Source organism: Lathyrus oleraceus, chromosome 6 (assembly GCF_024323335.1).
Source record: "Lathyrus oleraceus cultivar Zhongwan6 chromosome 6, CAAS_Psat_ZW6_1.0, whole genome shotgun sequence".
Lineage (NCBI taxonomy): Eukaryota > Viridiplantae > Streptophyta > Magnoliopsida > Fabales > Fabaceae > Lathyrus > Lathyrus oleraceus.
The window spans coordinates 440,512,145-440,584,233 of NC_066584.1; the positions used below are offsets into that span (position 1 = coordinate 440,512,145).

Genomic DNA, 72,089 nt, shown 5'->3' on the forward strand with positions numbered 1-72,089 from the left:
GAAGCATGATGGCCATACTAGATCTATGGGTATCAGGGGTGATCGATAAAATAGCAAGTGTACTATTTGCACCAATGTAGTAATAAAAAGGGAGTTATCCCGAGTATCGATCTCGAGGACTGCGTAGTAAGTACCAATATTTATAATAATTCAATTGAACAAAATCTCATATGGGGGTTTTATGAGTGTTTTTGAAAATATTAGTAACGAGAAATAAAAATATAAAGCGTATAAAACTGTTTAACCGAGATGAGAAAGCATGCTAGGGACAGACGTATGAATTTCTTTGTAACAAACTTCTTCCATATTATATAACATCTATGTTGTAATAATTCAAAACCGTTTCTCAAGAGTTGTTTTCTCTAATTCCTTAGCCGAAAACCATTAACAGTCAATTTCAATCCTAATTCCTTAGTTATTCAAATTGTTGTTATGAAATATGTAATTGATCAAGAGTTAACGGTGACCACTATTTGATCCTCATTCCTAAGTGATTAAACACAGGTTTTATTATATAACAAGCGATAAGGCGGTTTGTCCAACCTAAACCTTAACCAGGGATCAGAATTTCATTTGTCCGATAAAATAAAGCATTACGAGCGTTGTATAATAACTTGAATTAATAAAACATCGATGATTATAAGAACATAGATAAAATATTCATACAGTAGCAATTCAGGGACACCCCCATAGCATTGGGGGGTTTAGCCTCTCATAATATTCAAAGACAATAAATTACAAATTAGAGACATTACAATTTGTTGTTGATAAAGGTTGATCTTCAATCTCTTCCGATCTTGAAGATCTCTTTTCCTCTAAACACTTTGCAAGGTCGCTTCTTCTTTCTGTCTCTTTTCTTCTCCGATCAAAAAGTCCCTTTCTCTATGCCAAAATTCATACTAAATAGCTTCCAAATAACTAAACGCATTGCGAAATGCTCAAACTACCCTCCAGATGTACAAAAGTGTTAAATCATAAAAAAACAACAAATGGGGCGAAATGGCCAACACGGGCCGTGTCAGGTGACACTGTTGCCCGTGTTGGCTCCTCTGTAAGTCCATCCTGCATCCCATGCAGACACGGGCACCCGTGTCATCCCCCTGTTTTCAGGGTTTCCACTGGTTGTTTCTGCACATGCTGACACGGGTCGTGTCAGCTGACACGGGCACCCGTGTCATCCCCCTGTTTTTGTCTATTTTTCGCTTTTCATTAAGTCTTTGACCTCCATTCTTCCGGTACGCAGCTTACGGACTTGTCATTTGACCTGGAAACCAAACAGTACTACACAGAAACGCATAAAATGCGACAAAAAGAGAAAAGCTACTAATGCAACATAAAACAAGCGGAAATTCATAAAATGCAATAAACTAAAAAAATCACTAAAATAATGAGCAAAATGTTACCGATTCTTGAAGATTCAATGCTGGATAGATGATGAAAACTAAGTGTAAATGGTGACCGATAAAGGGGTATGCCTGATTGGCTCTAGTGCAAGTGGGAGATTGTTGGTGTAAGCCCTAGAGGCCAATACTTTTGGTACTTGTATCAAATTATTTATTAATAAAAGGTTTTTTCTTTATTATGTTTGTTTAATAAAGTTCCTAGAATAGCTAGTCCGTTTAATGTTTCAAGTCTGACTTAATCATGAGATCACATTAAACATAAGGATACTATTCTTAAAGTATTCATAGTCGAGCTTCATTGTGAAGTAGGATAACATTAAAGTTAAGACTATTATGTATATAGACTGATGATCACATCTCATGGATCATGGATAAGGAGTTATCAAGTCTTAAACATAGGTATGAATATTATGAGTAATATTTATACTGGATTGATCCGCTATGAGAATACTACATAGAATGTTATGCAAAGTGTCATAAGTTATTCTCATGGTGATAGTGGTGTATACCACCCTTCGACCTGAAACCACTATGGACCCTAGATGTAGAGTCGAGTGTTTTATAGCTAATCAAAAATTGTCCGTAACTGGATGACCATAAAGACAGTTGATGGGTACTCCACAAAGCATGTTGAGGGACATGAGTGACCTAGATGGAATTTGCCCATCCTGCGTAACAGGATAAATGTCTAAGGGTCCAATATTGAACTGGAAAAGGATGACACGATGTATGCCTTCTGTTCAATATAGACATAAGGGCAAAAAGGATAATTATACACATAAGTATTATCACAAAAAGGGATTTGTCAGATCAAATTACATTTCCGTGTCTTGGGTAGCAGTGATATATTGTTAGATACTGTTCACTATTTATTATGTTAAATATGTGATTTAATGTAATTGCCAATGTCGCGAAAAACTACAAGGTCACACACAAAAGGGCGGATTGATGAGATATATAGTAAATAAGGAACACCGTAAGGTACGGTGCACTTAAGTGAATTGTAGAACATTGTAAGGTATGATGCACTTAAGTAGAATACAAAATATGGTAAAGTACCACGCCCTTAAGTGATTTTCGATATACCATAAGATATGGGACACATACACTTAAGTGGGCTTTTTAGCTTGCAGCCCACACAAGTGGTTCTATAAATAGAACCCTTGTGTAGAAGCATTTAACTTGATGAAATTCCGTTTCTCTCTCTCTCTCTCTCACACACACACACACACACTCAAAACCTTCATTTGTAGTAGTTAGCACTGAGACTGAACGAATTCGTTCGTGTGGACTGAGTAGAGGCATTGTCACCATTCAACGCTCGTGATCACTCCTTAGATCTGCATCAAAGGTTTCAATCGCCACAAGAGGTAACGGTTTCTATCACCGATTATGCTCATTCGTAAGGATCACTAAAGGAAAAATTTTAATTTCCGATGCATTTTGGATCGCAATTCTCCTTCACTATCTTAGAAGATAAGTCATATTTATATATTGATGCAGAGTACATGTGGGTGTTTAGTAACCTCGAGCATGTCGGTTGGGCATATGGGTGTGATGCACTAACTGTTCCATATTCTGCACTTGGAGAGGTGATTGTCTTTGAGACTAGGAAGGCAGCTTTCCGGTTATATGAGTCTATTTCAGATATAATTATACTTTTTCTTATTAATTTAGGTCTTATTTATGACATTTCTTAATATGCATATGTTCTTGTGCAATGTTGGATATATGAGGATTTCCCCTCCATTTATGAGAGGCGGGTTATTCCTACCACAACTGGCTCCACATGGGCCAAGAGATGGAAGGCCATGCATGCACACCTAGGCGGTCTTCTGGAGTACAAGAAGAGGATTGATGCGTTGACTATAGAGGATGTCATCTAGACACCCCACACAAACCATAGAGTGCATCGGGAGTTTGATGACACTTCTTTTTTTCTTCTAGTTATCTACTTTGAGAAACCTTAGTGGCTAGACACTTAGTTGAGAGGTGACTGAGCTAGCTTGGGTATGTCCAAGACATCACATGACCAGTCCCTACTATTCGATCTGAGGGCATTGATAGATGGTTTGTTGGTAACGTTATCAGCTTTGCATGTGCCACTAGAGATCATGTAGTGTAGATTCAGTTCCTTACGCAATGTGTGGATGGGTACTTGGAGCGGTACCTTGTTGTATCACACCCCCACATCATCCCACCTATTGAGCATGAAGATGATGTTAGACCTTATAATGTTTAGGGCCTTATGATGACGTGGCATCGCCTCCACCGCCTCCGCGTGGTGTGGATGATCCTATAGATGATAGTAGTCGTTATGGATAACCTCATAGGTTTGGTAAACCCTGATGGTGAGGTTTATGATTTGACATTGCAGGCAACACACATAGTCCGTGGGGGATCTATGTAAACATTATTGTTATATTTGTATTTGCAGATGATACCAGTCATTATGAATAATCTCATGGGTTTGGTAAACCCATATATGAGGTTTATAATTTGGCATCCCAGACAGCACACATAGCCCGTGGGGAACCTATATAGACATTATTATTATTTTTTGTATTATTTGTATATTATGTGTATTATTACTTAGACATTTGCATCGCACATTTGCATCAAAAAATTGTTGCATCAAACTCTATTGGTCTTTTTGTTAGCCTACTTCAATATGTTCTCCACATAACCTTCAAATCTTCATCACTCTTTAGCTTAATATGGTCGTATTTCACTCTTCTAAAACTCAATGTTACTCACCTTTTATGTTTTTGGTGTTGGACAACATATTATTCAATTTGAATCTCAGAAAAGCAAGACAAGTGATGTCCTTTAGGAGCTCAAAACCTACCGGATGTTTCTCTCGTTGAAGTACACACTTACCATAAAAGAATAGTGAGATATTTTAAGATATTCTTGTTAATAACACATGATCCATATTTATACATATGTTTGGATTTATTATGGACCACACACAACTTTCAGTGTAATCATAGCCATACAAAATTGTCAACAAAATCTCAACCGTTAAAATTACACAATCGGATTTTTTTTTTCAGTTCCTCAAAAAAATCTAATTTATGCAAGAGGTTTTAAACAATGGTGATTTTACGCTACTGAAATTTTCAAGGTTTTGAAAAAGAAAAAAAAGTTAGGTACAACATGATGTTAAGAATATTTTTGAAAATTTTCACGATGTGTGAATAACAAATGAAATATAATGAGTTTGACACTGCCATAATCATGTGCCATCAAAATTTTGAAAAGATTATACTTTTTGAAATTTCAACAAAATAGCAGTGACACTAAAAACTTATTTGATGCTTTAGTAATACACCCTCCCATCAAGAGAAAAAAAAATCATATCTCAATCACTGTTATAAACAAAATTTAATAACTTTTAACTTATTTAATATCAATATTCCTATTATATCATTTATATAATTTTAAATATAATCAATACAGATAGTTGAATGGACTCTTCTCTTAATATCAACAATATAGGTAGTTGATTAACAAGTTTATTGCCATCAATTTGTAATGAGAAAAACTTCAAACACAGCATATCAAGGTGTCCAATTCGCAACTCCAACCTTAAACTACATCATCTCATCATAAAACAAAGAATTTGAAAAGAAACTACAAAGCCAAATAATTAACTAATTAACCAACTTGGCCAAGGGTCTTCCACATCTCCTGTCTCAACTACTTCTACACATACAATACTTGACTACAAAGTTTCATGGCTACAAGTATAAAGAAATGTAAGGGACGAAGTACATTTTGACTTTTACTTATACTTAAGACCGGAGAGAATACTTAACTGCATATTTCATGGCTACATCTATAGGATATGTAAGGGATGAAAAGGACATAAACTTATAACCAAAAACTCAAAACAATTCCTAGAATAACTAACATTAGCAATTTCTGCGCAGTTACTTTGTATGAAGAAGCAGCATCGTTGCATGAATTAAACCCGTACCATGTATCTCTGGGAATGAAAGTATTGTAATAGAAAGTAACAGGACTGCCACTATTACCATTGATTTTCACAGTGTCGGGTTTCCAACCATCTGAGCCAGATCTATAGAGGTACACATAACATATCTGATACGCACATGGACCATTTATCTGAAACGTATCGGAAGAACAGCTCTCAAATGTACCAGAAGATGGATCATCTAGTCTTGGTGCATTTATCTGATAGTATGTGAAAGAGGAACAAATGAATTTCCAAAGATTTCAAAATAAAGCTCCCTTAGTTAGGCAAGATTAATAAACCAAATGAAGATTTTTTTGGGTCAGATTCTACTTTGAGTCTATTCGATGCAATTGACAAACAAACATTCAAAATGCATCAGCGAATTTTCCGTACTCTTCATTCAGAGCCTATACCTTTTATAGACTTATTTTCAGAGATTGAGTCAATAAAAACTTACCATATTGAGAGAAAATTAAATTCCACATAGAATAAAAATAGAGCATGAAATGAGTTTATAAAGAGTATTACCCCTCGTCTTACAACCTGATTTTGTAAAGAAGAGTCAGATTCAATATAAAAAAAAAAACTAATGAACCTACAAATCCATGGATATTTGAGAGTTTTAGGATACTATTTACATTAGGTCTATCTCATCCTTACAAAACGGACATACAAAGTGAATGGTGCCTTTTGTGTTCTATAAACCGACTTGGTTTCATTTCAATAACCTCCTCACATCCATTATTATTGAACTTAGCATGTGGATAATATAATATGGTAAACCACTCTCATTCCATATTAAATTTTGGTTTAACCAATCATTACAAGATTAACTTGTTACCCATACGTCATTTTCTATAAACTTTTTTTTTTGAAAATCTGGTTTCTGGCCTTGAGACAGACTAACAGACTAATCCAATGAGACCATTTAAGGAGAACAAACCCAACGTCCATTAGCAATGCCCATTTAAAGCCAGAACAAAGCTCGGTATGGACTGACCCAATACAAGGATTGTTAGCACCTAGCGGAATTTGAACCTAAAACATTAAGAGTAGCACACTCTCACGACCTAACCCTTCACCAATAGGCCAATCCTTGAGGTTTATAAACACTTTCTAATTTGAGATTTGAGGTTTTTCCATAACTTTACATACATAGTCTCAATTCTAATCCTCACCAAAATACTAACAAACTTACTACTTCAGTTGGTGTTATCTATCAAGTTTAACTAAGTATCTAATTTCAAAACAAATAAACAACTTTCAATCCTTAATTACAAACTCTTCCAACTGAAGAACAATAAAAAAAGAGAGAAAATCCAACCTGATTCCCATAAGCATCACCAAAAGAAATACTGATTTGATCCCTCGTATACCTAGGAGACGAACAGCTAGTAGATATAACCACCAAGTAAGAACAACTTGCCTCGTTCTTCATCTATTCAATAAACAAACAATCATAAAATCTTCCTCTAAATATTAGGCATAAAAGAGGAGAAAACGAAATAACAAATTAGGGTTTATATTTACCCGAATATAACTGAAATTGAAGGATTCATGAGCATGAGGCAATAGTGAAACAGATTGAGACTCTGACACTGAGACTGAGAGGGTCAATCGAAAGGCCAAAGAGACCACAACAAGAAGAAGAAACTCTTTCATCAAAAAGAGTGGAATTTGTGATGTGAGTTTGAATGGGCTTCGATGACTTCGCGTGATATAGAAGATGAAGAAGAAGAATCGACAACGAAGGAAGATGGCGAATTTGTCTTTATCGGGTATTGACAATTTTCTTATTTTAGTTTAATTTTGTAAGTGTGAATTTTTTATTCAAATAACCATGTTTTTTAAAATAAATAAAAAATCTCAATAATTAAGGGCCTGTTTGATTTAGTTCTTAAAAACTGTTTTTTAATTTTAAAAAATAAAAAAATAAAAAACCTGTTTGAAAAGCTTCTTTTTAAAAACAGTTTTATAAAATTATTTTCAATTTTTCAATTTTTAAAACTTAAAAACCAAAACAAGATAATGATGTTTTCTTTTTCAATTTTAAGTTTTACTTCTTAGAACAAATAAAAGAAACACGGAGAGTAATGGCACAACTGTAAATATAAGAAATTGATTATCTATTTTTACATTAGACTTGTGCATTGGATATCACTTTAAATTTTTTGCTTCCTGTTCTCATTTTATGTTATCCTCTATTTTATTTTGGTAATCAATATACATATACAATAATATAATATGATATATGATTTGAATATAAATAATATATATTATACATTAACTTGAATAGTAATTTATGCACGTGACATATTTTTATATTTATTATTATGTGACATATATTTTTATATTTATTATTTTTTTATAATACAAAGCATATTAAATTATTAAATCAAATTAAGTATTAAGTCAATTGATTATATAATATATTTAATTTACATTCAACATAAATATTTTTTTATGATGGTAATCAATCAAAACCATTAAATTATTAACGATTTTTCAATATATAAAAACACTTTTAATTAGACATAAATTTATATTTTATTGTACTTTGCAAAATTTTTTTTTTATTAATTTGTAACAATTGTATATCAAATTATAAGTATTTGAAAATTATATTATTAATTATAACAAAAGGGTATTATTTTTAATTGTTTAAAATGATAAATAAAAATTTTGACGGTAAAAAAGATTGTTTGATAATCAATTTGGTTTTATGCCTGAAAAGTCAATCATGAAAACGATCTATCTACTACGACGTATGATGGAGTAATACTGGATGGACTAACAAGACTTGCACTTAGTTTTTATTGATTGGAAAAACCGTGTGATGTAGTGTCTAGAGAGACTTTGTGAAAAATCCTAAAGAAAAAAGGGGCTAAGATTGCATATATTTCATTTGTTTATTTCTAAAATAGTTTTTTTTTTTATAAAAAGTAAAACTATCAACAAGACAAAGTCAAAGGGTACATCAACCACCTATTACACCCATTTCATCACCTTAAGGGTATTAACCTTTAATTCCATATTTTAATGTTATGAATCCTAACATATGTGTCTCTTTTACACAGAGTTGGAACGTTAAAGATGCATGTCATAAAGCCATGATTTCACTAAATGACTCTTTAAACATATTACAAATGTAGGTACAAGATTCAATCTCCCCATATCATAGAGTGCCTACTTAGGAAGAGTATTCATTGTCTTAACGACAAACCTTTTTATACAAAGGGAACAGGTCCTAGCGGGAGTGCACCAAGTGTGGTGGTTAATGTTTGCCCCGGCGGCGAGAACTGTGTACAGTGATGCTTTGTGATGGTTTAGAGGACCTAATCACGTGAGATGATAAACAAATAATGATTTAGAGGACCTACTCACGTGAGGTGATAACCTAAGATGATACATGATCGTCCCCCCCTCTTGAGACGTCCTATAATCATCGCCTTAGTCAGGTCATTCACAAATATATATATATATATATATATATATATATATATATATATATATATATATATATATATATATATATATATATATATATATATATATATATATATATATATATATATATATATATATATATGGAGAGAGAGAGATTGCACATAACTCTTATGAATTTGCATGAATATTACTATTAGTTGATATATATAGTGTCATGGATATCAAGGCACTGTTTTTATATTGAGTGAAAATCACTTGGTCAAATAAAATCTACCTAGTGAAGAAATTATCCTTTGATGAATCCCTTTGAGCCAAAAATGTAAAAAAAAATCTTATTAAAAAAAAATTATAACCCTTATACCTCGAGAAGAAAAAAATGTTCATACTTTGGTGAGAAAGAATTTGTTAAAGAAAAAAGTCAAGTATGTTAAAAATTGATGATTAAAAGAAAAGAAAAAGAATGACACTCTAAAAATAAAAACAAAAGAAAATAAAAACAAAGAAACAAAATGTTAATTATTCATCTTAATCAATCATAACGTTATATATGTTTTATTTATTTATTAATATTGATGATTATCTTTGTTTTTAACGCTTCTGATGAATTAACTAATTATAATTTGTTGTAATGGTTTTGAACTGCTGCTGTAAAGATTTTTATCTATTAGATGTTACATTTTTTACACAAATTTTAGATTTAACATTCACATATACTGTCGAAATCTAATATTATTGTATTGGTTAACGGGTTAAGAAATAGTATATTAAGCAATATGATTAAGTTCATGTTGTTGTTTAGACATAAACAACAGACACATTGTAATAAGTTATAACTAAATGATAACTACAAATATATATAATTTATCTTTGGGATACATGAGGATATAATGAAATCTAACTCAAATAATCTCAATTTCAACCGTTAAACTCTATTTTTATTCACCATCACTTTAACTTAGTTATCAAACAAACAAATTTTTCAAGTATTTTGGTTAAAATTATAGAAGTTATTGAACGACTTTTAAATATCGCATCAGCCCCATAAATATAGAAACAAATATTTATTTTTGTTACTACTTAACAATTATATATTTAATTACAAGAAATTCTATCTCAACTTTATCTAATATTAAAAGTATGCATTTGTATATTTAAATAAGTCATTAAAATTTTAATTATTAATTATAATAAAAGTTTTTTTCATTTTATATTATTTAATAAATAATTTTTAAAAATCCAATTATCAAATAGATTTTTCATTTTCCCATTTCTAAAACTATTTTTGAAATTAGTTTATCAAATGAATATTTTTATTTTCTCATTTCTAAAACAGTTTTAAAAATTATGTTACCAAACAAAATTTTTAATTATTCTCTTTTTAAAAATACTTTTCTAAAACAATTATGTAAAATATATTTTAAAAAGTAAAAAATAAAACTGATTCAAACGGGCCCTAAGTTTTTCCACAAACAATTTTTTTTCAACTTTTAATTAAATTGACGTATGTAATAAAAGATTAAGAGGTTTTAACAATTGAATTGACGTTTTCTATAAATTTAACTAGTCTAATTTGCATATGTATTTAAAAGTTGGAGCATATAAGTCAAAAGGTATCAAGATTCTCACATATATAATTAGTTCTATGATTTTAAAGGGATTCTGTAAATAAATCTATCAATTGATCATTAGAGTTGACAAAACTTGTGACGATGTCGCCTGATTCAATCTTTTCTCTGACAAAGTGTCAGTCTATCTCAGTATGTTTAATCCTCTCATGGAAGACTATACTTGAAACAATGTGCAATGCAACTTGATTATCATAAACAAGTGTCATTGGTCTTGCTTCTTCAATTTGAAGTTCCTTGAACAATTGTTTTAACTAAATGAGTTCACATGTTGTCATTACTATGGCATATACTCTGCCTCAACGCTTGACCTTTCAACTAAATTTTGTTTCTTACTTTTCCACGATATAAAGTTTTCTCCAACAAATACACAATACCCAGGGGTGGATCGTATATCAATAGGTGACCCTGCCCAATCAGCATCGAAGTATCCAACCATATGAGTATGTCATTTATCTTCATATACAAGGCCTTTTCCTATAGCACATTTGATGTATCTTAGAATTCTGACAACAACATCCATGTGTTCTTGCAAGGAGAGTTTAATAACTGACTTACCACACTAACCACAAAATAAATGTTTGGACGAGTGACTATGAGCTAATTCAATTTTCCAACCAATCTTTTATATTTTCCTAAGTCAGATAAAGGCTCCCCATGATCGGGTAGGCTCACCTAGACATACTCCAATCACACCAATCAGACTCCAGCTGACCATAAGTACTAAAGGAACACCAGTCAATAGCAGACATGCATTGCCAGAGCATACTACATCAACCAACCTATGAATCTTCATATTCTCACTCCTTGAAAGAACTGTCACTTCTGATCGTGGTGTTTGAATAACAAGATTCATGGTCCCAATCCTCTTAAATGAAATAGCAGTCAGGTTACCCCATTATTGACTTCTAACATCCAGGGGACTTGTCTTCCAACACAACATAGTACTTCAGGGAACAACTATCCAACCCTGATCAATCTACAGGGATAAGGCACACATCAGGGATTGCACAATGTCACATCTCAACCAGCTCCACTTCTAGAGATCAGACTTCTAAAAGTGACCTTTTTGAGCATACACACAGTTGACCCTACCCTTGTCAACTTAGCACTCACAGATGTCTCCTCTTCCAGGTCAGGAGTAGGTTCCAAACAAAAGTATCCCTTTGTTTGACACCTAAACATCTGCTCTTCAACCAGTAGCTGCATACTTGTTGAACATCATGTTCTAACATCTCATAGAACATTAGTTCCACCTCCTTGGTACGAACTCTCCTTGAAAGTCTTCAAGGACTTTATATGCACTACCCAAGGGAGTAAAAGGAATTAGTGATCAGGTGATCCTTACCATGATGAGTGGACTTGAGGAGACTCAAGTATCTTGGACATCTTCAGTAGATTATGATGACATCTTGAATCCAGCAGCCTTTCATCCACACGAGGGGAAACTACATCAGAGTTTGAGTTTTGACAGGTATTATGCAGCGGAAATCATAATACAACTCAACCTATGAACACACACTTCACCAGATCAGCCTCCAAGACCATACCAAGTTTGAGTATGATTCAATACTGGCACAGTTGTCCCACGCAAGAGCCAATTGCCAGCCTCCAGAGACAGGTTCACACATTTCCTGTCATGAATAGTCCATCCACCTACTTCAAGGGACCATTCAGGGACATCACAGAACCTTCCACAGGTTCCAACATCAGTACTAACACAACTTCTTGCAAGATACCAAAAAGTATCACCCATGGATCTCATCCAGAAACAGAATAGGATGCATGCTCTGATACCAATTGAAATTCTGGCGTAGTCAGAATTCAGATGTTCTACTCCAAGTCATGACATCTGATCCAACATTGTAACTAATACAGCAAGACAGTTATACAAATTAAAACCCTGTACTCAAGCACGCTTTCACAGTAGTCACGACATCTGCTACTGTATTACCTTAGAATGGAAGAACACCTAGTTCTGTCCTTCTTGTACAAAGACACAGCAGAGATCAAACACCATACTTACTTCTGTTGTGTTTGGACAGTTATCAGCATGATATATCAATATTGATTTGCACATCACCTGTTACTGTATTCCAATTTGCTGGCTTAGTACTCGTGTTTCCTAAACTAAAAGTCAAACAAGGTAACCTAATTTCCACACATTAGAGAGATGACAAATAGGCTATTTGTTAGGTTCATTAATTGTAGGTTAGTTGTTATTTTCCTGGATTTTAGCTCAGCTGTTGGATTCCTTAAATTAGCCTGCGAAAAATGCTGAAACAGAAAAACTAATTATCCTACAATTTAGCACCAACTGTCAGGTGTGAATGTCACAACATTTAGTTTGACATTCAGAACATATACCTCATGCTGATTCTGTTATGTTCCTGAAAACAGACTGTGCTAACTTTACTATACTGTGAAAGACTAATCAGTCTCTACTTCAATATCAGCCTACACGTACAACTGTCAAGACATCCAGTTTGACAGTTTCACTATGATCCTTTGGCCAGGTCTGTTATCCTCTTGAAGACCAGACTTAACTAAATACTGAACTGAGATCAACATGCCTATTATTCAGTATGTGTTGTTAATGATGAATGTCAAAACATTCTGATTGACATTCAAACAGAAGGCTATGTATCAGGTCTGTTATTAACTTGATAAGCAGACTGAATTACAACCTGAGTTATGGCAGATAGGATTATAACATGCAGAAGGAAAACAAACACAGAAAATTGTTTACCCAATTCGGTCCAACATGACCTACATCTGGGGGCTACCAAGCCAGGAAGAAGATCCACTATCAGCAGTATTAATTCAGAGTTAAACTCCCCCGTTTACAACTCTTCACTTAATCCCTACCCAATGCAATCTATACCTAGGAACTCCTAGATAGAAACCTCCAGTTTCCATTCCTATCACTACAAATACAATGTAATGTTACACAACTTGAACTTGCTTCACAGCTTCATTCAAGAACAAACAACTCTTACCTACAGGCTTTGAGTTACAAATACTCTCAGCTTTGAACACTAAGAAACACATGGTAACCTTCCCACAAGTTGGGAGGTTTACCTCACACACACCCTTAAATTTTCATTCTATGAGGCTTACAAAAACTAGGTTACAATATGCTATTTATAACCTAATCACCCAACTGGATTTGGGCCTTCAGAAATCGCAGCAAACTTCTTCTTTGCTGTTACAAATATAGCAGAAAATTTCTGCTACAAATAAGGTCTTCAATCCTAAAATCTCTCCATATATATCTCCATATTTGGAGCCTATATATATTCTGATTGAATCTTTAAGACCTCCACATGGGAGTTAGGATATTCACCAAATATCCTCACTAATCCCAGAATATATACTGAATTAATTAATTCAATTTTCTACACATGTACGATGTCACAGACATGATGTCGTGACATCGTACATGACATGTTGGTCCAAATGTTGAGCTTCTTCAACCCAACATATTAAAACAACAGAGATGATTACATTATTTGTTTTACAAAATTAATGCCAATCCTAAGGTATTAACAATCTCTCCCTTTGGCAAATTTTAGCTAAAACAAATAAACATTACACTGGACAATACATCCCAATATGGGTATGCTCTTCATCTCTGTCATTGTCTCCACCACCACTAACACCAAAGTTGGTGTACATGAGGAAGTAGAGGTACAAGAATCAGTTGCATCAGAACCCTTCCCTTCACCGGTAGAGCTTCCAGAAGAATATGTAATGCTGAGTACATAGATAATGTAACTCAGATCACAAGACACAATTGTCCTCTTAACTCAGATCACAAGACACAAGTGATATGCCCAGTTAGTGACTTCTGTGCCTGAAGCCAACTTCTGCTTGCTACCACATTTTACTTGCTTCTGGTACATTCTCATGACTATATTTCTCTCCCCCTTTTTAGCTAAACATTTGTAAAGGAACCCCTCACAAAACCAGATCCAGGCGATGTTTGCCCAAACCTTAACATACCCCATGATTTAGAGGGAATGGAGTGTTTCTCTTGTGAGAAGAAGAGGGCTATTACATCCTTTAAATAGTCCAGCCCGTGCTTAGGAATTAACGGTAGGAATAAATGCTTGGTCAAGATTCATTAATATTTGCTAAGAAACAGTCAGAGAATCACCAACAAAATCTCAGACTATCTTTGAATACCTTTTATAGCTCTTGACTGTTTCTTTTCCAAAACAGCAGTTCCAGTGCATGGAGACTATTCCCTATATGCAGTCAGTCACGTTGCACGTGATGTCTTAACATTCAACGTGGCTTTTGCCTGCATTCTTCAAGTATTCTTCCTCTCAACATTTCCTAAGACCACTTTCGTACCTCCAGTAGAAACTTGACATCTAGCACCACTAAAGCCAAAATCACAAACACCAGTAGATGGTTACTCCCCCTGTACCACACAACTGTAACAATCAGGCTTATTCTAATTTATCAAAATTAGACACACCATATCCATATTTCCTCATGACTTTACTTTAAGGTTCAGAAGGAAATAACAATATTATCCAAGGCAATGTCATGACATCCGGTCAGACATTCTTCTGCTCCCTCAGCCTTGACACACATCACATCAACCCAATAACTAACAAGGTGCCATACCTTGTCCTCTGAGTACACATCGACCACAAGCTTGATGATTACTTGCAGCACAAAGACAGAACTCCCCCTGTCATGAACAACCGAATCTCCTCTTGAACCTTGGAGATCACACATGAACATATCCAACACCCCAAAGTTGGACCTTCACATACTTCCTGATTCAAAGAGAACCCAGACCACTTGATGAATGGAAAACATAAGACACATCTTCATGTCTTCAAGAGCACACCCTCTGTTCAACCCTCTTGGCTGAACACATCCACACTCTGTGTCAATCTCTCTTCTAACCAGAACAAAAAACCACTTCACAAAATGTTCTAACATTAGTTAGGACATCCTCACAACATAACAAGGAACACTATCTGATAATCTTCAGATATCACTGAGTCACCAGCTTAATCCAAAAGAAACCAGACACAAATTGGGACATATACATTCTCATCCCATTACAAGAGATAATCTTCCATAGATAGCTTAGAACTCCTACCACAAGCTCCAAGAGATGAATAGAAAAACATCTCCTTTTGTCTTCAACTTACTACTTTTCTGCTCAAAAGTAATTTGTCTCAGACTTTCCTTAAGAATAATCAGCTGCCATATGTTGATTATCTTGATCCTTCGAACTCACTTCTGAGATAGACCAAATGCCACTGGTTGATTACCTCCTTCATGAATCCTCATATGAACAAGTCAAATGCCACCTTTTGACCTCTCCAAGTTTATCAGACTTCTCCCAAAGATATTCTGACCTTCCAAGTGAGACTTGAACTTCAAGCTACATGTTCAACAAAACTTAGATTCTCTAAGACATGAATATGTACCATCTTCTCCATCCAGTAACTCCAAAGAACTGCAATGAGAACGAACTTTTTGAAGTGCCCAAACTACAACTCTGTAGACCTTTCTATCTTAAGTTGATGTGCCACTTCACCAACTAAGATTCTGATGTTGAACCAAATGTCACAACATTGTGTTTTAACATTTAGCTGTTGAATTCAGCTCCTTCTTCTGCCACTTGAAAGAACTTCCTCCCTACACAGAACAAGAGTTCAATGCTCTCATAGACTTGATTGTGGAACCAAGTTTGAGTAAACAACCTCCACCCTGTAGGTTTGCAGTTAAGTCATCCAAGCTCACACCTTGATGAATCCCTGCTTCTTCTCCAAAGACATCAGACACTCTGATGCATGAGTCTTTAGAAGGACCAATTAGAGACTAACCCTTCAGCTATACCAAGGATTCCAATTCCTAAAGCAAGGCTGTTTCTATGATGTTAAGAATGTTGCCACTTATTCTTAACTCCACAGTGTGCATTAGTCAATGCACTTCATTACCTAGATCAGAAATAAACTGATCCAAGTAACCACCATCAAGACTATGATGTCCTCTTCTTCTTGTACACACCAAGGCTGAACATGTTTCTTGCCAGGAAACCTTTTCAGAGATCATACGCTTTTGCTACCACCAAAGAGATAGATCATAAACCAATGTACTATCCTTCCCGTGATTCTGCACAGGGTCTTGAAGAAGAGATGTTCCAACATCTTTAAGAGCATCAGTTATCTTGAGCTCCAAGGATAATCAATTAAATACTTGTACTTGGCACAAGTAGACATTGATCTTAAATCCTTTCCCAATTATCCTTTCAGATACTTCCACCATAAGAGTACTTTGAAAATACTCTTCTTGTGTCAACATCTTCTGCTTGCAAGCACCTCAACAGTCTTGAGAATCTTTCCAGACTAGATTCACCCTTAGGAATGAGAGAGATGAATCCTTCCTTGCAAATGTGTCACATAACACCCAGAACCCATGTGATACAGGTCAACAGCCAACCAGACCCTAGGCTGACCAAACATGAGGAGGTTAACCAAAACTCCCCCTCAAATTAACAATCATGGAAACTTCACACCAATATCCATGCATTGTACATACACCATCCCTACCTGTGGCACCTAACTCTAAGAGTTAAACCTAGACATACTCCAATCACACCAATCAGACTCCAGCTGACCATAAGTACTAAAGGAACACCAGTCAATAGCAGACATGCATTGCCAGAGCATACTACATTAACTAACCTATGAATCTTCATATTCTCACTCCTTGAAAGAACTGCCACTTCTGATCGTGGTGTTTGAATAACAAGATTCATGGTCCCAATCCTCTTAAATGAAATAGCAGTCAGGTTACCCCATTATTGACTTCTAACATCCAAGGGACTTGTCTTCCAACACAACATAGTACTTCAGCGAACAACTATCCAACCCTGATCAATCTACAAGGATAAGGCACACATCAGGGATTGCACAATGTCACATCTCAACCAGCTCCACTTTGTCGCATTACGCGAAAAACCGGCGGGAAAACAGGACAACAGAGCCGCCACCGTGCGTTATTTATCCCAAAAGAGGGAAAGGAAACGCTCAGAGTAAACCTGGAAAAGACATGGTCTCGCGACCAAAGAGAAAGGGTAAGGGAGTCGGTTACGCAAGGGGAAGGTATTAGCACCCCTCACGTCCGTCGTACTCGACGGGATCCATGCTCTAAGAAGGAAAAGGTTGCTAAAACAAACACCACACACACACACACTGGCTGAAAGAGACACAAGGAAACAGACAAGACTGACTCGGCAGGATACCGCATCCTGGGCCTACTTAGTCTATCAGGCATAGACATCAGAGTCGAAGTAGTTCGGACTGGGGAAACGACACATGCTCGCTAGGATGTCACATCCTATGCATACGTATCTCCTTTGGACGAAGGAGAATCAGAGCATTCGTAGCTCGGCTGACACGCACACAAACAAACACAGGCAAAGGCAAACGTGGAGCCCGAATGCCAATCACTGGACTTACATCAGCATCCAAACCAACACACGCACACTGGAACCCAGATGCCACTCGATGGACTTATACCGGCTTCCAAGCACACAACAAGAACAAACAGACAACAAATTGCTAAGGAGTCGGGAACTCGAGCCTAGCAATCGTCAAACAACACACACAAAAAGAAAAAAGGTGCCCGGAGAGACCTCGCACGGTCTCCTGCCTACATACCTCGTCTGGAACGAGGATCAGGGCAATGTAGTTCCCCTACAGAGGGGAGAAAGACTAGCCTAACCAGATAACAGAGGGAGACACAACTAGGGAGACTACGACTCGAGCCTAGATGTTATCATGCAAATCATCCCTAAGTTAAGGTTTCTAGCTAACTTGCACAGGAAGCAAGCCTATCCTAACCCTGACTTGCACAGGAAGCAAGCCAAACTAAACCTAACTTGCACAGGAAGCAAGCTAAACTAAACCTAACTTGCACAGGAAGCAAGTCAAACAAACACACAAGCACAAGTAGCACACACTATATGCAAACAATGGGCTCAATCAAGGTTAGGTTTTAGTCGAGGGGTCATATCAACCTCAACAAACAAACCACTGGAACTGGGTAATGTTAGCTCTTAACCTTGCCATTGAGGGGCTAAGGTGAAGCAGATGAAAGGTGAGTGAAGATAGGACTTCACAGCTCTTATCCCTGGCCTGGGAGAGCTTAAGACAAGAATGTGTGGGTTCAGAAAGTGGGAACCCTTCTACACATTTAAAACTGACTCAACTGTACAATTGTACAAGATCTTGGGTTTGTATCTGCAATGCATCAACACAGTGGTGTGAGCAAAACAGATGACACACAGAATAGCAGGGGATAGGTTGCATATCCCTTGGGTTCTGCCAATTGCCTCTTCACTTAGGAGGTCTTTGACTCTATACAAGGACAAATGTAAACAGTCACAAACATTGCCTCTTAAGGAGGACTTCAGACAGTTGCCTGGCCAAGTAACAGGCCAGGTCTTCCAGACTACATGAAGATTTAGAAGTATACCTCAATGCAAATTGCTTATACAAGCAAAGCAAAGCAAAAGTTCACAAGGAACTGAGCAACTAAAAGCACCTGAAATAGTCAAGCAGACATTAGTATACAACTTCAAAACAAAGCAAAGGAAACAGACATCAACAGTTAATCATAAGCAAGTGAATGTGCAAGGTACAAGGCTCAAGGCATGTGAGCCAAGCAACCTACAAAAAATAACATGTTAGTCATGATAAACAAGCAAGTTCAATCAAAAAAGAATTGGTCTCATTGGCCATTTGTTGGTCAACCTGAAAACATGAACTCAAATGTGAGTAACAGGACCACCAGGGCAAGCCTAGGGTCAAAATGGGATGAAAAGATCAAAACAGCAAAGGTCAAGTATCCAAAATCATGTTCAAACAATCAAGAAACAATACCAATTGGTTTCACATTCATATCAATCATCATCATCATTTCATGAACAAATTAGGTCAAGACATGGCATTTTAGAAGCTCATAGAAGTCAACAGCAAGACTTGAATCAAAAGCAATCTTAAACATTTCCAAAATCATCAAATAAATTATGATCAATCACAATCCACAGCATGGTAAGCATGTCAAATTTCATCTCATTTGGACAAGTAGAAGATAGTCAATGAAAATCAAAAAGGCAAGGCAATTTTGAACATGCTCAAAGAAGTCAACCAAACATGCATCAACTTGAAAAATTCATAAATCAGGGATGGCATATGATAAATGAATGGGACTAAAACCATAGAAACGTTTAAGATGTCTAGTAATCACATATCAAATTTCATGTCCATCTAATAAAGTATGAGCATTTCACAAAACAAATGGGCACAAGTGTCACACAAAGTCAACATATGATCAAACAGGGGACAAAAATCTCAATCAATTAGGAAATGCCACAAATAATTCCAAGAAAAATCCCATGTGAACTAGACATACAAGACCTCAATCATGCAAAAATTCAATCCATTTTGAGGTCAATAGGCATGGCTATGAAAATCAACAAGTTGCACATCAATGGTGTGACACAAATTGTCACACCTTACTTCAAAAAAATCACAACTCACAATCCAGATAAGATAAATTTACAAACTCTACATCAAAATAACCATGAATGTGTCTAGTTTGTGCGCAAAAAATTTCAGGGCCATTGGACAATGCATCATCATTTCACAATAGATTTGGCAAAGGGTACAAAAAATGGATACATGTCATAAACCCTAATACCATTTAAAATCTACTCATGCAAAAATTCAGGAAAAATCATGATAAAAAAGTAGAGATCAAGCAGAGCATGATGCAAAAAATCCCATGAAATTTGGATCACAAATGAATGAGTTATGATTTTTGCAAGATTGGCCATGTAAATGAAATAAATATTGAACAAATAAAATGAATTAATTAAAATAATTGGGACCGGTGGCATATTGGTAATTCTGGGGATCTTTTAATGAAACGGTGCGTACCGTTTAGATGCGTGGCAAGCAGTGATAGGACATGGGCAATGGAACAGTAATCTCCCATGCAACAACAAACAGAACCCGATGCAAATGAACATTTTCTGGGTTTCCTAGGGTTTACTACAGTACTTCACCATCTTCAACAAATTCGTGAAAAAATTTATGCCCAGAAATGGAAATTGAATGCATCATTCAAATCAGCAAACAACACACATTACAAATCCAACAACCAATTTCATGGAATCATGCTAATAAGAAAGATCAAAGCATAAACATACTTGAACATCAGATTTAAAATCAACATAACTTGCTAAATACTTAACCATTTTCAACAACTCAAAGCTCATAATGACCAGCAAGGTAAACTCTACATAAGGCATAGCATGGTTTGGAAAAACAAAGGAGTCGAAAAACTCACTTGATTTGAAGAAAAGAATGGAACAGTGATGATTTGGTTCCAAATGCTCAAAACAGTCGTTGCTTCAAGCTTCAAATGATGGATGATGAAGTTACTTTAGCTCAAGAAAGCATGAGATGGCTCAAACCAAAATCTGCCATTGATGTAGCTTCATGTAGCAGCAGCATGGTATGGCTTTACAGTCGAGATTCAGGGTTTGCAACAGCTTCAAAATGATGATGGATGATGAAGCAAACCAAGGCCAGCTCGAGTTCTCTTTGATTTTTCAGTAAAAGTTCAAAATGAGGAAGAATGAGAAATGAGAGAAAGAGTTTTTCTGCTTGTCAAAACGTGGCTGCTAGGGTTGCTTCTTGCAGAAAAAGAGCTTATATACTTCTGTTTATGATTGCTAAGTGGAATGCTAATCACCATTTTGTTTTTTTAATCAAAATTGCTAATTTGGACCATTTGGCTTAAAGGGATGGTGCATAAGCAAAGGCCACGAAATTGGGCTTGCAACAAGTCATAAACAATGTATCTGAGCATATTTGAATGGCAAAATTGGTTGGGAATGATTAATTTGAAACTTCACTTTTTCACCTCACTTAAAATTAATTAAAGTAGGTTCAAAAATGCCATTTTGATCCATGAGGTTTTGGTGCATGAGGGTTACATTTTTGGAAAGAGGAGGTCAAATGTGACTTGTTGGAAAAAACCCCACCAAATTTGGCCAAATGGTTTGAGAGATATGGCCTTTTGAAGTTCAAGAATTTTTGAGATTGAATTGATCATAACTTGCCAACCATACATGGGAATTGAGTGTTCTTGGACTTTTTGGAAATGGGAGAACAAGATCTTCAACTTTCATGTTGGGAAAAAATTCATTTGAAGCTTGTATCATGATGTAAGTTTGGGATCAAGAAGTTTCCATTTTTGGCAGTTAAAATTACAGGTCCAGTTTCTATTTTTGGAAATTTCTGATTTGGCTTCAAATTCTTCAATGATGATGTTTTCCATGATATATGAGGCCTATTTGGACATGAATAAGCTCTCTCAAACCAAATCCCATCATCAAAACCGTAAAATCAAGCACAGTTGACCAAGTTTGACTCTTTAGGGTTTCTGACTGACTGTGCATTGAATGATGACCTCTGAACATCCAAACCTTGATCAAAACACTTCAAATGGATCCCCAAGTCATGTGAACATGTTGGACCAACCCTAGGGCCTTGGCTCAATGAAAAACACACTTGCTTGCTTGACTGACTGACCTCCTGACCAGTTTGACCTAAATCTTCTGAATGACCTGCACTTGGGCAAAAGGGACAATGCAATGTTATGCAGTGGACCATGTTATGCTATGACCGAATATGAGAATGTATGTACAATGATAGGTGCAAATTTGAGGTGCTACAGCTGCCCCTATTCAATCAGCTGGGAACCCGAATGGATGAGAGCAACGGCTGTCAGACTTTCAGGGTACACAGGGATTGAATACCAAAGAACCGTAGAAATTTGCACTCTGCTGGGAAAATAATTAACAACGCCTGTCATAATCGGCAAAGGAACAGTCTTGAAACAAGAGTCCGTCTGGAACGGAAAAAGTCGGCCTGATCACCGAAATAGTAACGTCGACCTGGATACCAAAATAAATGGTAACGCAGGGATAACCATGGCCTGAACACCACACGTCCGCTGGGGATTATTATCTCTCCTTTTCATGCTTTTCTTGAACCCCGAGATTTTTCTTTTGCGCAAATGATCCCCGATCGCTGCAGTTGAACCCCAACATCCTGTTGTGCCAAAATAATGAACCCCATTCTCCAATTTGAACCCCAGTCGCCTGACGATAACTCGCGATCGCCATTGTGAACCCCATTCTCCAGAAAATGCCGCAACATCTCCCTTTCTCCATTTGAACCCCGCTCTCCAGAAAATGCCTCAACATTTCCCTTTCTCCATTTGAACCCCGCTCTCCAATTTCTCGTGATGATTCCGCTGGCAACGTCGGAAATAACACCAACACCACTCTGAGGGCGACATATCAGAGGGTATACCTTCACAAAAAGAAGGTAACATGTGCGTATCTTCCCCGGAAGACACCTATAACAACCTCCATTGGCCTCAGCCAAAGTCTAAGGTGACACATGAACAGAAGATAATCCTGAGGACCTCATCCCGGATATAATCTTCAACTCCAATCTCCATTTGAACCCCAGAAAATGCCGCAACATCTCCTTTTCTCCAGTTGAACCTCGATCTCCAAAAAATGCCTCAACATTTCCTTTTCTCCAGTTAAACCCCGTAATCGCGCTGATCGCGTAACGTCCTTTGATTCCATTTCCTTCTCCGCTTGACAGAAAAATTTCCTCCAATATCGCACTACTGGGGAACATTGCTGATCTGACGTCATGATGCTAGACTCCTTAGAGTAACATCTTCCAATCGCTGTCTCGCACGATAGAAAACTCCTCCAGTATCGCACTACTGAGGAACACCTCTGATTCAAAATCAAGATACTAAACTCCGCGGAGCAACACCTTCACTTATGATAAAACCACCTCTCAAACGGTAACCACGGCTTGAGCCTAGCTTATGCGTGCAATATGATGCATGATTGACTTTTCTGCGTAATGCTCCATAATTATGGAAATGCTACGCGATTTATTATGCAATATGCTATGCTTATTCTTCATGGTGAATGCATAAAAAATGTCCCCCTCAAGGGACTCTCCTGGGGAGTTCGAGACACTCTGCTGAGGAACTCGTCAATACTCCGATTCCACCCTACTGGGGAATGACGCTGCTGTTGGGAAAAGGTAACCCTTGCTGGGGAAAGCCTCCTTTGCACCCAATCCGCTTGGGGAATTGCTGAGGGATAGGAACCACCAACACTCAGTGGGGATACCTCGATCTTTGACTTGCGGGGGATATCAATCCCGACTCTGCTTGGAGAACCCTCACAGATACCTGATGACTTCACTGGGGAAATGCTCACAGATAGCTCTGCTGGGAAACAGCAACCTCCAGGCCTGGCAACTGGGGAAGCATCAATCTAAAACTTGCTGGGGATAACCATCCTGACCCTGCCAGGGGAAACGAATGCTACTCCGCTGGGGACAACCCATGCAATCCACAGGTAGAATCAACTCAGCTGGGGATGCAGATATCAGTCTGCTACGGAAACTCGTCCAATCCACTGGTAGGATGAGCACTGCTGGAGATATATTTCATTGCAACCCGCTCCACTCGGGGATAGCAACCTTCGGGCCCCCTGCTGAGGAAACATCGTTTTAAACCTGCCTGGGATAACCATCCTGACTCGACTAGGGGACCCACAGACCTTGGATCCGCTGGGGAGTTAGTTCTCACGACTCTGTTTGGAGACTATGCTGGGGAAATGAGAAAAGTTGGTACAGAACACCCGTCGACTTGTCGAACCATAGTATCCGCCTCCTAATCTCGTATCAGCTTTCCACTTTTGAGAATTCCCAGACTCGTCTGGACCTTTTCTGCTCCATCATCTTGTATTCCCAATCGCTCCGCACTCGACGAAGATCGAACTCCTGGGACTTATACAGAAATTTCAATTTTCCGACTTTGAAGAGTCTTCTTGATTAATTTCAAAGGCCCTCGGACGTCTTTCGCCGTCTCTTCACCGTTCCTCCAACTCGCCTGTCCCTGATTGGACTCTGCGGGGAATTTCCACAGACTTTCCAGTCTTCCGACTTTGAAGAGTCTTCTTGATTAATTTCAAAGGTCGTCGGACGTCTCGACGTCTCTTCGTCGCTTCTCTACCCATCATTCGTCCCTGATTGGACCCTGCGGGGAATTTCCACAGACTTTCCAATCTTCCGATTTTGAAGAGTCTTCTTGATTAAAATCAAGGATCGTCGTACGTCTCAACGTCTTCGTCATCCCTTCACATTCATTCGTCCCTGACCGGACTCCACGGGGATTTGTCTTGTCAAAAGCTTCCACATCACAACCTGCAAGTGAGCGAAAATATCTAACAGCACCTGCAAAAGGAGATCGTCAGATAAAACCGTGCCCCAGGCGTGTCAAGATTTCAACACTCGGGTCCCTCAACCTTCCGAATAAGATTTCAAGCTCTCAATCTTATAAACATGCATTGGAAGGGACCTGTATGTCTCAAAATGCAAGATTCTTTATCAAAAAAATAATTGGATGTTTTTGCAATCAAAGCGGTAATGAAAAACAAAAACAAAATTATTTGACTGAATATGCATTTTATTGATTGAAAAAAAGTGTGGCTCAAATGAGCAATACAAAGGAAGCAATTCCTGAAAAGAGGTAATTGCGCACAAAAGGAAAAATCTATCCTAATGGCAATGTGAAACCCGTGATCTCATCGAGTTCCAACTCAGTTACACCCCATATATCCTCAGACTCTCCATGCTTTCTGCCTTCTGAACAAGACGTTTCTGATTGATCCCCACCGGGTATTATCCATGATGCCTTAACCAAAACGCAAACGATCATGCTGGACGCAGTTGTTCGTTTCAATCCCTCTTTTGCCTGGACCGCCCTTTCGGGTTTTCAGTCCACCGGGATACCCTTTTTTGCCCAAGCCGCCTTTCCAGGTTTTCGACTTGCCGGGTGTACAATTTTTCATTTTATCCCTAATTTTTGCCCGAACCTTTCTTTCTGTTTTTGGTTCGCCGGGATGCCCATTTTTGCCTGAACTGTTTTATTCTTTTCGTCCAGCGGGTCTCTTTACACGAAGTATTTTTTAACTGCGTCCGCATTCACAGGGGATGGAAAATCCTCGCCATCCATGGTCGTTAGCAACAAGGCTCCGCCAGAGAAGACCTTCTTAACCACGAATGGACCTTCATAATTCGGTGTCCATTTGCCCCTTCGATCGTTTTGAGGAGGAAGGATCCTTTTCAGCACCATATCACCTACGTGATATACCCGAGGTCGCACCTTTTTGTCAAAAGCATGCTTCATCCTTTGCTGGTATAACTGCCCATGACAGATGGCCGCCAGCCTCTTTTCCTCAATTAGGCTCAACTCCTCGTATCGGGTTCTTACCCATTCAGCCTCTTGCAATTTCACATCCATCAGGACTCTCAAAGAGGGAATCTGAACCTCAATAGGAAATACAGCCTCCATCCCATACACCAATGAGAAAGGAGTTGCCCCAGTAGATGTACGCACCGACGTTCGATACCCGTGCAATGCAAACGGCAACATCTCATGCCAGTCTTTATAGGTTACCACCATTTTCTGCACAATCTTCTTGATATTCTTGTTGGCTGCCTCAACCGCCCCATTCATCTTCGGACGATAAGGAGAAGAATTATGATGCTCGATCTTGAATTCCCGGCACAGTTCTGCCATCATCTTATTGTTCAAATTAGAACCATTATCAGTAATGATTCTCTCGGGAACCCCATATCTGCAAATGATGTCTCTCTTGAGAAACCTGGCCACAACCTGCTTCGTCACGTTCGTATAAGAGGCTGCTTCAACCCACTTGGTGAAGTAATCAATAGCCACTAATATGAACCGATGCCCATTCGAAGCTGTAGGCTCAATCTTTCCGATCATATCAATGCCCCACATAGCAAACGGCCATGGAGACGACATTAAGCTCAAAGGATTTGAAGGCACGTGCACCTTATCAGCATAAATCTGGCATTTATGACACTTCCGCACGAAATTAAAACATTGGGCCTCCATTGTCATCCAATAATAACCTGCCCTCAGCAGCTTCTTCACCATAGCATTCCCACTAGCATGGGTACCGAACGATCCCTCGTGAACCTCTTTCATCAATTGGCCTGCTTCTCTATCATCAACACATCGGAGCAAGACCCAATCAAAATTCCTCTTATACAAAACCCCATCCTTATTCAGGTAGAACACCATGGCCAACCTCCGCAGAGTCTTTCGGTCCTTTTTAGATGCTCCCTCGGGATACTCTTGAGTCTCCAGATAGCGCTTGATATCGTAATACCACGGCTTCTCATCATCAGGCGCTGTATCAACAGCAAACACATAAGCTGGCATATCCAAACGTCCAACCTCAACACTGGGGAACTGATTCCACCACTGCACCTTAATCAAGGCGGCTAGAGTAGCCAAAGCATCTGCCAAAGGATTCTCCTCTCTAGGCACATGATGCATCTTCACCTTGGTGAAAAACGTCAACAATCTCCTCGTATAATCTCGGTACGGCACTAAATGAGATTGATGCGTATACCACTTCCCGTTAACCTGATTTATCACCAGAGCTGAATCTCCATATACGACAAGGTTCTTGATCCTCAAATCAATCGCCTCCTCAATTCCCAATATACAAGCTTCATATTCAGCCACGTTGTTGGTGCACTCAAATGTTAGCCGGGCAGCAAAAGGAATGTGGGATCCTTTCGGCGTAACCAAAACAACACCAACACCGCTTCCATTCACGTTAACGGCCCCATCAAACATCAAGATCCATTCGGATTCAGGGTCAGGCCCCTCCTCCGGGATTGGTTCCTCGCAATCTTTCGATTTGAGAAACATGATGTCCTCATCAGGGAATTCAAACTTCATCGGTTGATAATCATCAATGGGTTGCTGAGCGAGGTAATCAGACAATACACTCCCCTTGATAGCCTTCTGAGAGGTATACTGTATATCATATTCAGTCAAAATCATTTGCCATCTCGCAACCCGTCCGGTCAATGCTGGCTTTTCGAAAATGTACTTGATTGGATCCATCTTGGAAATCAATAAAGTGGTATGAACCAGCATGTACTGCCTTAGTCGGCGAGCAGCCCAGACCAAAGCACAGCAAGTTTTCTCGAGCAGTGAATATCTTGTTTCACAGTCGGTAAACTTTTTGCTAAGGTAGTATATGGCATGCTCTTTTCGACCAGACTCGTCATGCTGCCCCAATACACACCCCATAGGCCCCTCAAGGACCGTCAAGTACAAAATTAACGGTCTTCCCTCCACAGGAGGCATCAGAATCGGAGGCTCCTGCAAATATTCTTTTATTTTTTCAAATGCCGCTTGGCAATCATCATTCCACCTGACCGTTTGATCTTTTTTCAACAACTTGAATATCGGTTCGCACGTGGCTGTTAGATGAGATATGAACCGTGAAATGTAGTTCAATCTACCTAAGAAACCACGAACCTCCTTCTCCGTTCTCGGTTCAGGCATTTCTCTTATTGCTTTTACTTTTGCAGGATCAACCTCGATTCCTTTCTCACTTACAATAAACCCCAGCAATTTACCGGACCGCACTCCGAACGTGCACTTGTTCGGATTCAACCTCAGTCTAAACTGTCTCAGCCGGTCGAACAACTTGGCCAAATCGACCAAATGCCCCTCTTCTGTCTGGGACTTTGCTATCATGTCATCAACATAGCATTCGATTTCATGATGAATCATATCATGAAACAAAGTCACCATGGCCCTCTGATAAGTAGCACCGGCGTTCTTGAGACCGAATGGCATCACCTTATAACAGAAGGTACCCCACGGTGTGATGAACGTTGTTTTCTCCATATCATCTGGCGACATTTTAATTTGATTATAGCCAGAAAAGCCATCCATGAAGGAAAACACCGAGAATTGAGCTGTATTATCTACCAACACATCGATGTGAGGTAGCGGAAAATCATCTTTCGGACTAGCTCTGTTCAGATCTCGGTAGTCCACACACATTCTCACCTTCCCATCCTTCTTCGGAACTGGCACGATATTTGCAACCCACGGCGGATAATTAGTGACAGCAAGGAAACCAGCATCCCACTGCTTCTGCACTTCTTCTTTGATTTTCATTGCCATGTCAGGTCGAGTTCTGCGCAATTTCTGCTTCACTGGAGGACAATCTGCTCTCAACGGTAGCTTGTGCACAACAATATCGGTATCCAACCCTGGCATATCTTGATAAGACCAGGCAAAGATGTCGACATACTCTTTCAACAGTGCTACCATTCTGCTCTTGACACTTTCCTCCAAAGCAGCCCCGATTTTCACTTCTTTTTTGACCTCGTCGGTACCCAAGTTCACAACCTCAATCTGCTCTTCATGCGGCTGAATCACCTTCTCCTCTTGTTTCAACAACCTGGCTAATTCCCCTGGCAGTTCACAATCTTCTTCGCCTTCTTCTTCAGCATGATAGATTGGATTGTCGAAGTCATACGAGGGTGTAACAGGATTGTTATCAATGAGATCCGGAGAAGAATCACATCTGCATGAATGTTGATTCATGCATTGCTTTAGAACCAGTGTGTGACAAATTGAAAAAAAAGAAAAATGAAAACATTGCCATTTTTATTTTATTTTTATTTTTAAACTGCAAAAATAAATGAAAAACAGGGAACACCGCTTTTAATTGAAAAACATCCTTTAATTAATGATGCGAACTTGCAAATTTAAACATGAGGTGGCCCTTACAATGGACCATTACGTGTCGGGCAACACGTATGGCTTTCATGCACATAAAATCAAAACAAGAAAAATATTACTCTTTCAGCAGAGTGACCCGGATGATCTTTTCAGCCTTCCAGTTTTGGATTCCCATCCCTGGTGCGCACGGCTTTATCCATCGGTCAATGTCGCAGTCGCTATCAGCTTCCTCACTCATCATGCAGATGTGATCCGGATCCAGCATTCCGGCGCTTGTGAATGTTACTGACGTACGGCGTCCTCTGCCTTGTCCTGAGCCTCGGCCCGGCTGGTAACCCACTCCGAAGCGATCTTTCTTTGCGGAGATATCCATCATCCTGCCCCAACCAGGAGCCTCTCCACTCTTCACCACCTCAGCGGCCTGTTTGTACGAAGCAATGGACGGTTTCTCCTCCTCCTTGGCAAACAGAGCATTCTCCACCTTAACGGTTTCGAAAGCTTGACTTGGCGTCTCCCAGATTTCGCCATCCATCTCCACATATTTGAATGAGGACAGGTGGCTGACAAAGATATCCTCCTCTCCGCAGACAGTGACGACCTGTCCCTCCCAGATGTATTTCAACTTTTGGTGTAAAGTCGAGGTCACTGCGCCAGCAGCATGGATCCATGGTCGACCCAACAAGCAACTGTATGCCGGCTGAATATCCATGACATAGAAAGTCGACTTGAACACCTCTGGGCCTATCTTCACAGGAAGCTCAACCTCTCCAAACACGGCCCGCTTCGACCCATCGAATGCTCGCACTATTAAATCAGTCGGAGTCAGAATCAGCCCATCACAATTCAACTTTGCCAGAGCCTTCTTCGGCAACACATTCAAAGAGGAGCCGGTATCAACCAGCACATGCGAAAGCACATCTCCTTTACATTCCATCGCTATGTGTAATGCCCGATTGTGATTTCTCCCATCCACAGTCAAGTCCATGTCTGTAAAACCCAACCCATGGCTGGCATGCATGTTAGACACGACCGTCTCCAACTGGTTAATGGTAATCTCTTGAGGAACATAGGCTTTCCTCAAAATCTTCAACAAAGCCTCCCTGTGACCCTCAGAGCTTAACAGCAAGGACAAAATGGATATTTTGGAAGGAGTCTGCTGCAGATGGTCAACCAATTTGTACTCAGACTTCTTGATGATTCTCAAGAATTCCTCTGCATCATCATCAAGTTTTTCTTCCGACCCAAGCGGCGTCGGTGTCACCACTGGAGTACTATCACTCACCACTGCTTTCCCTTTTTCCCTGGCTAAAGCCTCGGCCTTTTCTTTTTTCTCTTTTTCTCATTCTTCTCTCCTTAAGGCATCCGGAGCAAACAGTCTGCCACTGCGAGTGAAACCGCTAGGACCGGCATTATCCACCTTCGAAACGGTGGTTTCATCCGCAGTCTGATCCTCTACCCTCTCACCATTGCAGTATACCTCTCCACCATAATGCCATGGTACGACATCCTCTTTGTCATACGGAATGGGTCCAGGTACCGTGATGGTAACTAGAGCCGCCTCCGCCAGGGTAGACAAATCTACCGGGTCAAAATAAATTGTTATGGTGGAGACCTCTTCTTTTCCCATATCAACCTTCTCAATCAAAATACTCCCATCGTCCATCAAACTCTGGACAGTCTTCCTTAAGAGTTCACACCCATCAGGGGCACCAACGCACTCAGCACATTGCTCATCACAGCCTGGATAAACCCCATTCTTTAACAACTGCCTCTTGACCTCAGCCAGAGGAGCCTTCAACTGATTAACACTTGACAACCCAACTCTGCCCTCCTCAGAGATAGCATTCACCCCCCTTTGACCATGCGCGGGCATGGGATTAGCATTCACGTTGGGAGATGGTGCAAAGTTGATAGCTTTCGAATCCACCAAGTCTTGAACTGTGTCCTTAAAAGCTTTACAGTTCTCTATATTATGTCCAGGAGCACCCGAATGGAATTCACACTTTGCATTTTCATCATAGTTGGCTGGCCTTTGATCAGGTCTCAAAGGTGCCAGAGTCCTTAGCTGTACCAGCCCCAAGTCCATCAACTTTTTAAACAGGAACGAATAAGTCACAGGCGGCCTGTCAAACTGCCTATCAACTGCTCTCCCCCACACCTGATAACCAGCCCTCTGAGGCCTCTGCTGAAATGGTTGTCTTTGCTGTTGAGGTTGTTGTTGTTGTTGTTGCTGTGCAGGCTGATGCTCAGCAGGAATGGTTACCGCAGCAGTATGCTGGAAGTAACGATCCCTACTGGGTCCTCTTTGTGCGTATACTGCACTGGTATCACCCTCTTTCTTCCTCTGTCCATTCCCAAAGGGCTTCTTTGACCCAGACGACGAAGCTACACCTTGAATCTTCCCGAGCTTCAACCAGCTCTCAATTCTCTCCCCAGCCACAACTATATCTGAAAAGTTGGTCACCGGACAACCAACCATCCTCTCAGCATACGCCCCCTGCAAAGTCCCCATAAAGAGATCAGACATCTCTCTGTCAACTAGTGGAGGTTGCACTCTGGCAGCCAACTCCCTCCACCTCTAAGCGTATTCTTTAAACCCTTCGTTATTCTTTTGAGACATACCCTGCAGCTGGGTACGACTCGGGGCCATATCAGCATTGAACTGATACTGCTTAAAGAATGCGTCCCCCAGATCTTGCCAATTCTTGATATCAGAAGATTTCAGCTTGGTATACCATTCCAAAGATCCTCCAGACAGACTGTCCTGGAAGAAGTACATCCACAGCTTTTGGTCCATGGTGTAAGCTGAGATCTTGCGGACAAAAGCCTGCAGATGAGTCTCGGGGCAAGAACTCCCATTGTATTTGTCAAATGCGGGCGCTTTAAACTTTTGCGGGATCACAATCCCCTCCACTAGCCCCATGTTTGACATGTTTACCACCCCAGGAGTGGCATAGCTCTCTAGAGCTCTGATCTTTTCAGCCAGCAGCTGAATCTCTTTGTTCTGCGGCGGAGCACTGTACTGACCAAAAGGTTCATTATGCATCGAGAACTGGTCTGCTTCCCTGTCTTCCTCTCTGTCATCCTCAACCCCGAAGAATGGAGGAAACAGACTATCCTTCAAATTCTGCCCCGGTTGACCACCACCAGCACCGAAACCCTCACCGGTGTTATTCACCATACCCACCGTTGCTCTCTTTCCACCGTCTCTAGAACCACCCAGCCCCTGGTTGGAGACACCATCCAAGTTTACACCACTGTTTGCTGCTGAAGCCCGCTCGAGCTTCTCAACTTTGTCAGCCAAAGCTTTCTGACCAACTGCAAAGCCTTGCATGATGTTGATCAGCTCAGTCATCTTGTCTTTTAGCTCGAGGATATCTGTGTTTGGAAGATCCATCAGTCGAGGAGTGTTGCGCCTCGTGAAGTATCTATGAGGTCGGGTTGAGCGCAAAGGTACAACTCTGCGAGCACGAGCAATGATTCCTGAAACAATCAAGCACGTTAACAACAGATACCTGCAAAACAGCGAACAGGTTAATATGCATGAATGCAACGTCTGTCCATATGAGGAAGATTCTGTCCTTTGATTCTGGTTTCATCGAGACAGATAATATTTCACCAATAACATTTTGACATTCAGATGTCTCTCAACCAGATTCTCAATCAATAATACTCCTCATATGGCTAGACGTAGGTTTGATGCAGATGAATGCAAAGTGGGAATGATGCAGATGTATGAATGCGATGCACTGTGCCATCCTCCGAGTCATCTGAACATCTGTTACTCAGAATCACAACCCTGATCTCTGAACCAATCACAACCATCTGAAGTCTGATTAACCATAAATCCGACTCAAGGGTTCCGAAATAAACGGAACTGAAAGATACACCATCATCATCATCACCAACCAATCTCTGATCAGATACCCATAACCTCTGAATCGGCCCGGGGAATCCTGAAATAAACGGATCCCCACTGATAACTCGGACAGCACTCCGGCGTCTCGGCAATAAATGACCATAAATCCGACTTATAAATATGACTCTGATCCACGGAACAAAAAAATCACCATCTGAGTCACCATCTGAACATACCTCTGTAAGAATCACCCTCCCCTCACAGGTAAATTCTAATCAGGTCATCCTAAGGCGGATAATAGTCTCGACAATCGGGCAGAGATACTCAATGGGTTTGCCCTTTCGGGTGTGCCATTGTAGCTCTCCTGAGATCGTCTAAACCAAAGATCCGGGAAATGATCGGTCACCAGAGTCAATAGCCCAAAAGAGATAATCCAACCTAAGCGGAATAACTCCACCCGACAAGACTCTCTCAAATGAACCTCGTCCGGCTGTGGTGACATGTCTCCGCATCATGTCGTACAACATGTGAAGAGACATGAGACCACGCTAATCCTAGGTGTGTACTCAGGCCTGGGTATTGGGCCTCACTCAGAACACCCACCCCAAACAGAGGAACCACCTGCACAGAGGACGGCAACATGATAGTATGATGCATGTAAATATTTATGCAAATATATACACAGTCAGAATAATAAATGCAATAAATAAAGCAAACAAACAACCTAAACTAATCCTAGAACGCTAGGAAAGACTCGCTTAGGGAAGATGGACCAGCACAGGTCTACATCATCTCCCCAGCAGAGTCGCCAGCTGTCGCATTACGCGAAAAACCGGCGGGAAAACAGGACAACAGAGCCGCCACCGTGCGTTATTTATCCCAAAAGAGGGAAAGGAAACGCTCAGAGTAAACCTGGAAAAGACATGGTCTCGCGATCAAAGAGAAAGGGTAAGGGAGTCGGTTACGCAAGGGGAAGGTATTAGCACCCCTCACGTCCGTCGTACTCGACGGGATCCACGCTCTAAGAAAGAAAAGGTTGCTAAAACAAACACCACACACACACACACTGGCTGAAAGAGACACAAGGAAACAGACAAGACTGACTCGGCAGGATACAGGTATCCTGGGCCTACTTAGTCTATCAGGCATAGACATCAGAGTCGAAGTAGTTCGGACTGGGGAAACGACACATGCTCGCTAGGATGTCACATCCTATGCATACGTATCTCCTTTGGACGAAGGAGAATCAGAGCATTCGTAGCTCGGCTGACACGCACACAAACAAACACAGGCAAAGGCAAACGTGGAGCCCGAATGCCAATCACTGGACTTACATCAGCATCCAAACCAACACACGCACACTGGAACCCAGATGCCACTCGATGGACTTATACCGGCTTCCAAGCACACAACAAGAACAAACAGACAACAAATTGCTAAGGAGTCGGGAACTCGAGCCTAGCAATCGTCAAACAACACACACAAAAAGAAAAAAGGTGCCCGGAGAGACCTCGCACGGTCTCCTGCCTACATACCTCGTCTGGAACGAGGATCAGGGCGATGTAGTTCCCCTACAGAGGGGAGAAAGACTAGCCTAACCAGATAACAGAGGGAGACACAACTAGGGAGACTACGACTCGAGCCTAGATGTTATCATGCAAATCATCCCTAAGTTAAGGTTTCTAGCTAACTTGCACAGGAAGCAAGCCTATCCTAACCCTGACTTGCACAGGAAGCAAGCCAAACTAAACCTAACTTGCACAGGAAGCAAGTCAAACAAACACACAAGCACAAGTAGCACACACTATATGCAAACAATGGGCTCAATCAAGGTTAGGTTTTAGTCGAGGGGTCATATCAACCTCAACAAACAAACCACTGGAACTGGGTAATGTTAGCTCTTAACCTTGCCATTGAGGGGCTAAGGTGAAGCAGATGAAAGGTGAGTGAAGATAGGACTTCACAGCTCTTATCCCTGGCCTGGGAGAGCTTAAGACAAGAATGTGTGGGTTCAGAAAGTGGGAACCCTTCTACACATTTAAAACTGACTCAACTGTACAATTGTACAAGATCTTGGGTTTGTATCTACAATGCATCAACACAGTGGTGTGAGCAAAACAGATGACACACAGAATAGCAGGGGATAGGTTGCATATCCCTTGGGTTCTGCCAATTGCCTCTTCACTTAGGAGGTCTTTGACTCTATACAAGGACAAATGTAAACAGTCACAAACATTGCCTCTTAAGGAGGACTTCAGACAGTTGCCTGGCCAAGTAACAGGCCAGGTCTTCCAGACTACATGAAGATTTATAAGTATACCTCAATGCAAATTGCTTATACAAGCAAAGCAAAGCAAAAGTTCACAAGGAACTGAGCAACTAAAAGCACCTGAAATAGTCAAGCAGACATTAGTATACAACTTCAAAACAAAGCAAAGGAAACAGACATCAACAGTTAATCATAAGCAAGTGAATGTGCAAGGTACAAGGCTCAAGGCATGTGAGCCAAGCAACCTACAAAAAATAACATGTTAGTCATGATAAACAAGCAAGTTCAATCAAAAAAGAATTGGTCTCATTGGCCATTTGTTGGTCAACCTGAAAACATGAACTCAAATGTGAGTAACAGGACCACCAGGGCAAGCCTAGGGTCAAAATGGGATGAAAAGATCAAAACAGCAAAGGTCAAGTATCCAAAATCATGTTCAAACAATCAAGAAACAATACCAATTGGTTTCACATTCATATCAATCATCATCATCATTTCATGAACAAATTAGGTCAAGACATGGCATTTTAGAAGCTCATAGAAGTCAACAGCAAGACTTGAATCAAAAGCAATCTTAAACATTTCCAAAAATCATCAAATAAATCATGATCAATCACAATCCACAGCATGGTAAGCATGTCAAATTTCATCTCATTTGGACAAGTAGAAGATAGTCAATGAAAATCAAAAAGGCAAGGCAATTTTGAACATGCTCAAAGAAGTCAACCAAACATGCATCAACTTGAAAAATTCATAAATCAGGGATGGCATATGATAAATGAATGGGACTAAAACCATAGAAACGTTTAAGATGTCTAGTAATCACATATCAAATTTCATGTCCATCTAATAAAGTATGAGCATTTCACAAAACAAATGGGCACAAGTGTCACACAAAGTCAACATATGATCAAACAGGGGACAAAAATCTCAATCAATTAGGAAATGCCACAAATAATTCCAAGAAAAATCCCATGTGAACTAGACATACAAGACCTCAATCATGCAAAAATTCAATCCATTTTGAGGTCAATAGGCATGGCTATGAAAATCAACAAGTTGCACATCAATGGTGTGACACAAATTGTCACACCTTACTTCAAAAAAATCACAACTCACAATCCAGATAAGATAAATTCACAAACTCTACATCAAAATAACCATGAATGTGTCTAGTTTGTGCGCAAAAAATTTCAGGGCCATTGGACAATGCATCATCATTTCACAATAGATTTGGCAAAGGGTACAAAAAATGGATACATGTCATAAACCCTAATACCATTTAAAATCTACTCATGCAAAAATTCAGGAAAAATCATGATAAAAAAGTAGAGATCAAGCAGAGCATGATGCAAAAAATCCCATGAAATTTGGATCACAAATGAATGAGTTATGATTTTTGCAAGATTGGCCATGTAAATGAAATAAATATTGAACAAATAAAATGAATTAATTAAAATAATTGGGACCGGTGGCATATTGGTAATTCTGGGGATCTTTTAATGAAACGGTGCGTACCGTTTAGATGCGTGGCAAGCAGTGATAGGACATGGGCAATGGAACAGTAATCTCCCATGCAACAACAAACAGAACCCGATGCAAATGAACATTTTCTGGGTTTCCTAGGGTTTACTACAGTACTTCACCATCTTCAACAAATTCGTGAAAAAATTTATGCCCAGAAATGGAAATTGAATGCATCATTCAAATCAGCAAACAACACACATTACAAATCCAACAACCAATTTCATGGAATCATGCTAATAAGAAAGATCAAAGCATAAACATACTTGAACATCAGATTTAAAATCAACATAACTTGCTAAATACTTAACCATTTTCAACAACTCAAAGCTCATAATGACCAGCAAGGTAAACTCTACATAAGGCATAGCATGGTTTGGAAAAACAAAGGAGTCGAAAAACTCACTTGATTTGAAGAAAAGAATGGAACAGTGATGATTTGGTTCCAAATGCTCAAAACAGTCGTTGCTTCAAGCTTCAAATGATGGATGATGAAGTTACTTTAGCTCAAGAAAGCATGAGATGGCTCAAACCAAAATCTGCCATTGATGTAGCTTCATGTAGCAGCAGCATGGTATGGCTTTACAGTCGAGATTCAGGGCTTGCAACAGCTTCAAAATGATGATGGATGATGAAGCAAACCAAGGCCAGCTCGAGTTCTCTTTGATTTTTCAGTAAAAGTTCAAAATGAGGAAGAATGAGAAATGAGAGAAAGAGTTTTTCTGCTTGTCAAAACGTGGCTGCTAGGGTTGCTTCTTGCAGAAAAAGAGCTTATATACTTCTGTTTATGATTGCTAAGTGGAATGCTAATCACCATTTTGTTTTTTTAATCAAAATTGCTAATTTGGACCATTTGGCTTAAAGGGATGATGCATAAGCAAAGGCCACGAAATTGGGCTTGCAACAAGTCATAAACAATGTATCTGAGCATATTTGAATGGCAAAATTGGTTGGGAATGATTAATTTGAAACTTCACTTTTTCACCTCACTTAAAATTAATTAAAGTAGGTTCAAAAATGCCATTTTGATCCATGAGGTTTTGGTGCATGAGGGTTACATTTTTGGAAAGAGGAGGTCAAATGTGACTTGTTGGAAAAAACCCCACCAAATTTGGCCAAATGGTTTGAGAGATATGGCCTTTTGAAGTTCAAGAATTTTTGAGATTGAATTGATCATAACTTGCCAACCATACATGGGAATTGAGTGTTCTTGGACTTTTTGGAAATGGGAGAACAAGATCTTCAACTTTCATGTTGGGCAAAAATTCATTTGAAGCTTGTATCATGATGTAAGTTTGGGATCAAGAAGTTTCCATTTTTGGCAGTTAAAATTACAGGTCCAGTTTCTATTTTTGGAAATTTCTGATTTGGCTTCAAATTCTTCAATGATGATGTTTTCCATGATATATGAGGCCTATTTGGACATGAATAAGCTCTCTCAAACCAAATCCCATCATCAAAACCGTAAAATCAAGCACAGTTGACCAAGTTTGACTCTTTAGGGTTTCTGACTGACTGTGCATTGAATGATGACCTCTGAACATCCAAACCTTGATCAAAACACTTCAAATGGATCCCCAAGTCATGTGAACATGTTGGACCAACCCTAGGGCCTTGGCTCAATGAAAAACACACTTGCTTGCTTGACTGACTGACCTCCTGACCAGTTTGACCTAAATCTTCTGAATGACCTGCACTTGGGCAAAAGGGACAATGCAATGTTATGCAGTGGACCATGTTATGCTATGACCGAATATGAGAATGTATGTACAATGATAGGTGCAAATTTGAGGTGCTACAGCTGCCCCTATTCAATCAGCTGGGAACCCGAATGGATGAGAGCAACGGCTGTCAGACTTTCAAGGTACACAGGGATTGAATACCAAAGAACCGTAGAAATTTGCACTCTGCTGGGAAAATAATTAACAACGCCTGTCATAATCGGCAAAGGAACAGTCTTGAAACAAGAGTCCGTCTGGAACGGAAAAAGTCGGCCTGATCACCGAAATAGTAACGTCGACCTGGATACCAAAATAAATGGTAACGTAGGGATAACCATGGCCTGAACACCACACGTCCGCTGGGGATTATTATCTCTCCTTTTCATGCTTTTCTTGAACCCCGAGATTTTTCTTTTGCGCAAATGATCCCCGATCGCTGCAGTTGAACCCCAACATCCTGTTGTGCCAAAATAATGAACCCCATTCTCCAATTTGAACCCCAGTCGCCTGACGATAACTCGCGATCGCCATTGTGAACCCCATTCTCCAGAAAATGCCGCAACATCTCCCTTTCTCCATTTGAACCCCGCTCTCCAGAAAATGCCTCAACATTTCCCTTTCTCCATTTGAACTCCGCTCTCCAATTTCTCGTGATGATTCCGCTGGCAACGTCGGAAATAACACCAACACCACTCTGAGGGCGACATATCAGAGGGTATACCTTCACAAAAAGAAGGTAACATGTGCGTCTCTTCCCCGGAAGACACCTATAACGACCTCCATTGGCCTCAGCCAAAGTCTAAGGTGACACATGAACAGAAGATAATCCTGAGGACCTCATCCCAGATATAATCTTCAACTCCAATCTCCATTTGAACCCCAGAAAATGCCGCAACATCTCCTTTTCTCCAGTTGAACCTCGATCTCCAAAAAATGCCTCAACATTTCCTTTTCTCCAGTTAAACCCCGTAATCGCGCTGATCGCGTAACGTCCTTTGATTCCATTTCCTTCTCCGCTTGACAGAAAAATTTCCTCCAATATCGCACTACTGGGGAACATTGCTGATCTGACGTCATGATATATGAGGCCTATTTGGACATGAATAAGCTCTCTCAAACCAAATCCCATCATCAAAACCGTAAAATCAAGCACAGTTGACCAAGTTTAACTCTTTAGGGTTTCTGACTGACTGTGCATTGAATGATGACCTCTGAACATCCAAACCTTGATCAAAACACTTCAAATGGATCCCCAAGTCATGTGAACATGTTGGACCAACCCTAGGGCCTTGGCTCAATGAAAAACACACTTGCTTGCTTGACTGACTGACCTCCTGACCAGTTTGACCTAAATCTTCTGAATGACCTGCACTTGGGCAAAAGGGACAATGCAATGTTATGCAGTGGACCATGTTATGCTATGACCGAATATGAGAATGTATGTACAATGATAGGTGCAAATTTGAGGTGCTACACACTTCTAGAGATCAGACTTCTAAAAATGACCTTCTTGAGCATACACACAGTTGACCCTACCCTTGTCAACTTAGCACTCACAGATGTCTCCTCTTCCAGGTCAGGAGTAGGTTCCAAACAAAAGTATCCCTTTGTTTGACACCTAAACATCTGCTCTTCAACCAGTAGCTGCATACTTGTTGAACAACATATTCTAACATCTCATAGAACATTAGTTCCACCTCCTTGGTACGAACTCTCCTTGAAAGTCTTCAAGGACTTTATATGCACTACCCAAGGGAGTAAAAGGAATCAGTGATCAGGTGATCCTTACCATGATGAGTGGACTTGAGGAGACTCAAGTATCTTGGACATCTTCAGTAGATTATGATGACATCTTGAATCCAGCAGCCTTTCATCCACACGAGGGGAAACTACATCAGAGTTTGAGTTTTGACAGGTATTATGCAGCAGAAATCATAATACAACTCAACCTATGAACACACACTTCACCAGATCAGCCTCCAAGACCATACCAAGTTTGAGTATGATTCAATACTGGCATAGTTGTCCCACGCAAGAGCCAATTGCCAGCCTCCAGAGACAGGTTCACACATTTCCTGTCATGAATAGTCCATCCACCTACTTCAAGGGACCATTCAGGGACATCACAGAACCTTCCACAGGTTCCAACATCAGTACTAACACAACTTCTTGCAAGATACCAGAAAGTATCACCCATGGATCTCATCCAGAAACAGAATAGGATGCATGCTCTGATACCAATTGAAATTCTGGCGTAGTCAGAATTCAGATGTTCTACTCCAAGTCATGACATATGATCCAACATTGTAACTAATACAGCAAGACAGTTATACAAATTAAAACCCTGTACTCAAGCACGCTTTCACAGTAGTCACGACATCTGCTACTGTATTACCTTAGAATGGAAGAACACCTAGTTATGTCCTTCTTGTACAAAGACACAACAGAGATCAAACACCATACTTACTTCTGTTGTGTTTGGACAATTATCAGCATGATATATCAATATTGATTTGCACATCACCTGTTACTGTATTCCAATTTGCTGGCTGTAAGACCCCAATTTTGGGCCCTAAGATCCCTCATGGCCCATATCATTCATATCATAACCTCAAGGATCATTGCAGGCCTTTGCTTTCCTCTTAGTGGGTAGATTGCTTTGTGGGTTGTTTCTTGATCACCAAGCATACTTTGCATTTGTATATCTTTGCTTTCATATGTTTATCATTCAAAAAGTACAAAAATATTGTCAGTCTAATCTTTTTGCTTGCAGTTGAAGCAACTATCAGAAATTAGGTCAAAGTCAGTCATTGATCAGTCAAAGCAATGGATGATGGCCATTCTTGTGGAATTTGGGCATCATGGTCAATAATCAAAAGTTCATACAACTTGAGACATCATTTGAAGTCAAGTCCTCAAGGAATTAGGGTTTGGAATTCATCAGAAGAAGTCCAGTCACTCAAAACCCTAGAAAAGTCAACAGACAGTCAAACTTGGTCAACAGTTGATTTAATCAAGGATTTAATGGATAGAATTGATCTGAAGAAGCTCATTCATGCTTGTATAAGCCTCATATATCATGTTCAACCTCATCATGGAAGAAAATCAAGCCAATCAGAAAATTTTCCAGAAATAGAAAGTGGACCTGTAATTTCAACTGCCAAAAATGGAAACTTCTTGATCTTAAACTTACATCATGATACAAGCTCCAAATGAATTTTTGCCCAACATGAAAGTTGAAGATCTTGTCTTCCCATTTTCAAAAAGTCCAAGAACATCAAAATCCCATGTGTGGTTGTCAAGATATGATCAAATCATTTTCACCAATTTTTGAACTTCAACAAGCCATATCTCTCAAACCATAAGGCCAAATTTGGTGGGGTTTTTTCCTACAAACCACATTTTTCATCCTCTTTCCAAAAATATAAATTTCATGACCTAAAACCTTGCCAATCAAAATGGCATTTTTGGACCTTTTGCATTTAAATTCAAAGTTTGACCAAACTTTGACTTTTTGAGTTTTTGAGTTTTTCTTGATTTGGTCAATTGGGAAATGTTCCATGTCATATTTGTGACGTGTTCTAATTCCAAAACCATGTCCATACCATCATTCCATCATCATTTTGAATCAAAATGCACATTTGGCAATATTGCAAATAGAGGTACAAAAAGAGTAAAACCAGTACAGCATGCTGCAGCAAATCCCCAAACAGCAAACATACAGTCTGTCTGCAGCCTGTAGCAGGCCCAAATTTGTGCCAATTCACACCTCCACTTCATTTGTACAGGTTTGGCCAAATATGCAAATGGTTTTCATAAGTGAGAGACAAGTTAGCAATCCATGAACAAGTAAAAGACAGCAGAGTATTTGGTCTTTAGCAGCCTGTCAAAGCCCAAATCATGGCAGACTTGCACCCTCCATTTCACTTTGGTACAAATTAGCAAAGTTGCAAATCATGTGATAAAACAAAAACCAGCTTAACACATCATTAGTAGACCTTAAACAGCTGATATTTAAGCCTTCATTTTCTGATTCACAACCCTAGTTCTGCAGCCTACCACACAGAAAATACACATTCTCCTCTCTCTTGCATTTTTGCATTTTGGCTCGAATTGGACAAATCATCGAAGCACCCAAGAAACCTGTGATCCTTTCCTCACCTAGACAGCATATTGAGTTCATTTCCACCATCAAAATCGTGCTGGAAGTTCCTTTTCTCCACTGTTCCATTCAAGCTTTCATCAATGGCAGAGCTAGATTGGAGCAAAGTTAAGCACTCTTGAGATAAGCCATCTTCACCATTCACCACTTGGAGTCCAAATCATCATCTGTTCGAGCTTGCCTTGGCCAAATAGTAGCTGCATCTTGAATTTCTTCAAAACCAAGTAAATGTTTGAATCTCTTTTTTCACCAAATCATGATATGTTTCTGTTAGTTCTTTGTATCCTCATGTCATTGCAACTTGAGTCACGCTGAATGATGGACTATGCTGTTTTAAACCTTGATTTTCATTTTGTGCACAAATGTGTTTTCCCTCGAGTTGGTTTAGCCATGATGATTTAGAGGAAATGGATGCTATATTCATGTTGGGTATGACTTGATGATGCTATTGTTTTACTTAATTTGGATTTCTGGACCTTTCAAATTTTCAAGTTGCAAGATGATGATGAATATATGCTGTCCATGTTGAACATTACCCTGTCCAGAAATGTGTTCGATTAATCTTTGTTGTGTTGAATGGTTGATGTTAGATGAGGATGGTTTCATATGCCCTGCTTGGTTGGTGATGCTAGATGTGTTTTGTTCATATTTTTTGTTCGAGTGCATGCTAAACCCTGCTGCTATTTTGCTATCTTAATATGCCTAGGTTTTCATGCTTATGTTGTGTGGTTTGGTTGAATCATTTTTGTTTGATGTGGCTGAATATGATGAGTGCTGCTGTTATTTGAACCAAATACTTTGTCAAGAAAATTTCGTGAAGTATGCTTATGCTGTGTTGGTTGGTAATGCATGATGGTTGTATGTTTTGTTCGAATCATGTTGGTTTGATATTGTTGTTGCTTGCTTGAAGACACCAAACCATGCTGTTAATACCATGCTGTTGTTTGGTCTGCTGTTTGAATGATGATGATATCATGCTGCTGTTTCCAAAACATGCCCTATCCAGAAATTCCATTTGTTTTTGTTGTTTTATTGTTCATGTCATGATGCTGCTATGTGCTATTGTCCATGTGTTGGTTAAATGAGGAACATTGATGTTCATTGCTATGCTGCTATGTGCTGTTGTTTTTTTGATGAACATTGTTGAATGATAGAGCATGAACACATACTGTTATAAACCCTCGAGCCTGCCCAGGAAGAAACCACATGATTTGTGCTTGCTGTGTTTGGTTTATTGGTTGTTTTGGACATTGCATGAACCTACCGTTACTGCACCATGCTGTTTGCTTGTTGTTGCTTATGGGGATTACATGCCCTGCTGTTTGTGATGAACACTGATGATGCTTGAATGCTATGCTGATTGGTCATACTGTAGAATGATACATAAATCCTGTTGCTACACATTGCCAAATGCTATGCTGCTACGTGCTGTTGTTTTGTTTTGCTTGATTTGGTGATGGACATTGGATGATGAATATGCCAATGCTGCTGTTTGAAACTTCCTGAACCTTGCTCATAAAATCCACATGTTGGTATTTGTTGTGTTTGGTCATGAATATTGGTTTGTTGTATGATCAATGTTTTGCATGCTGCTGCTTATTTGATGATGAATTTGGTTTGATAATTACATGATGATGATACCCTACTGCTGCCACCAAACGCATAAACCTCAATCCTTTTCCAGATTCTTGTTGATTGCTGTTGTTTGTTTTTGATCACATGAACCTACTGCTTGCTATACCATGTTGCTATTACCTTGCTGTAGTTTTGGAAATCCCATAAACATTGGCCTGAAATTCCTATGACTGTGGTGAATGCTATTGTTTGGTGGCTGTGTAAACATCACCATAAATGCCTTGCTGTTTATCTATTGGTGTTTGAGTGATTGTTTTGAAGTGCCCTGCTATTGTTTATGATAAAACATGAAGATGCATGATACCTACTGATTAGTGCTGCATAAATCTCGCTGCTGCTAGTTAAACCCTGCTGTTGTTATTTAAACCAGACATCATGACCAGAAATCCATGAAACATGTTATGCTGTTGTTTGTTTAGTTGATGATAATGAAGTTGAATGCTGAACACCATGGCCCTGCTGCTCGACTGTCTAGAACTCCCATGATTATTTTGTTTTGCTGTTAATGTTTATGGCCACGCTCGATTGTTTGATGCTGGATGTTTTTGCTCATGTCAATGAATTATGCTGTTTGAAAATGAATGTTGTTATGCTATTAACCATGCTGAACCATGCTGATAAACCCTGTTACTTTCTCCCAGAAATCCATCTCATGTATGTTGTTTTGCTGTTTGCTATATGAGCATCATGAATGTTTGTTGCCATGTGATTTCCATATTGTTGTTTGATGATGAAATCCCATGCTGTTTCGAAACCTAACTCTGCCCAGCTTGTCCTTGAATTTTGTTTAGAATTTGTTTGGTGCTGTTGTTTAAAAGCTGCATGATGCTGTACATATGCCTTGCTATTGAGTGATTTTGCTCAAAACCTGTTTGATGCTATTGATGAACATGAAGATGATATTGCTTGCTATTATGATGAACTGCCCAGGGATTCCACCTGTTGTGTTTGGTTTTGTTGTTACATGATGATGATGAATATGCCATGCTATTGTTTTGTGTTGTTTGATCTGTTGATGAAGAATGATGAATGTTGCTGCTGCTGTTATGATGAATGCTGTTGTTTCTAAAACCATAGAGCCATGCCCAGAAATTCTTAGGACTGTTTTGGTTTTGTTACTTATGATGTGTTTGCCTTGTTACTGCCGTGCTGTATGAGTTGTTTGTATTTGGAATGTGTTGGTGGAAGATGGCCAAATGCCCTGCTGTATGTAAACCCTAGGGTTTATGCCAAAACTCAGAAATTCTTCCATTGGCCAAAGTTACTGTTTTATTGGCTGAGAGCCAATCAAAACATTTCGTTTTGCCAGGCCAAAACGCAGCACTTCGATTAGTGATGTGCTATTTACATCTTTGCCACCCGTTGACTTATGTTTGACCATCATGCCATGCCTTGTGTTCATACTTCACCCATAATTTCACCCCAACTTCACAAATTAATTTCTCATTCAATTTTTATCCAAAAATTATGAAATTTTTTCCTCATACTCATGAATGAGTCTAGAATTTTATGGTGAATTTTAATTAATTTTTCAGTGGATGGATTTTAAATGATAATTGTTTTCCTCACATGTGTGCATAAATGATACCTTGTGCCATTCTCTTTGTGAAATACTCATATTGCATCCAATGAGTTTGAAATTTTGTGTGGTAAAACTAGACACATTGACCTTCATTTTGGTATAAAGTTTGTGCATTTATCATTTGTGGATTGAGAGTTATGATTTTTTGAAGTCATGTGTTGCATTTGGTGTCATACCATGATCATGCATTTTCACAATTTTTGTTCACACACTTCCCTACATCCAAATGACTCCAAATTTTGCATGAATCATCTATCACATGTCTAGTTTGTGTATGATTTTTCTTGGAATTAATCTTGCTGTTTTCCATTTGATTGAGAATTTTCTTCCATATGTGGTCATTTGTTGACTTTTTGTGCTATGCCTTGCCAAATCTTTTGTGAAATTCTCAAATCTTATTGTATGACCATGAAATTTCATATGTGATAACTAGACATCTCAAGCTTTGCAATGGTGTTAATCTCATTCATTTCTCTTCTGTTTTCAAATTGATATGATTTTTTGAAGTTGACCCATGCTTGTTGACTTTCACCATGCTTACTTGAATTTGGTTTGACTTCGTGATTTTATTTGACTGCCTTCCTCTCATCCAAATGCCATGAAATTTTACATGTATACCATGTTAGATGTTAGGATTGAGTGTGATTTATTTCATAATTTTTGAGATTGTTTGAGTGGACTTTTGGATGAAGTCTTTGCTGTTGACTTTTGTATGCTTCTCTTGCCATGCTTTGCATCCTTGTGCATATGAAATGACCATGATGCCTGATATAATTATGAATCCAATTGAGAATGCTTCTTGAATGTTAAACTTGGTTTGGGTTGACTTTTTCTTGCTGCCTTGACTTTTTCTTTCATCTTTGACCCTAGGCTAGTCCTAGTGGTCTTCTAAGCTTATGTTGAGTTCATCTGTTTCAGGTTGAGTACCAGTGTCCCAAAGACCTTTCAATTTTGATTGAGTTGGTTTGTTTATCATGGGCTAACACTTTGTTTTGTAGGTGACTCATATGCTTGAGTCTTTGTGCCTTGCACAATTGGTCCCTCTGTGGTTGACTTTTGGTTCATTTTCTTTTGATTTTGACTGTTGACTTGTTTACTAATGAGTTTGACTTTTTCAGGTACTTTAGTTGCCTAAGTTCTTTGAACTTGATTGCTTGCTTTGCTTTTTAGCATTTGCTTTGAGGTATAATTACTTCTTCTTCATGTAGTCTGGAGACCCGGTCTGTTATTTGACCGGGCAAACTGTCTGAAGTCCTCCTTAAGAGGCAATGCCTGTGTGTGTTTATTTTTGTCCTAAGCAGGAAAAGTCCTTCAAGTAAGGCAATTGGTGGAAGGTAGGGATAAGCAATCTATCCCCCACTATTCAGTGTGTCCTCTCTTTGCTCCCATTACATGGTTGAAGCAATGAGATAAATACCCAAGATCTAATCGAGTCGATAATGTGGAGAGAGTTCCTACTTTCTGAACTCCCACACTTTCTTTGATGCTCTCTCTGATTTGAGATAGAAGCAATGAGGCACACCCCTCATCTCCTTTTCATCTGCTTCACCTGAGCCCCTCAATGGCCAGGTTAAGAGCAACCTTTACCCATTACAGTGGACTTTCAAAGTCAAACCCTCTTGTGTGAGCCCCCATTGTTTGGCTATAGAGTGTGCTGTTTGTTATTCATTGATTGTTTGATTTGCTTCATGAGCACTTGCTTGCCTATATGCTATGCATTTATCATCATCATCAATTGCCATTAATGCACCATCATCTCATTTGCTTGTGATGCTATCATTGTTGTTTGCCCATTGAGGACAATTGTAAGTCCATTGCTTTGGCATTTGCTCCTGTGATATGGAAGGATAGAGTGTAAGACCTCTTTGGTCACTCATATCTTCTGTTTAGTTGTTTGTATGTGAGGATACAGTTATAAGTCCCTGTAAGTTGGCATCTGTTGTCCTGTGATCATAATGTGATCTGTTTGATTTGTATGTGAGGTTGCAGTTATAAGTCCCTGTAAGTTGGCATCTGCTTTCCTGTGATCATAGTTTGTTCATCTGTTTGTGTGAGAGGTTGCAGTTATAAGTCCCTGTAAGTTGGCATCTGCTTTCCTGTGATCATAGTTTGTTCATCTGTTTGTGTGAGAGGTTGCAATTATAAGTCCCTGTAAGTTGGCATTTGCATTCCTGTGATCATATTGTTGCTTTTGTTCTTGTATGTGAGGATCCACTGTAAGTCCCTGCAACGTGGCATTGGTATTCCTATGAGCATATTTGTGGAGTTAACCTAAGTCCAGATAGATTGGCAGTTGACTCCATATTTCATTTTTGTTTTTCTTTTGAGGAGATTAGTGTAAGACCATTGAGTGGCATCTGATATCCATTTCTGTTTTAGGAGACTGGTGTAAATCCATCTATTGGTATCCGGTATCCGCTTTTATTTCTTTGCCTGTGGAGATTAGTGTAAGACCATTGAGTGGCTTCTGACATCCCGTTCTATTTTAGGAGACTGGTATAAGACCATTGATTGGCATCCGGTATCCGCCTTTCTTTACTTTGTTTGTTTGTTATTTTGCTATTCCAAAGGACACACTTGAATCATTTGCTATATGATTTCAAGAAGTGAACCCTCTAAGAAGTTTTGCTATCCATCTTCATCCATTCATCATTCATTATGTCCTAAACCTTTTCACACTTTATCTTTCAAATTTGACATAAGTGTTGTGCAAACATCTTCATGTTTTTCAAACTAAAAACCTGGACTCAAGTCCTTGACTTTTTTCAAACTCCATTTCATAATACTTATTTGAATCAATCTTAATCATACTTTGACTTCATTTTCATAATCACAATCAATTAACTTCACTCATTCACTTGTTTTGGCTCTGTCCATTGTTAATCTTTTCACATTAGCCATAGGCTTCAATTATCTTTGTGGTTGATGTAAATCTTGCCTATCCTTAGTGAGTCGACAGTAAGACTTCCGTACTTCAAACAGGGCTAACCCCTCTAGTACGTCGAAGCTATCCTCGCATGGTGGATGTTGTTTTTTTGGTCGAGTGTTCTCCCATTGATAATGAAAAGCCTCAGTGCTTGTGTTTAAAACTGAATCCACCAACTTTTGGAAATCTTTTAGCCGAACTACGGCGTTCTGATCCTTACCTTTGATGGAAGGTACGTAGGCAACGGGTTCATCCGTTCGAACCCAATAATAATAAAAAATGTATATTCTTTTCTCACCATCCCAATCATGTTTGCACAATCTTTATGTCATAACAAATAATAATTCTTGCATAACAAGTGTGAAAAGGGCTCCCTAGGAGTACCTAGGACGTAGTGGGTGCCTAACACCTTCCCATTGCGTAATTTACCCCTTACCCAGAATCTCTGATCTTTTTATTAGTTTTCTACGTGTAAAACTTCTTAGGCTTTTGTTCGCTTTTTAGCCAGTCCTTTGGATAAATAAAAGTGCGGTGGCGACTCGAAATTTCAATGTATCTCATAGCTTATGATTTAATCGATAGATCATATAGCGACGAATACACCGCTACAGAAAAGTGGCGACTCTGCTGGGGAAATCACCAGAATCCTTGGTGGTATTGCCTACTTTTCACCATTGTTGTGATATATGTTATTATTTGTTATCTGACATATTTTTGTACGATTTGGGATCACTGTATTGATTGTAATGTGTGAATTGCTTGATATACATTTGCTGTTTGCTTTGGTGATCTGTGAGATGAGTTCTATACCCGAACTCGAGTGCACTCTAGGATAGGAGAATGGCATAGTCTTGTTGACTGGTGTGGAGTAGTCCTTAGCCAGTTGACTTGCGAGTCCATTCACTTGGTGGAGGTCATGTTGAACTAATAATGTCACACAAGTTATTTGTGGTTAGGCATTATTCTTTCAATCATGTTCCGCAGAAGCCAAGGACCTTAGTTTACCAAACCCATCTTGGCCTATTTTTAGGACCGTAGTGCGGAAGTCGTTCAGATGTCAGTTCTGATACGATTGTTACGCGATACTACACTCATAAGAGTTTCTCTTGAGAATATTCTTGGAATACGAGTATTCGTTCCTCCGATAATATTCGAAAGATGGAACGATGATTATGGGAACCTCTGATAGAACATGTCTGGCAGGTTTAAACCCTAGTACACTCCCTTTTGGGTGGTTCTTAACCGAGACTCCATGCTCGTGACTCTCAACAAACCCGTGATTCGTGGTTGAGTCGTTCAAACATTGTTAATATCAATGGATCCCGGATCAGGTGTAAAACCTAAGATCCACCAAAGTGGCTGGTTGATATTAAGAATGTCTGAACCGGTTCATGTACCGTTAATATCAATGGAACTTGGGTGTCGATAAGGTGAAAACCTAAATCCACCAAAATGGATGATTGATATTAGGGATACATAGAGCTTTCCCACGACCTTTGTTTGGTGTGCTTTGTTTGATCCTTGAGTGTGTTTGTTGCATTCATGCATCCACGCATTCATCCGCATTCATGTCACCAAAAAAGAGAAAATTTTCAAGGAACTTAAAGGGTTATTTGCAAAATTTTCAGACATGGAAAGACCAAAAAGGCATACAAAGAAGTACAGCTTCAAACAGCCTGATGTAAAAGAGTTAAGGAATCTGACATCGTATGTATTAGATCCCTTGGGTTTCAAAGCTCGATATGGGAAGCTTCTGCCGCTGTTGACTACTCAAGTGGATGAGGGATTGATGAGCACTCTTGCTCAGTTCTATGATCCGCTCTATCATTGCTTCTTATTTCCAGACTTCCAGTTGTTGCCGACTTTGGAAGAATACTCTCACCTTATTGGGATTCCTATTCTGGATCAAGTGCCGTTCAGTGGCTTAGAGAGTATTCCATCTGCTCGAGAGATTGCTAGCTTGTTGCATATAGATGAAGATCTGATTGGAGCTAATCTGACTACCAAAGGCGGAATTCAAGGTTTTCCTTCCGAGTTCCTTATTGCTCAAGCCACTTTCTATGGGAAGGCCATGAGTGAGGATGCCTTTGAGGCTCTGTTCGTTTTGCTCATCTATGGATTAGTGCTGTTTCCCAACTTCGACAAGTTCGTCGACATGAATGCCATTAGGATCTTTTCAGTTCTTAATCCAGTTCCGACCTTGTTGGGTGATGCATATGTCTCCATGCATCTGAGGAATATGAAGAATGGAGGAGTCATTGTCTGCTGTTTACCCCTGCTGTACAAGTGGTTTATTTCGCACTTGCCGCAGACAGTTGCTTTCAAGGAGAACAAGGGATGTCTACGGTGGTCTCAGAGACTCATGTCTCTCACCAATGATGATATCACCTGGTATGATCGCGTGTATGACACCGTCCAGATCATTAATTCTTGTGGTGAATTCCCTAATGTGCCTCTTCTTGGTACATGTGGTGGGATTACCTACAACCTACGCTTGCACGTCGTCAGCTTGGGTTCCCCTAAAGGATAAACCCCATAACATTCTGTTAGAAGGTGTGTTCTTTCAGGAGGGTAAAGATCCCCAAGGCCTGAAAGCCAGATTTGTCCGCGCTTGGCGCAATATTCGCATAAAGAGTAGGAATGAATTGGGTCCAAAGAACTGCATTGCTTTGGAGCCCTATACCTCTTGGGTCAGACAGAGGGCTGCTACCTACCTGATGCCGTATGATCATCCGAGACCTACACTGTTGGACGTGGCTGGGCCTTCAACCCTCCCTACCCAACGTGTAGAGGAGTTGAGAGAAGAAGACCTTTCGCGTGCCTGGATCCGCGAGAGAGAGGAATTGCTGCAGCAGCTCAAGGAGAAAGATGATATGATTGAATTTCTCGAGCACCGAGTGATCGATGATCCAAACGACACTTGGACTTCTCTGCTTCCTCAGTCTTCCAAATTTTGGAAAAGGAAGTATGATCAACTTGCAAAGGAGAAAGCTGATATGGAGGCTGCCTATGAGAGAGAGATCAAGAAGTTGTACACTTCTCGTCTTCCAGTATCCCGAGCTAATAGGGATCCATAGGATGTTATTTACCTTTTCTCTTTGTAATATTTAAAAGAATGCTGTACTTCTTTGTCTTAATATTTTGAATGAAATATTTTCCATGAACAATCAAAAATGTTTAAATATTCGAAATATTGCAAATGAATACCCTGAGGGTTCCTTGAAAATCAAAGCATTTGCACAAAGCATTTCATGCATCATTCCTGCATAAACAGGTACCCATTTTTCTGGTCTTCCGGTTCTAACCTTTGCTCTTCATTTATTTTGAGACAAGCTGACTCACCGGTATTATACGAGAGTCAACTCCGCAAGGATTATGGAGCAGTTGGAACAAGAGAACCAGAGTTTGAGAGATGAAGTCGCCAGACTTGGCGCTCTGATGGAGCAACTTCTTGCTGCCCAGAATCAGCCTGCTCCTCAGCCAGCAACTCCGGTTCAGCGGACTGTTATATCTGAGATAGCTACTTCATCGGTGCCTGTCAGTGCCCATCAGCCAAATGCCATGCCTCCCGGTTTTCCTTGGGGGATGCCTCCCGGCTTCATGCCTGATCTGCCAGCTCCAACATTTGCTCAAATGCCGGCATCTAGCCCGGTCCCTATTCCTGTTCCTCCTGTCGTGCATACCATGCCGAGGGTAGACGACACCATTTATCACTCTGAGGCTTCTGAAGGCTCAGATGTTCACGAGAAGATGGATGCGATGAACGATCAATTCCTTGAGTTGAGAAAGGAATTGAGAACTCTCAGAGGCAAAGATCTCTTCGGCAAGTCAGCAGCCGAACTTTGCTTGGTTCCCGGTGTTAAAATACCAGTCAAATTCAAAGTCCCAGACTTTGAGAAGTATAAAGGGAACACTTGTCCTTTGGCACACTTGGTTATGTATGCCAGGAAGATGTCCACGCAGACCGACAACGATCAACTCTTGATCCATTACTTCCAAGACAGTTTGTCTGGTGCTGCTCTACGTTGGTACATGAGTCTGGACAGCGTCAACATCCGCTCTTTCAACGATCTTGGCGAAGCTTTCGTCAAGCAATACAAATACAATGTTGACATGGCGCCTGACAGAGATCAACTCAGGTCTATGTCACAAAAGGACAAAGAGACGTTCAAGGAGTACGCCCAGAGATGGCGTGAGCTGGCAGCTCAAATCACTCCACCATTAGAAGAGAAAGAGATGACCAAGATCTTTCTGAAGACTCTTGGATCATTTTACTATGAGAGAATGGTGGCCAGCGCTCCCTCTGATTTCACTGAGATGGTGAACATGGGGATGCGTCTTGAAGAAGGTGTCCGCGAAGGACGGTTAGCTAAAGATGATGGTTCTTCCTCTAAACGATATGGAGCGTTTAAGAGGAAAGAAGGAGAAGCCCATGCTGTGCAGTCTCAGCCCAAGCATCGAAGACCCTCTGTTCAGAGGAAGCCTGCACGACATTCTGGTCATCAGCACCAGGTGGCTCATGTAGCACCTGTTTTCAAGGACAACACTCCTCAACGTCAGCAATATCAACCGCAACAATATCAACATCAACAACAATATCAGCAACCACAGTATCAACAACAAGCTCGTCCACAGCAACAGGCTTACCAGCCTCGTGGAAATACGAGTAATCAAGCAAACGTGGGTTATGAAAGGAAGAAGATCAGCTTCGATCCAATTCCGATGTCGTATGCAGAGCTCTATCCCTCTCTGATAGAGCGGAAGTTGGTGTCTCCTAGAGATCCTCCTGCAATTCCAATCAACCCCCAGTGGTGGTACAAGCCTGACCAGCACTGTGTCTATCATTCTGGCGCTCCGGGCCATGACATTGAAAACTGTTTCCAGCTGAAGACTAAGGTTCAAGACCTTATGAGAAGCGGAATTCTGAGTTTTGAAGACTCAAACCCGAATGTCACCAGGAACCCATTGCCTTCGCATGGGAAGTCTGTGAATATGATCCAAGAGGACCTTGGGAAGTACAAGGTGAAATATGTCAGTCATATCCGGCAGTCATTGGTTGGATTACATAAGATGCTGTGTCAGCACAGCTATTTGAAGCATAACCATGACCAATGCCGCGTCTGTTCTGTTAACCGCTTGGGTTGTGATCAGGTTCGCAAGGAATTACAAATGCTGTTGAATGAAGGTACCATTGAGATTCTCCAGAATCGCAATGTGGATGTTGTTGAGCCCGAAGTGAATGTCATCTCCCCGGTGTTCAAATTGCCTGAGCCTGTTGTTATTCGCTACAATAGCAACAAGCCTAAGGCTTCACCTTCTTTGATTATCAAACCGGCAGGCCCTGTGCCTTATTCATCTGATAAAGCTGTACCTTTCCGGTACAATCCTGTTGCTGTCCAAGATGGAGTAGAGGTATCTTTGCCTTCCACTTCTGTGACCACTATCGCTGATGTTAGTGGGTTGACCCGCAGTGGTCGAGTGTTTTCCGCACCTGCCAAAGCTCCTGCTGTTTCTTCTGAATCTGTTGAGCGCCCTGTAGGGACTGCTGTGAATGTTCAGAATCCGGCACTTGATGTTGCCAAACCCTCCTCGTCTGTACCAAAGACTCCTGTTTCTTCAGGTGGCCCGAGTGGCATTGTTGATGAAGAATCTGATGAGATGCTGAGGCTCATCAGAAAGAGTGAGTACAATGTTGTAGACCAGCTTCTACACACGCCCTCCAAGATTTCCATCCTTTCTCTATTGTTGAATTCAGAGCCTCATAGGGAGTCTCTTCAGAAAGTCTTGGACCTGGCGTACGTTGATCATGACGTTACCTTGGAACAATTTGATAGCGTTGTTGCAAACATTACTGCCTGCAACACTCTGAGCTTTTGTGACGCTGATCTCCCTGAGGAAGGAAGAGACCACAACATGGCTTTACATATCTCAATGAATTGCAAATCTGATGCAATGTCCAATGTGTTGGTGGACACTGGATCTTCTTTAAATGTATTGCCAAAATCCACACTCTCACGATTGTCATATCAAGGTCCTCCTATGAGGCAGAGTGGGGTTGTTGTTAAAGCTTTTGATGGGTCGCGCAAGACCGTGATTGGGGAAGTGGACCTCCCAATCAAGATTGGACCAAGTGATTTCCAGATTACTTTCCAAGTAATGGATATTCACCCATCATACAGCTGTCTCTTGGGCAGACCATGGATTCACGAGGCTGGCGCCGTGACATCCACCCTACACCAAAAGTTGAAGTTTGTCAAAAACAAGAAATTGGTTGTAGTAGGGGGAGAAAAGGCTCTCCTGGTCAGTAATCTGTCTTCCTTCTCGTACATTGATGCAGAGGATGAAGTTGGAACTCAGTTCCAAGCTTTATCTATTGATAAACCAATCGAGAAGAAGTCTCCTTCATTCACTTCCTACCGAGATGCTAAGCTGGCCATTGAATGTGGTGCAGTTGCTGGATTAGGGAAAGTGCTTGAACTTGAAGATAACCGATCCCGGGCTGGCATTGGCTTTGGTTCTGGGGCATGCAATGAGCAAGGTCTGTTCACAAGTGGAGGATTCATCCATGCTGATCGACCTGCAGAAGAGGAAGCTGCTGCTATCATTGAAGAAGATGCAGAAGACTTGGACAATTCTGTTATTCCTGGTGGTGTCTGCCACAATTGGGTCGCTGTGGATGTTCCTACAGTTATCCATAGATCAGAGTAATTGTTCATTTTGTTTAAAACCCTTCTCCCATGCCAAAAGGAGAAGTGATGACATTGTTGGCAAAGCATATATACAATGATATTTTCATTCAATTTTTGCATTGTTAAACATTTGTTTTTCCTTTGTTTTCACTTTTTGCTTTTCTTCATGAAATCAGTGATCACAAAAAACCATAAAAACAAAAATAAAAGCTGTAAAAGCAACATTTTTCATCTGCATAATGATTTGCTTGTTTAAATGCTGAGTTTTTCTTAACCAAAATCATTATGCAGGTTGATCCTAAAACCCATTGAACATAATGATCCAACGCCATCTCCCAATTTTGAATTCCCTGTATTTGAGGCAGAGGAAGATGACGTTGAAGAGATTCCTGATGAGATCACCCGTCTCCTTGAGCACGAAGAGAAGATCATTCAGCCGCATCTCGAAGACTTGGAAACAGTCAACTTGGGATCTGAAGATTGTGAGCGCCTGGTGAAGATTGGGGCACTTCTTGAAGGGTCCGTTAAAGAAGATTTGATCAGCTTGCTACGAGAATATTCAGATATCTTTGCTTGGTCCTATGAAGACATGCCGGGTTTAGATACAGATATTGTGCAACATTTCCTGCCTTTGAAGCCTGAGTGCGTGCCTGTGAAGCAGAAGCTCAGAAGAACTCATCCAGATATGGCAGTGAAGATCAAAGAGGAAGTTCAGAAGCAAATTGATGCGGGGTTTCTGGTGACTTCGACATATCCTCAATGGGTGGCCAATATTGTGCCTGTTCCTAAGAAGGACGGAAAAGTCCGTATGTGCGTTGATTACAGAGATTTGAATAAAGCTAGCCCAAAAGATGATTTTCCTCTACCCCACATTGACATGTTGGTAGACAATACAGCTAAATTCAAAGTCTTTTCCTTTATGGACGGATTTTCCGGATATAATCAAATCAAGATGGCACCAGAGGATATGGAGAAGACAACATTCATCACACCTTGGGGAACATTCTGTTATCGAGTGATGCCCTTCGGTTTGAAGAACGCCGGAGCCACGTATCAACGAGCTATGACTACCTTGTTTCATGATATGATGCACAAAGAGATAGAAGTCTATGTTGATGATATGATTGCTAAGTCCCGAACGGAAGTTGAGCATATTGAGCATTTGTTGAAGCTTTTCCAGCGTTTGAGGAAGTTCAAACTTCGTCTGAATCCGAACAAATGTACTTTTGGAGTCCGTTCCGGCAAGTTGTTGGGTTTTGTGGTAAGTGAAAGAGGTATTGAGGTTGATCCTGCAAAGGTCAAAGCAATACAAGAGATGCCCGCACCCAAAACTGAGAAGCAAGTCCGAGGTTTTCTTGGCCGCTTGAACTACATTTCCAGATTTATATCCCACATGACTGCCACATGTGCGCCGATATTCAAGCTCCTCCGGAAAGATCAGTCTCATGATTGGACCGAGGATTGCCAGAAAGCTTTCGACAGTATCAAGATTATCTGTCCGAACCTCCGATTTTGTCTCCGCCAGTGGAAGGAAGACCTCTGATTATGTACTTAACAGTTCTTGAAGACTCGATGGGTTGTGTACTCGGTCAACAAGATGAATCAGGGAAGAAGGAGTTTGCTATATACTACCTCAGTAAGAAATTTACTGATTGTGAGTCTCGGTACTCTATGCTTGAGAAGACGTGTTGTGCTTTAGCTTGGGCAGCTAAGCGTTTGCGCCAGTACATGATAATCATACAACTTGGTTGATATCCAGAATGGATCCAATTAAGTATATCTTCGAGAAGCCTGCTTTAACTGGGAGGATTGCCCGTTGGCAGATGTTGTCTGAGTATGATATTGAGTATCGAGCTCAGAAAGCTATCAAAGGTAGTATCTTGGCTGACCATCTAGCGCACCAGCCGATTGAAGATCATCAGTCTGTTCAGTATGACTTCCCTGACGAGGAAATTCTGTATTTGAAGATGAAAGATTGCGATGAGCCTACACTTGATGAAGGTCCAGAACCTGGTTCCAGATGGACGATGGTGTTTGATGGCGCTGTTAATCAATATGGAAATGGAATTGGGGCAGTAATTGTTAATCCCCAGGGTTCGCACATTCCATTTACAGCAAGGCTAACCTTCAAATGCACGAATAATATGGCGGAGTATGAAGCCTGTATTATGGGACTTGAAGAATGCATTGACTTAAGGATCAAGTATCTTGATGTCTATGGTGATTCAGCTTTGGTTGTCAATCAGATCAAGGGTGAATGGGAGACAAATCAACCAGGTCTCATCCCGTACAGAGATTATGCAAGGAGAATTTCAACTTTCTTCACAGAAGTTGAATTTTATCATATTCCTCGAGAGGATAATCGGATGGCAGATGCCCTTGCAACGCTTGCTTCCATGATTGTTGTCAGATGGTGGAATGATGTTCCCAACATTACTGTGATGCGCTTGGACAGACCCGCTCACATATTTGCAATCGAAGACGTGAAAGATGACAAGCCTTGGTATTTTGATATCAAGAATTTCCTCCAGAACCAGGTCTACCCGCCTGGGGCATCTGTGAAAGATAGGAAAACTTTGAGAAGGTTGTCAGGCAGTTTCTACCTCAGTGGTGAAGTGTTGTACAAGAGAAATTTTGATATGGTTTTGCTCAGATGCGTGGATAGACACGAAGCAAACCTGTTGATGACTGAGGTCCATGAGGGTTCATTTGGTACTCATTCCAATGGACATGCCATGGCTAAGAAGATGTTGAGAGCAGGCTACTATTGGCTGACAATGGAGTCTGACTGTTGCAAGTATGTGAAGAAATGTCACAAGTGTCAAATTTATGCGGATAAGATTCATATTCCTCCGACACTCCTGAATGTGATTTCATCACCATGGCCTTTCTCTATGTGGGGAATCGACATGATCGGCATGATTGAGCCGAAAGCGTCCAATGGACATCGGTTTATTCTCGTAGCAATTGATTACTTCACCAAATGGGTTGAAGCCGCTTCATACGCGAGCGTAACCAGGCAGGTGGTTGTGAAGTTTATCAAGAATCAGCTGATTTGCCGTTATGGTGTGCCAGAGAGGATCATTACTGATAATGGATCCAATCTGAACAACAAGATGATGGATGGGTTGTGCGCTGAATTTAAGATTGCACACCATAATTCTTCTCCTTACAGACCTAAGATGAATGGGGCTGTTGAAGCTGCTAACAAGAATATCAAGAGGATTATCCAGAAGATGACTGTCACCTACAAGGATTGGCATGAGATGCTGCCATTTGCTTTGCATGGATACCGTACGTCTGTACGCACTTCAACAGGGGCAACCCCTTTCTCTCTTGTTTATGGCATGGAAGCCGTTCTCCCAGTAGAGGTGGAGATCCCATCAATGCGAGTCTTGATGGAAGCCAAGTTGACTGATGCTGAATGGATTCAGAGTCGTTATGACCAACTGAATTTGATTGAAGAGAAGAGATTAACTGCCATGTGCCATGGTCAGTTATATCAGCAAAGAATGAAGAAAGCATTCGACAAGAAGGTCAAGCCTCGTGTGTTCCGAGAAGGTGACCTTGTGCTCAAGAAAGTTTTGTCTTTCGCGCCCGATTCCAGGGGCAAGTGGACTCCAAACTACGAGGGTCCATATGTTGTTAAGAGAGCCTTTTCAGGCGGAGCTTTGATGCTTACAACAATGGATGGGGAGGATTTCACTCGTCCTGTGAATTCAGATGCAGTCAAGAGATACTTTGCCTAAAAAAAAAAAAAAAAAAAAAAAAAAAAAAAAAAAAAAAAAAAAAGTATATGCAAATGAAAAAAAAAATGAAAAAAACAGAATTGCTCGCTAAGTTGAAAACCCGAAAGGGCGGCTTAGGCAAAAATGAGCGTCTCGGTGGAGAACCCGCAAGGGTAATCCAGGCAAAAATTAGAGACTTGAAAAAAAAGTAATATATTTGCATCCCGCTAGATTGAGTACCTCACCCTGGGGCAATCTAGGCAAAAGTTAGGGATTTTTGGCAAGTAACTGCATCCTGACAAGACTTTCTGGTTCATCAGTCGTCATTTCGTCAGAAGATTCTCGATTCGTCGTCAACTGAAGCTTCGGATACATCGAGATTCAAATTGGTAGAGAAAGGATCATTATGTTCAATGTAGCTCTCTTCCAATATATATCACTGATTTCAAATTTGTACAGATCTATGGAGTCTTGCCATTTGCAGACTACCATTCTATCAAATCAATTTGAGCTTTTTATCCAATTATTTGCACTCTTATTTGTTTCAATTCAACAAATGTTTTGCATGTTTTAAATTGATAAAATGTCATTGTTTTAAACAAATCAAATTTTTCAAAATTTTTGTTTTAGACAAAGTGAACATTCACAAGATTGAAAGGATACTCAAGAATATCTCAGTGCTCTCCCGAGGGTGGCATGATTCCCAACAGGTAAGACATTTGTTCATATTCCTGGTTTGGTGGTATCTTCTTTCTTCAGACCTTTGTTGAGGCTGTTCCTCAAGCAGAGTTGTTGTTGGGGTTGTTCCCCAGTACAGTCGCAAGTGTTGTGTTGTTGAAGACTTCGTTCTCTCCAGCAGTAGTCTATCCTAGCATGGGTGTTTTCTTGAGAAGTTTCGGCGGTTGATGGTTTGTCATCTTGGTGCCCCGTCACTTTCTCCAGTGGGTCGTCTGCCCCAGACTTTATTTGTCTCCTCAGCACAGTCATGAGTATAACTGATTGATTGATACTCCCCTCGGAGCCGCGAGTAGAGCTGTTATTAATATCCCCACCAGGGTTGCAAGTGGAGTTGTTACCTCTTCTCCCCATGCAGTGTGCCAGCAGGAGTTGTCTATTTCCTCAGCACGATCGTTTTCTTTTGAAGACTCGGTAAATCAGTGGTTTGATACCCGGTACTTTACCCTTTCCCCGGCGAAGTCGTCTGTGGATTTATTGCTATCTCTCCATCAGAGTTATTCTCTCCAGCAGAGCAGGATTTATTTTCCTACTCAGTGGTTGTTTGGGTTGGTATCCCAGTATTACAACCATCTTTTCCTCAGCTTAGTCTGCAGGGTGTTTGTTGTGGCAGTTTCGCCCGTTGATCACTCCTTCAATCCCCAGCATGGTCGGATGATGGCGCTAGCCTCCAGTGAACGGATTCATTTCCTGACTGTTTGTGATCCCCAGTAGAGTGGCTTATATTGCAGAATCTACTTGTTGTGATCAGTTTGCTGTGTATTCTCCCCAAGTGAAACGGTTCGTCGCAGAATCTATTTGTTTGATCTGTCCTCCCTCAGTGGTTTGTTCCCAAGAGAGTAGCCGACAGTTTTCCCCAATAGAATTGCCTATGCAGTCAGATTCTACTTGGATGATATCATTCTCCCTCAGTGGGTTGTTCCCCAGTGGAGTTGTGTGGAGTTGCTTCTACAGCAGTTCGTGCTTATGCAACGCACCCTTTTTGTTTCTCAGTTGACACTAGGGATCCCCTGCAGATACTTTGGGATTTTCTCTTGTTCCCCTACGGATTCGTCTTGGTGGCTGTTTTTGCCCGTTGTGACTTTCTGTACCCTGATTGGGTTGTTTCCTGATATTCTCTGATTCTCTGCTTCTCCAGCAGTACCTGCAGATCTTTGCTTTACAGCATGCAGATCTCCGCAGATCGGCTCTCCAGCTGGTTTTTCCCCTGGAAGTATAATACCGGACGTTTGGTTCCTGAACCTGTTTGTGTTAGAATTGTCTGTTTTGTCAGCATTCATCAAACATAAATCACGCATATTCATGCATATTCATAAACATTCAGATATTCATGTTGCATTTCTCGCCATATATCTTTTGTTTGTCGTGTCTCCTGCTATGGTGATATAGATCTCTTTACAGATCTCCCCAAGCAGATGTCGGGTGTTTAAAATCTCTCCATATAGAGTCAACCCCATAAGCAGAAAATGTGTCTGTCCTTCTTTCTGCAGTTCCCCACTGAGATATATCCTCGTGGATGACGGTTTCTTCCGTTTCCTCCCAACACATATATTGGGATGGATTTTCCTATTTGAGTTACATCCTCATTAGGACGTGTCTTGATTCAGTCTGTCTCTTCGGATCATTCCCGAATTGGCTATTTGTCAGCTATCTTGTACTTCCCAGTGGGTTGTTCCCCAGTGGATTGTTTTTGGGCCTCTGCCTACAAACCAGCAGTTGTAAGTCCTATCTTTCCTGGCTTCTTTAACAGAATTTGTGGTTATACACCTTTTATTCTCCAGCCGGAGTCTTTGGTTTTCTACCTACTACCCGGTAGTTGTAAATCCTACTTTCCTGCTCTTCAGCAGTTTGTGGTTTGTTATAAACCCTATTTTGGTTTCCCGTGCGGATTTGTGATTTGTTCTATCCCCACGCGGAGTTGTTGGTCTTCTACCCCGTATTCGGTAGATGTAAACCCTAATTTTGTGGTTATCTCCATCTAAGTCTTTGATGTTGATTTTCCTTTGCTTGGATAAGTTGCTCAGATCAGCACTTATATTCTCAGCAAGTCTTTTGTGGATAATTGCCGTATGCTAGCAATTTTATCCCCAGTGGGTCTTTTCACCGTATGCTAGTGATTTGTTCCCCGGATCATTGATTATTTATCAATGTATCCCCAGCTAGTCTTCTTTGGATAATTGCCGGATGCTCGCAAATTATCCTCAGCAGTTCGCCTTTCATTTACCCTTTTGTCGGTAATGTCTGCTGCTCCTTTTGATTAGTCATCATGATATAACTATTCTGGTATCCCGATGCCTTTCTTTTCGGATTTTATCCTACAAACAACCTACAACACGGTTAAGGATAATCTTCCATGCGAGGTTATTATTCACGTTTTGACGGCTATGAATAATATATCTCATGCGCTCTTTGGTTGGAATCCTTTGTTGATTTTCCCCAACTGAGCAAGATTCGTATTCTTTGTAGAACCGAATAGCCATCCTTTAACCAATTCGTGTTTTGGATGATGAGTGTTTTGGAACACACACCAATTCACGTCTTCGGATCTTATCCTATAAACAACCCAGTAACCGGTTCAGGATAATTTTCCTTTCGAGTATATTATTCACGTTTTGACGGCTATGAATAATATGTCTCATGCGCTCTTCGGTTGGAATCCTTTGTTGATCTTCCCCAGTCGAGTAAGATTCGCATTCCTTGTGGAATCGAATGTCCATCCTATAAACAAGCCTGCTGTTCTAGCTTTCTTCAGGATGATGAGTGTCTTGGAACACAAACCAATTCACGATTTCGGATCTTATCCTATAAACAACCTACAACCCGGTTCAGGATAACTTTCCATGCGAGTACATTATTCACGTTTTGACGGCTATGAATAATATATCTCATGCACTCTTTTGTCGAACACTTTGTTTGTTTCCCCAATTGAGTAAGATTTGCATTCTTTACAGAATCAAATGTCTATCCTTTAAACAAGTTTGCTGTTCTAGCTTTCTTTCGGATGATGAGTGTTTTGGAACACACACCAATTCACGTTTTTTGGGCCATCCTTTAAACAAGTCTGCTGTTCTAGCTTTCTTTCGGATGATGAGTGTTTTGGAACACACACCAATTCACGTTTTTTGGGCCATCCTTTAAACAAGTCTGCTGTTCTAGCTTTCTTTCGGATGATGAGTGTCTTGGAACACACACCAATTCACGTTTTTTGTCCATCCTTTAACCAATTCGTGTTTCGGATGATGAGTGTCTTGGAACACACACCAATTCACGTTTTTTGTCCATCCTTTAAACAAGTCTGCTTTTCTAGCTTTCTTTCGGATGATGAGTGTTTTGGAAGTGAAAACCAATTCACGTTTTCGGATCTTTATCCTATAAACAACCCAGTAACCGGTTCAGGATAATTTTCCTTTCGAGTATATTATTCACGGTCTGCCGGTAATGAATAATACATCTCATCTGAGTATTCTATCCACGTTCTGACGGTAATGGATATTATATCTCGTTCACTCTTGAGTCAATCTTTTGATTGTTTTCCCCTCAGAGTAAGATTCATTTTCCTTGTGGAATTGAATGTCCATCCTATAAGCAAGTTTGCTTTTCTAGCTCTCTTCAGGATGATGAGTGTTTTGGAAGTAAAATCCAATTCACGCTTTGGTCGGTCACCTATTATATACCCAGTAACCGGTATCCTTGGTGTTCCCTCCTTTCTGCTCCCTATTATGACCTCGGTCCCCCTGTGGAGTCAGATTTTCCTGAGTTTGTTACCCGTATGCCTGGTAACATCTCATTTGTTTGTTGCTTCCCCCCAGTGGAACTTTCTTTTGCTTCTCCTCAGGAGTCAGCTTGTGTCTTTCCAATGGATTTATTTTCCTTTGGAATTCTTTCCCCAGTGTGAGTTCTTCACTCCCCAGCGGATTCTCCAGTCTGTTTTTCTGTTTTCTAATCAGAGTCGTGTTTTGTCCACGTTATGTCAGTTTTATCTTCCCCAGTTTGGAGTCGTGTTTTGTACACATTTCCATTTCTTTTATTATCCCCATAGAGTCTTGTTAGAGTCTCTGTTCCTGGTGAGTGTATTACTCCGATGGATCGTCTTTTCTTCTGTGTGAATCATATTCCCCACAGAATTTGTGTCTTTTGCACGCATACATTTACATCATGAGGTCTCTTAGGGACCAAAATTTGTCTCATTACTGTTATTTAAGCCCATTCTACCGCGTCGAGATGAAGATTTCTAAACTTCACTTCTCCGGCTAGAATGACCTTAAATAGGGGCATCTGTAAGACCCCAATTTTGGGCCCTAAGATCCCTCATGGCCCATATCATTCATATCATAACCTCAAGGATCATTGCAGGCCTTTGCTTTCCTCTTAGTGGGTAGATTGCTTTGTGGGTTGTTTCTTGATCACCAAGCATACTTTGCATTTGTATATCTTTGCTTTCATATGTTTATCATTCAAAAAGTACAAAAATATTGTCAGTCTAATCTTTTTGCTTGCAGTTGAAGCAACTATCAGAAATTAGGTCAAAGTCAGTCATTGATCAGTCAAAGCAATGGATGATGGCCATTCTTGTGGAATTTGGGCATCATGGTCAATAATCAAAAGTTCATACAACTTGAGACATCATTTGAAGTCAAGTCCTCAAGGAATTAGGGTTTGGAATTCATCAGAAGAAGTCCAGTCACTCAAAACCCTAGAAAAGTCAACAGACAGTCAAACTTGGTCAACAGTTGATTTAATCAAGGATTTAATGGATAGAATTGATCTGAAGAAGCTCATTCATGCTTGTATAAGCCTCATATATCATGTTCAACCTCATCATGGAAGAAAATCAAGCCAATCAGAAAATTTTCCAGAAATAGAAAGTGGACCTGTAATTTCAACTGCCAAAAATGGAAACTTCTTGATCTTAAACTTACATCATGATACAAGCTCCAAATGAATTTTTGCCCAACATGAAAGTTGAAGATCTTGTCTTCCCATTTTCAAAAAGTCCAAGAAAATCAAAATCCCATGTGTGGTTGTCAAGATATGATCAAATCATTTTCACCAATTTTTGAACTTCAACAAGCCATATCTCTCAAACCATAAGGCCAAATTTGGTGGGGTTTTTTCCTACAAACCACATTTTTCATCCTCTTTCCAAAAATATAAATTTCATGACCTAAAACCTTGCCAATCAAAATGGCATTTTTGGACCTTTTGCATTTAAATTCAAAGTTTGACCAAACTTTGACTTTTTGAGTTTTTGAGTTTTTCTTGATTTGGTCAATTGGGAAATGTTCCATGTCATATTTGTGACGTGTTCTAATTCCAAAACCATGTCCATACCATCATTCCATCATCATTTTGAATCAAAATGCACATTTGGCAATATTGCAAATAGAGGTACAAAAAGAGTAAAACCAGTACAGCATGCTGCAGCAAATCCCCAAACAGCAAACATACAGTCTGTCTGCAGCCTGTAGCAGGCCCAAATTTGTGCCAATTCACACCTCCACTTCATTTGTACAGGTTTGGCCAAATATGCAAATGGTTTTCATAAGTGAGAGACAAGTTAGCAATCCATGAACAAGTAAAAGACAGCAGAGTATTTGGTCTTTAGCAGCCTGTCAAAGCCCAAATCATGGCAGACTTGCACCCTCCATTTCACTTTGGTACAAATTAGCAAAGTTGCAAATCATGTGATAAAACAAAAACCAGCTTAACACATCATTAGTAGACCTTAAACAGCTGATATTTAAGCCTTCATTTTCTGATTCACAACCCTAGTTCTGCAGCCTACCACACAGAAAATACACATTCTCCTCTCTCTTGCATTTTTGCATTTTGGCTCGAATTGGACAAATCATCGAAGCACCCAAGAAACCTGTGATCCTTTCCTCACCTAGACAGCATATTGAGTTCATTTCCACCATCAAAATCGTGCTGGAAGTTCCTTTTCTCCACTGTTCCATTCAAGCTTTCATCAATGGCAGAGCTAGATTGGAGCAAAGTTAAGCACTCTTGAGATAAGCCATCTTCACCATTCACCACTTGGAGTCCAAATCATCATCTGTTCGAGCTTGCCTTGGCCAAATAGTAGCTGCATCTTGAATTTCTTCAAAACCAAGTAAATGTTTGAATCTCTTTTTTCACCAAATCATGATATGTTTCTGTTAGTTCTTTGTATCCTCATGTCATTGCAACTTGAGTCACGCTGAATGATGGACTATGCTGTTTTAAACCTTGATTTTCATTTTGTGCACAAATGTGTTTTCCCTCGAGTTGGTTTAGCCATGATGATTTAGAGGAAATGGATGCTATATTCATGTTGGGTATGACTTGATGATGCTATTGTTTTACTTAATTTGGATTTCTGGACCTTTCAAATTTTCAAGTTGCAAGATGATGATGAATATATGCTGTCCATGTTGAACATTACCCTGTCCAGAAATGTGTTCGATTAATCTTTGTTGTGTTGAATGGTTGATGTTAGATGAGGATGGTTTCATATGCCCTGCTTGGTTGGTGATGCTAGATGTGTTTTGTTCATATTTTTTGTTCGAGTGCATGCTAAACCCTGCTGCTATTTTGCTATCTTAATATGCCTAGGTTTTCATGCTTATGTTGTGTGGTTTGGTTGAATCATTTTTGTTTGATGTGGCTGAATATGATGAGTGCTGCTGTTATTTGAACCAAATACTTTGTCAAGAAAATTTCGTGAAGTATGCTTATGCTGTGTTGGTTGGTAATGCATGATGGTTGTATGTTTTGTTCGAATCATGTTGGTTTGATATTGTTGTTGCTTGCTTGAAGACACCAAACCATGCTGTTAATACCATGCTGTTGTTTGGTCTGCTGTTTGAATGATGATGATATCATGCTGCTGTTTCCAAAACATGCCCTATCCAGAAATTCCATTTGTTTTTGTTGTTTTATTGTTCATGTCATGATGCTGCTATGTGCTATTGTCCATGTGTTGGTTAAATGAGGAACATTGATGTTCATTGCTATGCTGCTATGTGCTGTTGTTTTTTTGATGAACATTGTTGAATGATAGAGCATGAACACATACTGTTATAAACCCTCGAGCCTGCCCAGGAAGAAACCACATGATTTGTGCTTGCTGTGTTTGGTTTATTGGTTGTTTTGGACATTGCATGAACCTACCGTTACTGCACCATGCTGTTTGCTTGTTGTTGCTTATGGGGATTACATGCCCTGCTGTTTGTGATGAACACTGATGATGCTTGAATGCTATGCTGATTGGTCATACTGTAGAATGATACATAAATCCTGTTGCTACACATTGCCAAATGCTATGCTGCTACGTGCTGTTGTTTTGTTTTGCTTGATTTGGTGATGGACATTGGATGATGAATATGCCAATGCTGCTGTTTGAAACTTCCTGAACCTTGCTCATAAAATCCACATGTTGGTATTTGTTGTGTTTGGTCATGAATATTGGTTTGTTGTATGATCAATGTTTTGCATGCTGCTGCTTATTTGATGATGAATTTGGTTTGATAATTACATGATGATGATACCCTACTGCTGCCACCAAACGCATAAACCTCAATCCTTTTCCAGATTCTTGTTGATTGCTGTTGTTTGTTTTTGATCACATGAACCTACTGCTTGCTATACCATGTTGCTATTACCTTGCTGTAGTTTTGGAAATCCCATAAACATTGGCCTGAAATTCCTATGACTGTGGTGAATGCTATTGTTTGGTGGCTGTGTAAACATCACCATAAATGCCTTGCTGTTTATCTATTGGTGTTTGAGTGATTGTTTTGAAGTGCCCTGCTATTGTTTATGATAAAACATGAAGATGCATGATACCTACTGATTAGTGCTGCATAAATCTCGCTGCTGCTAGTTAAACCCTGCTGTTGTTATTTAAACCAGACATCATGACCAGAAATCCATGAAACATGTTATGCTGTTGTTTGTTTAGTTGATGATAATGAAGTTGAATGCTGAACACCATGACCCTGCTGCTCGACTGTCTAGAACTCCCATGATTATTTTGTTTTGCTGTTAATGTTTATGGCCACGCTCGATTGTTTGATGCTGGATGTTTTTGCTCATGTCAATGAATTATGCTGTTTGAAAATGAATGTTGTTATGCTATTAACCATGCTGAACCATGCTGATAAACCCTGTTACTTTCTCCCAGAAATCCATCTCATGTATGTTGTTTTGCTGTTTGCTATATGAGCATCATGAATGTTTGTTGCCATGTGATTTCCATATTGTTGTTTGATGATGAAATCCCATGCTGTTTCGAAACCTAACTCTGCCCAGCTTGTCCTTGAATTTTGTTTAGAATTTGTTTGGTGTTGTTGTTTAAAAGCTGCATGATGCTGTACATATGCCTTGCTATTGAGTGATTTTGCTCAAAACCTGTTTGATGCTATTGATGAACATGAAGATGATATTGCTTGCTATTATGATGAACTGCCCAGGGATTCCACCTGTTGTGTTTGGTTTTGTTGTTACATGATGATGATGAATATGCCATGCTATTGTTTTGTGTTGTTTGATCTGTTGATGAAGAATGATGAATGTTGCTGCTGCTGTTATGATGAATGCTGTTGTTTCTAAAACCATAGAGCCATGCCCAGAAATTCTTAGGACTGTTTTGGTTTTGTTACTTATGATGTGTTTGCCTTGTTACTGCCGTGCTGTATGAGTTGTTTGTATTTGGAATGTGTTGGTGGAAGATGGCCAAATGCCCTGCTGTATGTAAACCCTAGGGTTTATGCCAAAACTCAGAAATTCTTCCATTGGCCAAAGTTACTGTTTTATTGGCTGAGAGCCAATCAAAACATTTCGTTTTGCCAGGCCAAAACGCAGCACTTCGATTAGTGATGTGCTATTTACATCTTTGCCACCCGTTGACTTATGTTTGACCATCATGCCATGCCTTGTGTTCATACTTCACCCATAATTTCACCCCAACTTCACAAATTAATTTCTCATTCAATTTTTATCCAAAAATTATGAAATTTTTTCCTCATACTCATGAATGAGTCTAGAATTTTATGGTGAATTTTAATTAATTTTTCAGTGGATGGATTTTAAATGATAATTGTTTTCCTCACATGTGTGCATAAATGATACCTTGTGCCATTCTCTTTGTGAAATACTCATATTGCATCCAATGAGTTTGAAATTTTGTGTGGTAAAACTAGACACACTGACCTTCATTTTGGTATAAAGTTTGTGCATTTATCATTTGTGGATTGAGAGTTATGATTTTTTGAAGTCATGTGTTGCATTTGGTGTCATACCATGATCATGCATTTTAACAATTTTTGTTCACACACTTCCCTACATCCAAATGACTCCAAATTTTGCATGAATCATCTATCACATGTCTAGTTTGTGTATGATTTTTCTTGGAATTAATCTTGCTGTTTTCCATTTGATTGAGAATTTTCTTCCATATGTGGTCATTTGTTGACTTTTTGTGCTATGCCTTGCCAAATCTTTTGTGAAATTCTCAAATCTTATTGTATGACCATGAAATTTCATATGTGATAACTAGACATCTCAAGCTTTGCAATGGTGTTAATCTCATTCATTTCTCTTCTGTTTTCAAATTGATATGATTTTTTGAAGTTGACCCATGCTTGTTGACTTTCACCATGCTTACTTGAATTTGGTTTGACTTCGTGATTTTATTTGACTGCCTTCCTCTCATCCAAATGCCATGAAATTTTACATGTATACCATGTTAGATGTTAGGATTGAGTGTGATTTATTTCATAATTTTTGAGATTGTTTGAGTGGACTTTGGATGAAGTCTTTGCTGTTGACTTTTGTATGCTTCTCTTGCCATGCTTTGCATCCTTGTGCATATGAAATGACCATGATGCCTGATATAATTATGAATCCAATTGAGAATGCTTCTTGAATGTTAAACTTGGTTTGGGTTGACTTTTTCTTGCTGCCTTGACTTTTTCTTTCATCTTTGACCCTAGGCTAGTCCTAGTGGTCTTCTAAGCTTATGTTGAGTTCATCTGTTTCAGGTTGAGTACCAGTGTCCCAAAGACCTTTCAATTTTGATTGAGTTGGTTTGTTTATCATGGGCTAACACTTTGTTTTGTAGGTGACTCATATGCTTGAGTCTTTGTGCCTTGCACAATTGGTCCCTCTGTGGTTGACTTTTGGTTCATTTTCTTTTGATTTTGACTGTTGACTTGTTTACTAATGAGTTTGACTTTTTCAGGTACTTTAGTTGCCTAAGTTCTTTGAACTTGATTGCTTGCTTTGCTTTTTAGCATTTGCTTTGAGGTATAATTACTTCTTCTTCATGTAGTCTGGAGACCCGGTCTGTTATTTGACCGGGCAAACTGTCTGAAGTCCTCCTTAAGAGGCAATGCCTGTGTGTGTTTATTTTTGTCCTAAGCAGGAAAAGTCCTTCAAGTAAGGCAATTGGTGGAAGGTAGGGATAAGCAATCTATCCCCCACTATTCAGTGTGTCCTCTCTTTGCTCCCATTACATGGTTGAAGCAATGAGATAAATACCCAAGATCTAATCGAGTCGATAATGTGGAGAGAGTTCCTACTTTCTGAACTCCCACACTTTCTTTGATGCTCTCTCTGATTTGAGATAGAAGCAATGAGGCACACCCCTCATCTCCTTTTCATCTGCTTCACCTGAGCCCCTCAATGGCCAGGTTAAGAGCAACCTTTACCCATTACAGTGGACTTTCAAAGTCAAACCCTCTTGTGTGAGCCCCCATTGTTTGGCTATAGAGTGTGCTGTTTGTTATTCATTGATTGTTTGATTTGCTTCATGAGCACTTGCTTGCCTATATGCTATGCATTTATCATCATCATCAATTGCCATTAATGCACCATCATCTCATTTGCTTGTGATGCTATCATTGTTGTTTGCCCATTGAGGACAATTGTAAGTCCATTGCTTTGGCATTTGCTCCTGTGATATGGAAGGATAGAGTGTAAGACCTCTTTGGTCACTCATATCTTCTGTTTAGTTGTTTGTATGTGAGGATACAGTTATAAGTCCCTGTAAGTTGGCATCTGTTGTCCTGTGATCATAATGTGATCTGTTTGATTTGTATGTGAGGTTGCAGTTATAAGTCCCTGTAAGTTGGCATCTGCTTTCCTGTGATCATAGTTTGTTCATCTGTTTGTGTGAGAGGTTGCAGTTATAAGTCCCTGTAAGTTGGCATCTGCTTTCCTGTGATCATAGTTTGTTCATCTGTTTGTGTGAGAGGTTGCAATTATAAGTCCCTGTAAGTTGGCATTTGCATTCCTGTGATCATATTGTTGCTTTTGTTCTTGTATGTGAGGATCCACTGTAAGTCCCTGCAACGTGGCATTGGTATTCCTATGAGCATATTTGTGGAGTTAACCTAAGTCCAGATAGATTGGCAGTTGACTCCCATATTTCATTTTTGTTTTTCTTTTGAGGAGATTAGTGTAAGACCATTGAGTGGCATCTGATATCCATTTCTGTTTTAGGAGACTGGTGTAAATCCATCTATTGGTATCCGGTATCCGCTTTTATTTCTTTGCCTGTGGAGATTAGTGTAAGACCATTGAGTGGCTTCTGACATCCCGTTCTATTTTAGGAGACTGGTATAAGACCATTGATTGGCATCCGGTATCCGCCTTTCTTTACTTTGTTTGTTTGTTATTTTGCTATTCCAAAGGACACACTTGAATCATTTGCTATATGATTTCAAGAAGTGAACCCTCTAAGAAGTTTTGCTATCCATCTTCATCCATTCATCATTCATTATGTCCTAAACCTTTTCACACTTTATCTTTCAAATTTGACATAAGTGTTGTGCAAACATCTTCATGTTTTTCAAACTAAAAACCTGGACTCAAGTCCTTGACTTTTTTCAAACTCCATTTCATAATACTTATTTGAATCAATCTTAATCATACTTTGACTTCATTTTCATAATCACAATCAATTAACTTCACTCATTCACTTGTTTTGGCTCTGTCCATTGTTAATCTTTTCACATTAGCCATAGGCTTCAATTATCTTTGTGGTTGATGTAAATCTTGCCTATCCTTAGTG

The 72,089-nt window shown here is 39.9% G+C and overlaps 1 protein-coding gene across 1 annotated transcript; it reads right to left on the reverse strand.

Moving 5' to 3' along the window:
- Positions 1 to 4,966: 4,966 nt before the first annotated feature.
- On the reverse strand, positions 4,967 to 7,199 carry LOC127098677 (embryo-specific protein ATS3B). The gene is made up of 3 exons (XM_051037335.1): positions 6,916 to 7,199; positions 6,710 to 6,823; positions 4,967 to 5,603 (listed from the first exon to the last, which is right to left on the reverse strand). The coding sequence occupies exons 1-3, from the start codon at positions 7,045 to 7,047 to the stop codon at positions 5,280 to 5,282; spliced, it is 570 nt and encodes a 189-aa protein (XP_050893292.1). The 5' UTR covers positions 7,048 to 7,199; the 3' UTR covers positions 4,967 to 5,279.
- Positions 7,200 to 72,089: the final 64,890 nt, after the last annotated feature.

What these genes read in the sequence shown, in the direction of transcription:
- LOC127098677 (XM_051037335.1), bottom strand. Translation starts at nt 7,047, where the DNA reads ATGAAAGAGTTTCTTCTTCTTGTTGTGGTCTCTTTGGCCTTTCGATTG. An exon ending in TCAATTTCAGTTATATTCGG is followed by an intron (nt 6,824 to 6,915) that starts GTAAATATAAAC and finishes TTTATTGAATAG; the next exon opens with ATGAAGAACGAGGCAAGTTG. An exon ending in GTGATGCTTATGGGAATCAG is followed by an intron (nt 5,604 to 6,709) that starts GTTGGATTTTCT and finishes ACATACTATCAG; the next exon opens with ATAAATGCACCAAGACTAGA.